General features: G+C 38.0%; 2 protein-coding genes across 2 annotated transcripts in view; both read left to right on the top strand.

The window, feature by feature from the left end:
• The first annotated feature begins 34,513 nt into the window (after window positions 1-34,513).
• LOC124788725 (MFS-type transporter clz9-like) lies at window positions 34,514-36,095 on the top strand. The gene is made up of 2 exons (XM_047256005.1): window positions 34,514-34,595; window positions 34,991-36,095. The coding sequence occupies exon 2, from the start codon at window positions 34,995-34,997 to the stop codon at window positions 36,093-36,095; it is 1,101 nt and encodes a 366-aa protein (XP_047111961.1). The 5' UTR covers window positions 34,514-34,595; window positions 34,991-34,994.
• Window positions 36,096-52,534: 16,439 nt separating this feature from the next.
• The window catches only part of LOC124788724 (testis-expressed protein 47-like), a 188,136-nt gene continuing 168,581 nt past the window's right edge, over window positions 52,535-72,089 (top strand). Inside the window, exon 1 of the mRNA XM_047256004.1 lies at window positions 52,535-52,687. Coding sequence (XP_047111960.1) covers window positions 52,535-52,687 — 153 coding nt within the window. The remainder of the gene's footprint in view (window positions 52,688-72,089) is intronic.

The raw sequence follows: 72,089 nt of genomic DNA, 5'->3' as shown, positions 1-72,089 counted from the left end.
CTTACCTCAAATTTTCGTTTATAATCATTAGACACACTTTGTCAGGTATAAATGATATTTGTCTATATCTTTAGGTTTTATTTTTATTGTCAAATATTTTGTTTATTATATTCACCAACCAGTGTTAAAATAGATCAGTTCATTTGTAATTCCCTTGAAGAGCACATTTTTTCCACATTTTCTTCAATGTTCTATTAAATGTTTCAACAACAGATGCTTTTCATTCTGGAAATTGTAAGCATTAGTTAAGGTTGCAGTTTTTAATATGTTCTTGAAAATGTTTGTTGTAAAATTCTTTTCCACTATCTCTTTGAAGCTATCTGAGAATTTTTAAAACCGCAGTTTTTTCCATAACTTACGAATCATCTTTACCAGTTTTGTCTTCATCTGAAATAGTCCAAGGAAATTTTGGCCAAACACCAACTGCAGTCAATAAATATTTACATGGTTTGATCGTTTGTGAAATTCCTTTTAATTGTCTGCAGTCCATTTCCATTAAATCTGTGTACTATAAATCATCTAAATCAAGTGAAGCAAAATCCTGACATTCAAAAAATTTCTCACTGTCTTATATAATTAATTATAACCTCTTAATGAATAGTAATAACTTTTCCATGATATTTTCATTTTACAGACTGTACAATACATTTCACTGTCGTCCATTTTTCACTACTTTTCTCTGAGGATGACGACTTTTAGTAAGAATTCTGCACTTAACACACAAAATTTTACCATCCTTAAAGACTGTGAATGAAATTCGATTGCCCATTTCTATAGGTTAAATTTCACTAAAATGAACTTATTTTGGCTTTACTGGGTCACTTTTAATCATATATTTTATCTTACAGTTAGAAAACTGGATTTATGCATTAATATTAATTTATTATTACTATTATTTACTTTATGCTGTTTGAATACACATAATGTAATACCAAATTCATTAAATGTTAAATCTCTGCAATAATTTTTTTGGGTAACAAATGTTACTCCAAATTATACTTTTTGTTCATTTCTGTGATAAATGTAAATTCAATTATCTGTTTATGATATATTTTTTTAGCTCATCAACAAACTCTGTCTTTAGATTATTAACTTTTACATTATGATTTCTTTTAGTGGTATAGTCATTAAATTGTGTTATAATAATTGTATATTCAGCTTTTGTAATTAGGTTACTTAATCCATTTTCTAGATATATTTTGATAACCACATCCCTCACATCTCTTTTATTAGTTGGATCATTTACATCTACTAATCTTCTGCAGTTGAAAGCAATATAATTTTTAGTTAATTGGAAAATGTCAATGAGTTCAGTATGAATTTGTTTCAATAAAATTTTTATTTTTGAATAAAAGCAGTTTTCAATTTCGTTTTTTACTTTTTCTAATTCTATTCATTTTATTTTTCCCCAGTTTTACCCATTTATCGTATTTCCAAAATATGTTCACTTATTAGATTCACAGTATAATAAAACTTATGACCATCTGATAATAGGTTTATCACAAATATACATAAATGACCACATATTAATTTATGACAATCTTGTATTCTATCATGTTTGTATAATAGCTCATTTTCTCCCAAATAATTAATTGTTCTTCTGGTATGTTGCTATCTCATGGACTAACAGTAGCGTTCTTGTTTTCCAAGCATGGGGTCCTGGGTTCGATTCCCGGCAGGGTCAGGCATTTTCACCTGCCTCGAGATGACTGGGTGTTTTTGTGTCGTCTTCATCTTCATCATTTATCCCCATTACAGTCTGAGGAAGGCAACGGCAAACCATCTCCACTAGGAACTTGCCTAGTACAGCAGTGTGGGTCTCCTGCATCATCCCCTATGCTCTGTTAAGGAGTATGGAACTTCATCATCATAGCTCATTTTCTCCCAAATAATTAATTATTCTTCTGGTATGTTGCTGCCAAATGAATCAAATACATATCCATTATAATTTTTTTATTAACAGATACAGCTTGTACCAGCATGATTTGAAGTATCTAAATTAACTAGTGCAAATTCAGTTTTTGGTTTATTAGCTAATCTGTCAATCATAAAAACAGTACCATACTGTAAAATTTCCAATTGTTTCATTAGATTTCCTGTATCAAAATTACATAGTGATCTCTCATATTTCTTATCCATTTTTTCAGTTTTTCAACCCTTTACCTTTCTTTACTGTTGCTTAATTATGTCTTTTTGTTCTTTTAATTCAGCATCATTTTTTGCTTTATCATGACCTGATTGAGTGGTAGCTACTGGTCTGCAAGCTCATGAACCTATAACTCGTAATGTTGCTAATAAACTTGATAAAGAAACCACACTTGTGTTTTGTTAAGCACGCTCCTACTTTCATTATCCTTAAATATCCAATAATTTTTTCATGTCAGGATTACCTAATGTTATGAGCAAATTTCCAACAATTTTTTGTTTATCTCTTTTTCTTATCTGAGCAGCAGTTCATAAATTTTCAATACTACATAATTGTTCATTATTGTATTTAACTTTTTGATTTAGCTTTAGTTTTGCTGCTTGGCAGCACAGATTATGACTGCTGAAGTGGTTGGATGTAAGGTCCGCCAATTATGCAAAACATCGTTTTTCTCAGTACCCAAACACGTTTCGGCACCACTGTGCCATCATCAGTGGGTTTTCATTTTTATTTATTCTGCAATGTGAACATTTTTGTTAAATGATTATAAAACTGTGTGCATTTTTAGTTGAAACAACAGATCGTTTTTTTTTGTAAATACCTTTACATTTGGTGTACATCAATTTTCTGCATCACTTGTGTGTTAATTAGTACAGATAGCTTGTCATTTGCAACCAAATGATGAGAAAGTTTTTGCTGGGAATTAACCTATCTTCTATAACGTAATTTAGTTGTCGCGATGTTTTCGCGCCCATATTCGTTTTTCCAACGTTTTCGTGTGGCAAGCACTTCTATTCTCCGCATCATGCTGAGGTGCTGTGATGCACACGTAACTATAACAAGTCGTTTCACAAATAACATAGTAAAACACTTTTCACTTCACCACAACACAGTGTGATTGTGGTTTGTTATGTGTCCCAGCCCAAGTCAGTGTTCATTTGTTGACCAGAGAGCTCGGCACCAAATTTGAATTTTGTTTGCATTTTATTTTGTGTGTGTGTGTGTGTGTTTTCTGTGGGCTTCTTAGCTGTGTGTGTTGTCTTTCATATGGTATACCTTTTGTGTGTAAAAGGTGCGTCTTTGCAGATTTTAGTGTATATATTTTTCGTGTGCTTCTTTGCTGTGTGTGTGTTGTCTTTTATATGGTATTCCTTTTGTGTGTAAATGGTGTGTCTTTGCAGATTTTAGTGTATCTATTTTGTGTGTGTGTATGTGTGTGTGTGTGTGTGTGTGTGTGTGTGTGTGTGTGTGTGTGTGTGAGAGAGTGTATACATTATCTGTTTGTGCTGTTTTTATTTGTAAAGTTCCTTTAATGTGTTAAATAGTGTGCCCTTGCAAAGTGTAGTGTATTCGTTTAAGACCTGTTTCCCTTCTGCTTTTACCTTCTGTACATGGAAGTTTTCCTCAATGGTCAGTTTGCTGTATAGGCTGTGGCTGGGTTTTAGTATTCTTAAGTCTGTTTCTATTGTGGTTGGGTACTGATTCTTGGCTACAAGGTGGTCAGCAAATGTTCTATGGGAGCTGTTGCTTTTTAAGGCTCTGAGATGTTCTTAATATCTTGTTTTGAAGTTTCTGAATGTTTGTCCTATGTACACTGACTGACAAGTGTTGCATGGGAGTTCATATATACCTGATCGGTTAAATTTATCCATAGGCGTTTCTTGTGTACTGATCTTTTTCTGTGTTGTGATATCTGTCCTGTATCCTATTTGGAGTTCCTGTTTCTTTAATATGTTGCCTATTCTGTGAACAATCTTGTTATTGTAGGTGAGTATGTGCCATTTCGTTTTGTGTATGTGTTGTTGCTCTGTTGTGTCTTGTGTGTGGTCATTGTTTGTGTTTTGTGTTGTTCTGTGCTGGATGTTTGCGTATTTTTTGATTTAATTGTCTACCATATGGGTAGTATAACCATTTTCTACTGCTATTTGTTTTATTGTGTTTAGTTCTTGTGTGTAGTTCTGTTTGTTCATGGGTGTTCTGTTTAATCTGTGGAGTATGAATCTGAAGTTTGCATGCTTATGTGTCTATGGGAGGTTTGACAGTTTGTGAATGGTGGTGCTTGTGATTGTCGGTTTCCTGAATATTGTGAAGTTATGTGTGATGATTGTTTTTTGGGTGGTGTGACCTATAAAGAGTAGTGTGTTGCTAGTTTCTGTTTCTAATGTGAAGTAAATTTTGGGGTGTAAGTTGTTTACTTCATTGTGTAGCCGTTCTATGTGTGTATGTGGTTCATCAATCAGGCATACTATGCCATCGACATGATGGTACCAGTATATAACATTGTAGTTCTTTGGTTTTATCATGTGTGTGAAGATCATGTTCTCCAGGTTGGTTATGAATATGTTATCTAGGAGACCACTGATTGGTGATCTCATTGGCAGTCCTTCGTGTTGAGAAAAAAATTCTTTGTTGAATACAAACTGATTTTGTAATGTTATGGGCTTGAGTATGGTTGTTATTTCATTGATGCGTGTATCTGGTATGTTTCCTTGTTGTTTTAATCTTTGTGTGATTGTTTCATTTATTGGAAAGCAAGTGTACATTGATGTGATGTGGAATGATATGAGGGTTGCTGTGTCCGGTATGTGCATGTACTTGATTGTGTCTATTAACTCCTCTGAGTTTTCCAGATTCCTGTTGTTATCAAACATGTACAATTTTTTCAGGAGTGTGTGTGTTTGTTGGGCTAGGTGGTAGGATGGAGCATTTTGGAAGTTAATGAAGGGTCTTAATGGCATATTATCCTTGTGAACCTTTGGCAGTGAATTTAGGCTGGGTGCTTTTAGATTTTTCTGTGTCATCCTCTTTACCTGGCCTTTTGAGACTGTATTATCGACGTTTTTCAGTGTTTGTTGAATGTTTTTCTGGTATCTTGCTGTTGGGTCACTGAACAGTTGCCTGATGTTGTTGACTTTTAATAAATCTAGTGTTTTCTCTATGCATTCTATTTCGTCCATAATTACAGTAATATCCCCTTTGTCTGCTCTTGTTACTATGGCATTGTTCTGTTTTAATTTTTGTTTAACTTTGCTGGCTGTAATTTCCTCTAGAATTTTATAATTAGAAATAATTGTGGATTTTTGTGTTCTGATTAACTGTGTTATTTCTGCAGCTACTAATTCTCTTGTTAAGTTTGCATTAAAATTTGGTGTGCTCAGTCTTTCTTGTTCCTGCATAATGTGTTCTGATTCAGTTATGAGGTTTTCTATTGTTTTGTGTGATGTGTTTGTGTTAATGTTGTGTTTTGGCCCTTTTTCTAGTACGTTCTTCTCTTGTTTGATAAGATTTATGCCAGTTAGGTTAACAATTCTGTCATGGAACTTATATTGTTGGTCGAGATTGTTTTTGGTGGGTGTGTTTGTGCTGTTGATTATTGTGTTGTGTTTCCTGTTTTGTTTCTCTCGTTTTTCTTGCATTAATTTCTGAATATTCTTTTCCTGTTATTTCCTCAAAGTAAGCTGGTATTGTAAATTTGTTGGCCAAATCCAAATGTGTCTGGTAAAGTTCAGTGTTGAGCAACTGCTTTTTAGCATATAATTCCCTAATTTCTTGCTTTAGCCACAAAATCTTCACTTTCTTTTTCACTTTCTTTGGTGCAGATGACATGCTATTCACAGAGTTTTTGATATAATCTGGAATTACATTATTAGCTAGGCAATTTTTATTAAACTGTATATTGAGAATTGGCTTCTGCGGCGTCATTAAAGGAGTTCCTGTATTTGTTGTAGAGCTTGCTGGGGAATGCCTGGCTGAGCAACGAAATATCCATCATTTCGATTTGCAGCTCCTTGTATTGGCCGTATTTGCAGTTAATATTGTTGGATGTCAGGTCCGCCAGTTGTGCAAGACACCATTTTTCTCAGTACCCAAACAAAATTCAAATTTGACGCCGAACTCTCTGGTGAACAAATGAACACTGACTGGGCTGGGACACATAACAAACCACAATCACACTGTATTCTGGTGAAGTGAAAAGTGTTTTACTACGTTATTTGTGAAAATACTTGTTATTGTTATGTGTGCATCATAGCACCTCAGCATGATGCGGAGAATGGAAGTGCTTGCCACACGAAAACATAAGTAAAAACGAATATAGGCGCGAAAACATCGCGACAAACTAAATTACATTATAGAAGATAGGTTAACTCCCAGTAAAAACTTTCTCTTCAAAATCGTTTGGTTGCAGATAACAAGCCACCTGTAGTAATTACAGTAACACACAAGTGATCCAGAAATTCATGCACACCAAATGTAAAGGTATTTACAAAAAGGTACAATCTGTTGTTTGAACTAAAATGCACTTAATGTTATAATCAGTTAACAAAAATATTCACATTGCAGAATAAATGAAAATGAAAATCCACTGATGATGGCACAGTGGTGCCGAAACATGTTTGGGTACTGAGAAAAACGGTGTTTTGCATAACTGGTGGACCTCAAATCCAACTATTTTAACTGCAAACGTGGCCAATACAAGGAGCTGCAAATCAAAATGATGGATAATGCTGAAATGATTCATTTACATAAATAAAAATTTTGTAAACTTTTTATTAAACTGCAATGAAACTCTCTCATTGAATATTTATTTAAAAAATAATAAAAAAAATTTAATCCCCAGCTGCTACCCTTAATTTTAAAGCCTAGTTGTAATTTCTTTTCATGCATTATTCCTCTAACTGCCATTGCAGCTAATTTTTCTTCTCATGATGAATCTTTATACTCTGTATACCAAATTTCATGTTTTTTACAAGCTCCATATAACCTACCCATGGCTTGATCTCTGCTAGTGAACCATGCTTGTAATTTTGTTCCTGGACCACAATGATTACAGCCAGGAAAATGAATTTCAAATGGTAATTTAGCAATTAATATGTTTATCTGTTACCATATTTTTATTTTTCCAAAATATATGCAGTCAACTATTGAAAAATCTATTTAAATAAGGTATACCATTTGGACAGTTGCTAATAAAATTATTAAACTTGTTAACCAACATTTCTGATACACGAACTTTTTATTGTCATATGTCATATTCCCAGCTAATTCTTCATCATGAATTATTATTAATCAGTGGATTAGATCTCTAACATCATTCACCTATACATATTTAACTGGTTTTTCTTTATATTTTTTCTATTAATCCTCAGCTCTTTTCTCATCATCACCACAATCTGCTCTTAATTTGGGAAACAAACTTCCACCACTCCTTTTATCAAATTTCTGTATTCAGTACCTAGACTTAGTTTTATTTCATTTTGATTATTTTCAGACTATAATGCTCCAGTAACAAATAATAAATTTGCATTATTTATTAATTCGATAGCATCAAATATTGAAATTTTGTATTTACAAGATCTACAGTAATACGTTTTTAGTTAAAAGATTCATCATCCATCAATACCTTCATATTCCCTTTTGCCAAAAATTAGAATAATTTATTTTCATTAAATTTTACTGATAAATTACCAAGATATTTAAACATTACAATAGGTTTTTTCACAAAAACTTTATCTTCGCTACTGTTAATGTCTTTCAAAATTTACTTTTTTAACATTTGACAGAGTCAAGACTGTGTTAGTAGTTGCTCGTTCTTCATCATTTAGTTTTTCCCATTCTTCAAATACCTTTAATGCATCTGGTACTTCCAATATGGTTAATACATTAGCTAGTTGTTTGTGTTTAATTTTTTCTTAATCATGATGGTAAAAAGATTTGTTTTTCAACTTCTTCAGTTTCTTCAATAACTTTTAACTCATTATCACCAATGCCTTTCCTTAACTTTTTCAGTAACAGTTTAGACATGTTTTTTAAACTTCTGATATTTTGTTATCAGTTGATTCATCCATTTCGAAATATTTCTTTTAATTCTTCAATATTTTTCTACTTCGTTTAGCTTCTTTAACTACTTCTGGATTGAGAGAAGTATATTTAAGACCATATTTTGCCAACATTCCATTAGGGTCAAAAATATTATTAATTTTTTCTAAATATTTGCTCATAAACATAAATAATATTTAAATCTCCACCCAAAATACTCATTGTGAACATGATTTACATTTGAGTCACCTTGCCTAGATATACTTACAAAAATTACATTGTGGCTGCCTTATTGTTTAGGCATTTTTGAATATGTTTGAGCTAAATAAAAACCATCTGTTCCTATATGTCAATTCTAGTAAAATATTTACTAACTACAACTAGATTTTTAAGAATGATTTTCAATGAAAGTAACATTTTTTCTTATTTTTATCTTCACCTTTTTTTACACTTTTCATAAATGCTTAATATTTTCTACCCAAACGTTTAGAAAAAACGTGCAAATGATTTATTTTATTCCAGTTTAATCATCCTGCACCTAAAGCATAATTATTGATCACTAATTCTGGCTTTCCACATCTACTTGGATCCAATTACAGCACATACAATTGAATTAGGTATGTGTGTAACATTTTTAATTTTTGATTTTTTCTCTCAAAATATAGTTTTGATCCCACTCTGTTCATTTAATATTAGTAAAAATTTATTAGTGATAAACTAGTCGATTATTTAAATTAAGTGATGATGCTTAAAAATGGCAAAATAAAGAGAAAAAATGAAGTATCATATCTACTTGAAATTTTTGGATGCTTCTTTAAGATTATGAGGAAGTAACATTGGAAGGAGATGTAACTGTAATTTTTACTTAGAGTTCGAGTTCAAATGATGTTATTTTTTATGGGCCCATTATGATGGTAGTCGAAAAAATACATTATCAAATGGAAGTAAAATTATAGTTGCCTACACAGATATTCGAGTGTCAGTTGACAACAATCAACCGAATTATGAGCCTGAAGAACGAGAAACTATATTTAACACTCCTAAAATATCGATTTGTTTTTATGAGTTACAGACAAGTGACATGCTGGTTTAACCAATTTTGAGGTAGGTATAACAAATGATTATAATTCGATGTAGTTTAATAGGTATTATTTTTTGTTCTGTTTCACACTAATCGTAAAAATAATCTGTTGACAGTTTCATCATTATATGACCATGTAAAACCATGTATATTGTAGTTGAAAAATAGAATAAACGTAATATTTCTACAAGAAATGTGAAATTGAGAGCCACCAGACGGTTTTTTTTAAATCATATGACTCATTTTGTGATATTAAATGAGGTATACAATTAAAAGGAGATACTTCTATAAATCCATATAATTTAATTAGAAAGTTTCCTATTTATGTCATGAACTAGAATGGTGAAAATTATTGTGTCAACACAAAAAATGGCACTGAAATTTGTGCTAGTTGTAATGCTAATATACCAGCAGATATATAGTGTACATAATTATCCGTGGAACACAGAATTTAACATACAATGCTCAATATACAATATTATCTGAGAATGTTTATTTTTTAACTTCTTATATTTTATAAATTATCATCATTTCTTAATAGTTCATTATTCTCCAATCTTATCATCAAAAACTAGGATTTTTCTTTTTATTTTCAACTTCAAAGACCTGAAAATATTACATATCATATTTGCTATTCTCCACCTGTATAAATTTTTAGTTTTGATTTTTCTTTGTTGAGACAGCCAAAGCATCTTCAAATAGCATTTTGTTGTCTGAGAACATTGAGAGAAAATAAAATTTTAATTAGAAAAATATTTTTAATTCAATGATGAGCAAAGTTTAATTTTTCTATAATTATAAATTTAAAGTTTTGTGGTCAACAATTTTGTCTATATAAATGGGGTATGTACTTAAAAAGCTCATGAGTGTGTGCCATGCAACATTCTTTAATAAAATTAAGAAACTTAATTCCTCCCTAACAGGCCATGAAGGCCGAACAGTATTGACTGGCCGCCATGTCGTCCTGAGCCCACAGGCATCACTGGATGCAAATATGGAAGGGCATATGCCCAACACACTGCTCTCCTGGCCATATGTCAGTTTCCAATACCGGAGACATTACTTCTCAATCAAGTAGCTCCTGAGTTTGCCCCACAAGGGCTGAGTGCACCCTGCTTGCCAATAGTGCTCGGTAGACTGGATGGTCACCAATCCAAGTGCTAGCCCCACCTGACAACACTTAACTTCAGCGATCTGATGGGAACCAGTGTTACCACTGCAGTAAGGCCGTCATCAAAGGAAAATGTAAACGTTTATTTAAAGAATCATCGCAGCCATATTTACTAATGTTCAAATTCAAAATTTTACATTTGTAAATCAAAAGAGCTGTGTTTTAAAATAAAAATGTAATAAAATATGCAGTGTTAATTGTTTGCCAGAAATCTGAATTTTTAATTTTTTATTGTCTTTTATATAAAAAGCCATAACTCAAATTCTATTTATACAATTAATCTGAAAATTTTCTTGTAGTAGTCCTGAGAATATTATAAGACCACTGAATTACAGTTATTAATTTATGGTACAAATTATAGGATTAACAGAGTTTTTAGTTTTGCACATCCAAAATTAACTTTTTTCTACATACAGTCATCTAAAAATCAGAATGTAATTGCAGGATCTCGTATTTTTAGTTCCAGGGAGACAGCAACATCTTGCAAACAATTCATGAAAATTTTATAGCATTAGCATATATACTTTTTGAGAAATACTTCTATTAATAAAAAATGTAAAACAGAGAAAATGTGGTTCAAATATTTTCTTCTCATACTTCTACATGTAATAGGCTTGCCTCAATATTAAAATCCTCCTTACTGATACTCTTCATCCTCCAGGTTTCCCCTCGCTCCTTTTTGAATCTGCCTGACCTGTATTTGCAGATAAGACACTGATCTGTCAACTTTCTTGACCCTGCTCTCTACGATGGTGTAAAATGCTTTTGTTGTAAACATGCCAGGATCTATACCAAACTCTTTTCAGCACTTCAATTTTGCCATTATTTTCATTATTGTAACATAAAACTGCCTCATAGACACCTTTTTTGAGTGCTTCAAGTCCACCAAATGTCCTTTTTGAGCATCTAATCCAAATTAAATTACTGAGACTTTCATTTTTTTTATCTTTCCCTAAAGACACTTCCTCAAGTAACCAAGGTTACAAGAAACCTGAAAATGGGCTTAATTGCATTCATAACAGGTTCTGGTAATGAGTGTTTATGTGAATACGTCTCATTTCTGTTGTTGAACTTACACCAATTGTGCGTTGTGCATTGTGCATTGGTGTTTGGTCAGTGAATAGTTTATGGAAAAAAGTTTGCAAGATACCCTCTCTTCTAAACAGATACTGTTACTACTCAGCTTAACCGCAAGTCCGTAGAGGGTGGTATATGTGACATACAGTATAACCGGTCAGCATTTCAACCCATAATTTGCGAGTATAAGTCGGACCTTCCTTGATCCTCCTTGGTGGGTCGTGTCGTCGGATTTCCTCCTACCTGTGCGCGGTGCAGCTCTCGTAAATGTCGTCCTGTGCAGATTCTTCATTGGCGCATTGGATGTCTCTGTCGACGGAAGCTAATTATCTGAAATTGCGGTATTGCAAAATTATAGGAGTAGCCTTTACATTTTGGTCATTTGCTTTCTAGTGAGATCTTTAACTTTTCCTTTAACTCAGTATTTCTTTTTTCTTTTAATTGGATGTAAACAAAATCCTTTTATAAAATTTTCATTACAAAATTACCAATCGTTCTGTATCATTGCTCTTCTATGTCACCATACTATTAGAATATTAATTCTCATGCTCTAGCTATGAACACCTATACTTTCAGATAAAGCACGATATATAAATGAATAATTGAAATAGTGAAAGAGTATAAACATTTCCCAAATAACACCAATACAAAATGAATAACCAAGATATAAGACAATTTGTTATACAATTCAGTTTACAAAACATTTGATATACATTTTGTGTAGAGACTTTTTCAATAATTCGTGACGCCTTTCGAAGAATACGTCACCTCAACACTAAAGAAGATGCTCGACTTTTGTATCGGCTCTGTCGCCGTTTTTCAAAAAGTTACCAAGAGCGTTGTTTGTTTCATTCAAACAGACTACTATATACATTGATGATAAACTATATCTTCAGTTCACTTAGAGACACAGCAAATTTATGTGCCCTATTTTACAGCACCAGGCCATCCACTACACTACTGAACACTGATGGCTCAAGACGATTTTATTTATTTCTTTTTTGTACGCCACTGACAACACTTTCTTTCGAACCAGTACTCACTGCAATCCCTAAGTTACGGTTCTTCGGTTCGCTTGTTCCGCTAGGATCCACACGCAACAGCCATTATCAGTTCTTCCCTTTTAATTGATATTGCTTTGGATAGGTTTCCCATATTCCTTGGTCAGCTTACAAGGACATCCACATTACATCTCACCATTCATCAGTTACATTTCAATGGTACATGAAACAGAAAAAGTCTACTTTAGACAGAAGAATACAATAATATTTTACAACAGTTCCTGGGGAATCAAATAACAAAGCTGTATAGCAATAATAATACTAAGATTTATGTGCCACATTTCATTACAGTTCATCCTGCTAAACAACATTGTGTCAGTATGTAAACCTTCGTTTGTAAACAAAGTCGTAGACACACCCTCATGACGTCACTCTCAGACGCTAGGGCACTGACCTGTCAGCTGGGACGGTCAGAGAAAAGCTCATTAAGACCAACCGGTGCCTCGTGTGATGTAACACCCCCCTCTCATCCATCCACACTGGGTCATTCACCTACTGACCTACTCTTAAAGTAAATATTATGATTCCTCATTCCACTTATGTTTATTACAGATTCTTCCATATTATCTTGTCTTTCTATATTTAATGCACAAATAAGTTAGTTGCTACGTCGGATTAGAGTGTTTTTCTTTTTTTTACGCTAAATAGATATCTGTCTGGCAGCTACAATTCATGCTCGGCAACTTAAGACGCTTCCCCATAACTACCACGATATCGTTTTACATCCACTACATTTTAAATTCCTCTGACTACTTTCGACTCAGGGTGAGCCACTTCCATGACATTAGGGTGTGGTACCCTACTTACCACATAAGGACCTTCAAAAATCTCATAAAATTTCTTTATTTCAGTGTCAATTTTGGACGATTTCCTATGAGCTCTTGCTTTCATCCTGCTTAACGCCAATTCCCGTTTTTCTTCTACAGTCATGTCTGATCTCTTTGGGAATTTCACTACATTCTCAATCATATTTCTAGGCTTTTTGCCCATTAGCAACTCATATGGAGATACCACAGTTGTCGAATGTGGCAGTTCGTTCAGTACCTCCTCAAACCCTTTAATATACATTCCCCAAGCTGTGTGATGGTCGTGGCAGTAAGGCCTACAAAGCCGTCCCAGCTCTTTCATCACTCTCTCTACCAGGTTTGAAGATAGGTGAAACCTTGTTATATATCTGGCTTTGATGTCTAGCTTCTCCAATATCTTCTTCCATACTCTGAATACGAATTGAGACCCATTATCACTGAGCATTTTTTTTGGTTTACTCACAGTGCGAACGTAATCCTTTTCTAACTTATTTGCCATTACTTTCCCTGAACATCTCCTTAAGGGATACAGCCTCAAAAATTTCTAAAATACATCCATTATCACCAAAACGTATTTAAACCCCCCTCTTGAGGTCGGTAGTGGCCCGAATACATCCGCTGATGCCATCTCCCCTATTTCTTCCGGTATAATACAATACATCTGACCCTTGCTACTAGTTGTAGGTGTCTTCGTTTTCTGACACTTCTCGCAGATTTCCAGTACCTTTCTAGCCCTCTCCACCGTATTACTGAAGATACATGTTTCTGCTGATTTTTTGGAACACTTTTTAGGTCTGAAATGTCCATAGCTTATATGAATGTACCAGAGAAATTTATTTATGGTATGTTCAGGCAAACACAACTTCCAGTTTTTCCATATCAGGTTAGTCCTGCGATATAGTATTCCCTTTTCTACTAGGTAATATGGCCTCACTTGTGGTTCTTGATTTTCTTCCCATTTCTCCTTTGTCTTACGCAACCTTTCGTCCTTCTCTTGTTTCTGTGATATATTCCTCAGATACCCTTTAATCTTATCCTCATATTCCACCCCTTTCATATATAACAAATGAATTTCTCAAGAATCCGACACATCTTGATTCTCCTGGTTCATCCCCAATGGCAATCTGGACAGCGCGTCCGCTACTACGTTGTCTTTACCAGGTCTATAATGTATATCATATTGGTATTCCTGAAGAGTTATAGTCCATGTGTTAATCTGCAGCTTTGCATAAAAGATAAAGCCTTGTGGTCTGTGTATACTTTTACTTTTCTACCCATTAAATAGTATCTGCACTTTTTGAAGGCCCACACTAAGGCCAAAGCCTCCTTTTCAGTAACGGTATAGTTACGCTCGCATTTTGTCAACAACCTACTCTCGAATCCAATAGTTCGATGTTCTACCCCCTCTTCCGTCTCTATCATTTGGAATAGGTGGGCACCAATTCCAAAGTCCGAACTATCTGCTGACAGACAAAATTCTGTGTCCAGTTTAGGGTGGTAGAGTATTCCCCCTTTACATAGAGCTTCTTTGATGTCATCGAACTCTTTCTTACACTGCTCTGTCCACATCAAAGGTACATTCTTTCCAGTTAGATTATGCAGTGACTTTGCATTTAATACCTGTTTATCCACGAATTTTCGGCAAAATTGACACAAACCGAGAAACGACTTTATTTGTTTCTTATTTCTTGGCTATGGGAATTCTTTGATAGACTCCAATTTCTTAGGATTCGGCTTAATACCCTCTGCTGATATAATATGCCCTAAAAATTGTGTTTTGCTCTTTCTGAATTCGGACTTAGTTAAACTCATGGTAACATTGCCCTCTTGAAACGCTTTTAACACATCTTCCAGAATCCTATTGTGCTCTTGCCAATCACTGGCAGCAATCAGGATGTCGTCAACATAAACGGTGATTCTAGACAATAGTTCTTCTCCCAGTATGTTATCCAACACCCTTATGAACGCTGCTACCGATATACTCAATCCGAATGGGAGAACTTTGAAATGATAACACCTGCCTCTATATACAAAATCTGTGTACTGTTTACATTTCTCAGCCAATTTTATTTGCTTCTTTAGCTTATTTGTCAGTATCTGGCAATCATATCAAGGCTAGATAATTTACTAGCCCCTTCGAACTTTTGCAAACAATTCTTCAAGAGATTCTGGCCTATCATTCTGAGGCTCTATTATCTTGCTCAATATCCTAGCATCCAAGGTTACTCTCACTGAACCATCTTTCTTTGTCACATATACTAACGGATTGCAATATTGTCTCGTCGATCTTTCGATAATTTCCAATTTTAGCATCCTTTGTAACTCTTTTTCTATTGCCTACCTTCTTGCGAAAGGTATCACGTGGGATCTCAGTTTGAATGGTTGGTGCGGTTTGACTTTAAACTCATAAGGTTCTCCTTTCATTAACCCAGGTCTATTTGAAAATACTTTCTGATACTTTACCTGCAACTCTCCTAGTTCTTTCTTTGCTCCTTGGTCCATATCATCGATATTATTTAATTTAGCTTTGATATCTTCTACTGGCCATTCTGCCACAACTGGCTCTTGTCTCTCTTTCCTACAGTTACTCCCCTTCGAATCTGCTTCCCATTGGAAACACTCATGCATTATTTTCAGGTATAATTTTCCCTGCGCCCTCTCTTTAGCTTGAATGGCCCTCCCAAACTTAAAATCGTTTCTAGTACCATTTACTGTCAGGATCACACTACCCCTTTCTAAATCTACAACAGCTGCATGGTCTACCAATAAATCCATCCCTAATATAAGCCCTATGTAAAGGTCAGGTACCACTATAACATTAACTTGCAATACAATTCCTTGAAATCTCACTTCCAGTAACACTTGGTTTTTTATTACCTTCCTTTTTCCTCCTACTGCACCCACAACTCTAACTCCTTGTAACGGTAACATAGGTACCTCTTCCTGGTCTCTTATTTGGTCATAAAGCCTCTCGGCTATGGCGCACAACTCACTACATGTAATAGTGACTTATACTGCTTCGATACCATTAATATCCACCTCTATTATCGGTTGATGCTCTTCCTTACTCACCATTTCATCTTCCTCTAAAAGAGTGTCTTTAATATCGCACCAATCCTCTTTTATTACCATTTTGATCTGTATTGGTCCACTGTTCATTTGAGTTCGCGCTTGGACCCCACACGAATTCCCCTCTAGTTCTCCTGCTTGGTAATTTCTCTTTCGGGACCTCTTTCGGTCCTAACACCATTATATCTCTCTCCCTGTTCTTCGTAACATCTATTACCATGTCCGTTCGAACCACCTCGGTTCTAGACTCCTCTACCACGTCTGTTATGCCCGTCATCACGCCTCTCGTTATCCCTCATGTTATTGTGATTCCTGTTATGCTCTCTCCAGTTCTCATTTTCCCTTGACCTCCAATTTACACCTCTCCAGCCGATACTGAATGTTCCCTCCCCGAATAAACCATCTAATTGATCAAGTGCTTGTAATATGTCTTCAGTTTTCTTTTTAGGTATGCCTATCAGCTTTTCTTGCACAGATATCGGCAGATTGATCAACACTACTGGAATAAGATCCTCCTCACTCAGTGGATTATCTAAATACAATTTTTTTTCACAGTATCTCCGGAAATAATCTTTGTAACTACCGTACCCACTCCCAAGAAAATTTCTCCCTTGAAATATACTATTATGTTCACTACCTTGTGTACTATTAGACCAATATTTGTCCAAAAATTTCTTAATAAATTCGTCACAAGTTTGGCATGCTTATCCTTCTCCCATTCCCCACAACAGAGGGTCCCCTTCCATTCTGCTAGTGACACAAAGTATTTTTCTTCTGTCGTCCCAATTTTCTGTCAAAATCCCTTTAAGTTGCTTTATAAATGCTTTTGGATGTAACTTCCCTCTTGCATCGAAATTATGGAAAGTACACACCCAGAGATAGAGGTCCTCATTATTAATTTTTCCACTATTATTACCTGTTTCCATTAGATTTTTAAATTTAGCGTCTAATTTCTTTTCTATCTTTTCAGCAAAGATATCAGTGCCTCTGTTTGTAAAATCACTGACTTCCTGCTGAATACTAGCTACCCTGTCAGATGTCTCTTTAGTATTATTCTTTACCAAGTCCGACAGTTCTGACTTTACTTTCACCACTCTCTCATTTACTTTGGATATTTCCCCTTTTTGATTTTTAATCTACTTACTAACATACTTACCGAAAGTTGTGATACTTTGTTTAAATTCACTGATATCTCTACTGTGATGCACTATTGCAGTCTCACTTGTGGTTATCCTCTTTGACAAATCACTTGCTACTGCTTTCTGCTCTTTTACTATGTTGATACCCTTCCCTCTATTTCCGTGAATTTATTGTCAGCTTTTTTGATATGCTCATCTAGCCTATTAGTATTTTTATTAATTTCCCCAGTGATTTCTTCGCTAGTTTTCTGGTTAACTTCCTCTATTTTCTTACTCAACGCTTTGTTACCATTCATTATAGGTATCAACATTTCCCTGATGCCCATTTCTTCACCTCTACTCTGTATAGCCTCCAGTACTGTGTTTGCACCCTCTCTAACAACGTTTCCAGTGGGAGACAAAGCTCCTGTTTCTGCCGTTTCTAAAGTTTCTACCATCTTTCCCTGCTCATCATTCCCTACTACTTCAACCATTTCACTTTCCGGTCGCTCTTTAGACCTAGCAAGCGTTAACAATTCATCACTACTCTCCACTAAATTTGCGTTGGCTTGGGCCATATTTTGCTCTATATTTTCTGTTAAGTCACTCATTTTAACGTTTTTCCCATTTCTCAACAACATAGCCTTCTGCACCCGAATCTCGAATCTATCACCCCTAGAATGTTTAAAGTTGGACTTACGTTATGTAAATCTCGTTGTTCTCCAGCCGTGGTATTAATTTGAGGCTGGCTCCACCGCTGCACCCGAGCTTCGAACTCCGAACTGTCGCGAGCGCGCCTCCGGCGCACCCCTGTTATGCCGCTCCTTCGATCTGCCTGCCCCTCGCTGCTGCCTCCTCTGTATCTGTGGCGGTCCTTGTCACGTCCGTTGCTGCCGCCTCCTTTTCCTCGATGTCTTCCCGACGATCGATCGTTCCACTCGCGACCGCGAAATGTTCGTAATCCTTAGACGCGACTTTTTCACATGACTTTATTGCGTTTCGCGACACCAAGAACTCTGCGACGCGTGCCGTTCACTTTTAATGTTGCTACCCTCTACCTGTTGTAAGTTCACTATTCACTTCCTGCTTCTGTTTCAGTCACTTCAAATCACTCTTATTTGGTGTTCATAACACTTTTTACAAGTCGGCACTCTCGAATGCAAATCTGGTATCTTCAATAATAATCTTCTTAATAGTATTCGTCCGCCCACGAAGTTTTATCCGACGTCATGGACGCCAAGTGCAAACTTGTCATCTGTCTTCTTAATGCTCTTCCTCTCACACAGCTGTATTCCACAGAAATGGATGCCAATTGCAAGATTTGGCAACTGTCTTCTAAATGCTCTTCCTCCCACGCAGTTTTATTCCGTCGCAAAGGGATGTCAAATGCAAGATTTGGCAACTGTCTTCTTAACGCTCTTCCTCCCATGCAGTTTTATTCCGTCGTAAGGGATTCCAAATGCAAGATCCCCTCGCTTCTAAACTGATACTGTTATTACTCAGCTTAGCCGCGAGTCTCTAGAGGGTGGTATATGTGACGTACAGTATAACTGGTCAGCATTTCCACCCGGAATTTGCGAGTGTAAGTCGGACCTTCCTTGATCCGCCTTGGTGGGTGGTGTCATCGGATTTCCTCCTACCTGTGCGCGGTACATCTCTCGTAAATGTCGTCCTGTGCAGATTCTTCATTGTCGCATTGGATATCTCTGTCGGTGGAAGCTAATTATCTGAAATTGTTGTCGATTAACTTTAGGGTATCTATTTACTCGAAATTAACACTCAGAATGCCGTAATATCACTTTCATTCCTATTAGGTCAATAATGATACACTCATGTCACAAACTACTCATAACCGAGAGCATGGCTACCATCGAACAAGACAGGAAGAGCTCTTAATGCCGACTGCCGACTTTGGCGCGCCGTCCGTATCCCTTACTAGTTTCGTCACAGTTCGTGGATTACCGATCAAGTTCGTACTTACTAAGGTATGCATTTGTTAATGAACGGGTGTGAATTTTAACGAAGCAAAATTATGATAAATAGTTTTATACAGGCTCCTCCTAGACTCCATGTTGTCATAAATAACTTTAATTATTAAATATAAATAAACAAAATAGGTGACTTTGGCGCCAGGATGGCGGTACTTCCCGTCATGTATAGTTCCCAGGCTGACGCTTGTTGCTACTATCCAGCGCCGAGCCCCACTACGCGTGACATATTGTCGCTTCGTCACCTAGCATGCCAGTGTGGAAAATGCTCTCCGACTCATGGCCGGCTATGGACTACAGCACTTCCTAACTATCGTGAATACATAAATAAGAGACAATAATTTATTAAAACTGGTAAAAATGTCTTCCTCGTGTAAGAGGCACCTTACAAGTTGCCCACACAGTGTGAATCATTGGGTCTAAATTACGTGTTTTCCTTATAGCTGTCCCACAAATAACTGAAGAGAATCAATTTCTTTCAGAGTAAGCCTGCCTTTTCCTCCTAGTGGTTTTCCATCCTCTAGTACTTGTCCTTTCTTCTCTTTCAACAAGTGACGAAGCCTACAACCAAGCCTCTTTTGGATGTGGCCAACACATTCCAACTTTTTTATTGTTGTATTGTAAGGATATTTATCTCTTATGACTTTGAACGAAAAGGAGTCCCCCATCACCAAGGTACATCGTATATCCAACACCGTACTGGTCCTCAGATCTGGAGAACATCCTCACAACTGCAGCAGCCTCCATACCCCCACTTGAGCCATTATAATTTCTAGAGATTGATACTGGATGCTTTCCTTACCACAGTTTCTCACTGTCTTCATTCTTGGACATTTTCCTTGTTGCAAACTGGGGCTGTATTTAGACATAATTTTTGCATCTAAAACTTTACCTGAGTCAATACCAATAACAGATGCAGCTCCATACATAGATGTGTGATCCCTTTTCATCCAGCTCTCATCTACAAACATACACAGGTCAGTAACATTTGTAGGAGATTCACTGTCATGAATATCTACCCCAGGACCTATTTCTTTTTGGTTTCTTTCCACCAGTTCCTCCACTGCTTTCTTCATAGAAACTTTGGCAGTATCGCACACAGCATCAGACATTTTTTTATTCTTTTTTTTTTTTTCAAACCTTGCTAGAGGCAGACGCGTGTTCAGAAAACCACACAATAAATTATCTCCTTCGCTGCCCTGTCCTAGGCACATAAGAGCATATGCTAAACTAAAATTGCTATCATAGGTACCAGTGTGACTTTTTTTTGGAGGAGGAAAATGAAAATTCATAGCCACACGAACTGGAAATTAATTTAAAATCACAAGCTATTCCCAGTCTTCTTTCATAAACAAGAATCATGCATTCCGTATTTTTTTCAGCTAACAAATGAACATGAAAACTTTATAGCCTGGCAGAGAAGCTCTAAATCAGTAAGTCTGAATCCAATGGAATCTATATCAACATCATTCACACCCCTGTACAGTTCTCCTGCCCCAGGTTTCGAGACTGAAGCTGAGAGCTTATGTTCTTCATTTCGAGCTGCTTCCTCTTTTTTGTTGGTAAAACAATTTCCATGAAACCTCCGTTTCCTAAACACAATTTTTACACTACCCATTATGCATAATTTTGACTTCCACACAAAGGTTTGCGAATTCAACTTCCATCTATTAATATGTTATTATCGTCAAAACGTAAATAAACCACATGCTAGAAAGTTTTCAGGAAGGATACAGATGTCAGCTAGAGATACAAATGGCAGCCAAAGATATCGAAATAAAACGTCCTTCACACTGACAAAATTCTGCTGAAGCAAGCAGATTCTCAAATGCCGGAAAAGCTGGGAGTGCCCGCCAGTGCAGAGTTAGTCAGTTTAACAATTTATAGGCACTTTTAAAGCTGTTATTACAATAAAACTTTCACGCAACATAAATTAAACTGTGTAGATCAAGAAAACAATATTTTTGGATAATCGATTGCTTGGACCTAAATCCATTACACCCACCCTTAATGAACTAGAAGTAGATTTTTTATATAACATTATTAGATGTGATTACTTGAACAATAAGTATGGAGAAAAAATGTTTGGATGTCAGTTAACTTAAAATTATTTTGCCAAACAATACTCAAAAGTAATAAGTGGATGGAATTTTCAATTTTTTGAAGACAGAAATAGGCATCTGAGATCCACAGGAAGAAAAACGAGATGATTATTATGAATTTCATGACAAAGAATTTTTGTTTGAAATTTGTTTTTCTTAAATGTTCTCTGGATGTTCTTGTTTTCAATTTCATGGTTTTTCTTTGGAATGTTTGGGAAATGATAAGGGACTGTTTGGTGATTAAAAGCAATTTCGAAAAAGGTGGTGAAAAACTTGAAAAATAGCTAAAATATTCGATAAAATGATGAAAACATTCGAAAGAGATGATGAAAGATGGTGAAAGTTAATGATAGAACATGTAATTGGATTCATGCAGGTGTGATAGCCATTTTTTGTTGTAATTTTCTAATATTTCGATAAAATCATGTTCTTTATGTCTTTTGTTCATTTTTACAATTTTTTGTGAAATTTTAGATTTTTCAGAATTGCGTCTAGAACAGACAGTATATATATATATATATATATATATATATATATATATATATATATATATATGTATATATAACAGGAAGAAGATGCTGTGATATGCAAATGATTAGCTTATGACAGCATTCACACAAGGTTGGTGCCGGTGGCGACACCTACAACGTGCTGATATAAGGAAAGTTTCCAACCAATTCCTCATACACAAACAGCAGCTGACCAGCGTTGTCTGGTGAAACGTTTTTGTGATGCCTCGTGTCAGGAGGAGAAATGCGTACCATCATGTTACCGACTTTGATAAAGGTCGGATTGTAGCCTATCGTGATTGCGATTTATCGTATCGCAACATTGCTGCACGTGTTGGTCGAGATCCAATTACTGTTAGCAGTATATAGAATCGGTGGGTTCAGGAGGGTAATAAGGAACGCTGTGCTGGATCCCAATGGCCTCATATCACTAGCAGTCGAGATGACAGGCATCTTATCCGCATGGCTGTAACGGATCGTGCAGCCACGTCTCGATCTCTGAGTCAACAGATGGGGACGTCTGCAAGACACCAACCATCTGCACGAACAGTTCGACGATGTTTGCAGCAACATGGACTATCAGCTTGGAGACCATGGCTGCGGTTACCCTTGACACTGCATCACTGACAGGAGCGCCTGCGATGATGTAACCAATGATGAACCTGGGTGCATGAATGGCAAAACGTCATTTTTTCGGGTGAATCCAGGTTCTGTTTACAGCATCATGATGGTCACATCGATGTTTGGCGACTTCGCAGTGACCACACATTGGAAGCGTGTATTCATCATCGTCATACTGGCGTATCACCCAGTGTGGTGGTATGGGGTGCCATTGGTTACACGTCTCGGTCATCTCTTGTTCGCATTGACGGCACTTTGAACAGTGGATGTTACATTTCAGATGTGTTACGACCCGTGGCTGTACCCTTAATTCGATCCCTGCGAAACCCTGCATGTTGCAGGTCGTGTACGGGCCTTTCTGGATACAGGAAATGCGAACTGCCAGCACATTTTCCAGATCTCTCACCAATTGGAAACGTCTTGTCAATGGTGGCCAAGCAAATGGCTCGTCACAATACATCAGTCACCCACTCTTAGTGAGCTGTGGTATCGTGTTGAAGTTGCATGTGCAGCTGTACCTGTACACGCCATCCAAGCTCTGTTTCTGGGTACTGATTTCTCAGGATCTATGAACACAAATTGCGTGAAAATGTAATCACATGTCAGCTCTAGTATAATATATTTGTCCAATGAATTTCCATTTATCATCTGCATTTCTTGTAGGTGCAGCAATTTTAATGGCCAGTAGTATATATATACATACTTGCGATCAATGTAAGACATACACAGACACATAAAGTTGTCCATACACACAACAAAGCTTTGAATTGTCTCGCCAATTTCATCCTGAAATCACCGAATATTACGAATATTGTGCAGACACCACCCAATTTTGCATTGCCAACAGGGAACATGGTACAGAAATCTATTAAATTTGTAACTTAAGATGTATGAAGTCCCTCTCCATGGGTAATCACACGCATGTAAGGCTAATATTGTTCCGACAACACTGAATTTTGCTTTAATAATAGCGAAAATGCCACTGTAATTGATGAATTAAGTGCCAACCATTAAGGAAAACATGCTATTTGATAGGATCTCTTCAATCCAGTTATAAAGTCGCCATAATACTCTGTAATTTGTGCAAGTTGTTACATCTTGGTACTGTATAGTACAGTAACCACAAGTCAAGAATACGAACTTTATTTTCCAGCACACATTTGACATAATCATCAAAGAACATTTGAAGTATGTCTGCTATAGATTTAATCTCTCCATACCGATCCACATAAAAGCGTAAAATCCACGTAGGTCCACAACATGTGCATGCTTTAAAGTTACTTGTCACAGAACACCTAATGTGAAAAGGTACATAATCGTTCCCCTGTTGTTCTGTTTGCGAATTCAATAGAAAAGGGAACAACTAGCAGTGACATAAGGTATACACTGCAATATGTTGTATGAAGGCTTCCAGAGTATACATAGTCACTTTCCTTGGATTTATACCTTGGCAGAAGGAGCAAAAGCTTGGAATAACATGATAATTTCACATGTTTAGTGGTATGTTAAATTTATATCACCGCAATCCTGCATTCAGGCGATTTTAAGCGATTCCTTGTGTATGATCTCAGGGGTTTTATCATCATGTAGACCTGTGAGCCATTGCATTCAATGTCATCGTGAGGAAGACGAACATAATTAATTTACAGATAGATGATGTTGTGAGAGTAGATCTGTGGTAGTGTTTTGCTTATGATAACCGAAGCATTGAGACGGAAATGCGATTTTTGTGTTTTCAGTCACTCGTTATTTCTAAGATCAAGGTTTGATGACAAGTGTCATACCTTTGCAACTGAAGATAGATGGTAGTGTAGTACATCCATTCAGAAGTGTCAGAGAAAATGTGCAGTGAGTTAATTTTCAGACATATACATTGCACATTTCCACAGGAATTGAAATCATTCCTGGTAAATGTAGGTGTGATTCCTGCAAAAACACATTTGTTTTTTAATTCTTTTGCTCGTCAAGATTGCAAAGTGTACCAGACATGATGGAGAAGATATTTTATAAGTTTGATACAGCGGGTATTGCAGTGCCTTCGTTGTCCAGAAGAATGACAAATATTTCTTTGGAGATGCATGCATGCATATGGAAGTTTGGGTTTGACTGTAGACCGTTCTCACATACCACTCGCGAAAAGCGGGATGTCCGAGTTCCAGTCCTGATCTGGCACAAATTTTCGTTGTCATCGTTCCATTATACAGCCAAAAGTTGTCCACATTCCTAACCGTGAATACATTTCATGTATCTGATACAGCATTTCACAGTAATGCATTTCCTGCAATTTTTCTACACCCCTTACAGCCAATAGCACACATTTAACATAGCAAAACTTCCATGACTGTATGTACTAGCCTATAACCACAGTGGATTACATACACCCACAAAACAAGGTAGCACAATTCAACTCTACTGCCACATACACTCCTCCTGCTGGATGACAGATCACAGTTCATTGTATTTGACTGTGAATGTCCCACATCATAATACACATAAAAGACAGACACAGATATCAAGTGATTTCAAGAGATTTCTAAACCATTTGTGATGTACACCATTGTTTGTTGCATTGGTATGCTGTAGCGCGATTGAGTCTTATAACACAGTCAATTATAAAGGTGTCCTTGCAGGAAAATTCTCCAGTGGGTTTCTTATGGCATTGTCTTCCAGGGTTTAACATCAGAGGGACCTGTGGGCCATTGGGCTCATGTCATTGTCGTAGAAAACTCTGAGAACACACTATTATCAACATGTATATGTGCAGTCATGAAACAAAAGTTATAAGAGACAGCTTTTCTGGTAAAGTTTCCCACATTTTCATCCAACAAATTACTATGTTCAAGTTCTTCTCCAGAGCATAGTTTCCGATTACATATTAAACATTAATACAGCATTTTAAATTGATTTTTAAGCGATTTCTCGCATGAATGGTAAGTATTTTTACGTTTTATGGAAGACTTCTAACGTTTCCAGTGGATTTCTAAATAGCGACATTTGAGGAAACAGAAGATGTGATTTATAAGTGTAACAAATTCATAGTCGACTGACATGGTAGTGGGACTTCTATTAGCAAGCTTACATCCTTCCATAAGATTTGTAAATCACTTTTTGAGGAATGTTGGTCCGATTCCTTCAACAATGGCTCCTGTGCAGGATGTCTTTTTGCTGGTCATGATTAGCAACTGACAGAAGTGATGTGAAACGATCACACATGGTTTAAACTTCGAGAAATCCCTCAACGCTTAGCAAGTGCACCAGAGGTGATAGGGAAACGGCATAGTTCACATGCCCATCCCTCTTCCTTCCATGCCAACTCATTTCTTCATTTGGCACACTAAGCTTAATGGCGAGTGGAACTTGATTTTCAGTTTTTTGTTACCACAAACACTTTGTGTGGTTTACCTGTTCATACTTGAATTCCAATCTGTTTGATACAAATAATTCAATTTACACATGAGTGTGGTTTGTCATGTATGCTTGTTCTGCTGTAAAGTCGCTAACATCCTTCAAATTCTTGGGCGAATGATGAGTCCAACTGACGAATGCTTCGAAATTTGTATGGTTCATTTAACAGATATCTATGTGGTAATTTCTTCTTCACCTCTTAAGAGACACCACTGAGGGTGCATACCGTTTCCTGTACATGAGGACGACTATATTCCAATACAAGGAATTCTGGCTAAAATCAGCAGAAAGCATCTAAAAGACCCATGGTCATGCCATATATACTAAACTCATCATTATCTTTGGTAACTGGGAACTTTAAAACAGCAGTTAATTCGCTATTAAAGTACACAGTATGGTATTAGGATTGTTCAAAATAAAAAATTAACTACAATGTAATAATTAAAATCAATTCACTAATGTTTATAATTAATTCTATCTTAATCACCACAGTATGTCTGATAATATGGTATTTACAAAGAATATAGAACAAACCAATTTCTTATTACATGACACTACTTTGAAGCAAAACAATCTTGAACTGATTTCTGTCTCTGTGAAGTAGCTTCTCTTTTATATATTGCATTACAAAATTTGCACATCACCAACATGTCAGTAAGGGGGAACTTCATCTTGCAGTTCTATCCAACCCAGTAACCTTTTGGTCTATTGAAGTGCTGATGCATGATTGATTACTGTTTCTGAAGTTAGAGTAACGTTGTTATCTTCTTTACTGCCATTCACCTCTTTGGATTTCCCTTGTACTCACTGAACAATAGCACCGTCACTGAACATCTCATGACCTGGTTCTGTGTAGTCGACATCAAACTATTCATAAATACGTTCTTTGTCAACAGTTTCACACCTCAGTGTACTTTTCAAAACAGCAGCTAATGCTACTAATGAGAATTCTTCTTCATCTTCACAATTACTTATTTCTTTAATTTTGCGATTAATGTTTATCACTGAATTGGTTATGGTTGACTGCTTTACCTTACCTCAGGCTTATGACACTTTATATACAGCGTCTAGCACCGTCAATTATTTCCAAAAAGTTAGAAATTGCTGCTCTTACTATTACATATATATTCAGTTGTTTATTACACATAAAAGAAAATCACCATAAATGTATACTAAGAAAATCTATTCACCTACATGACATAACACAAGAAGAAACCATAGACATTGCTGTAACTAGGCTTCAGAAGAAAATTAACAGCTATCAGTATTCAGGAGTTAAGTTTTTTAATTCATTGCCTCCCAAGGTATTTGACGTTCTGTAATCTGTCTTAAAAAGTGTTACAAAGAAGTAGTTAAAAGATAAAGTTTGTATAACTTGAAGAGTTTTGTATATGCTGTAAAGATGACCTTATTTACTGACTCTTTTATCTTGAGAATATTAAAGTCTTGTAGTTCTGACTTGCAAACATTTTAACCAACATACTGCAGTTAATATTCTTTGTATAAAATATTCATGTGTTTCTAAGTATTTGTATTTATGTACCACGATTGTATTTAATGTATTTCTCTATGATAAAATGAACTGCAGTGCAAAATGTTTAAAGACGGAATAAAATGATTTGATTTTATTTGCCATGAATTTGCGTACCATGAAGTGAGAGTAACTTTAATCCAACGCCAATAAATGATTCAATCCTGCCTAGCACCTATTCTATTAAACATTTCGGAAAAGTTTTGATTCTATCCAACAGTTAATAGTGTTCTGCCACTCGCTATTTTGGATATTTTTTGCCAACTAAATGTGTACTACCCACTGTATTTTTGAGGTAATTTTTATCAAGGCAAACTACTTAAACAGAAGGCAAACGACATTCATTTATGTACATGATTAGTTATTGTCTAAATTACACCCACAAACCTTTAATCAACTTGTCAAGTATTACTCTATGATCGAAAGCAGCCAAGAAGGCTATTTTCTTGGAATGTGGGGCATCTTTGCACCACTGACAAAGTGAATCAAAGTAGCTCCACAGTATTTTCATTGCTTCGTTTCAGATCTGTTTCAGCTTTGGATGAATTGTAATACACTGAAAATGAGTACTGCTAAGATATTAATGTTGTTATAGTATGGTGCAGGTGGAAATGGGAGCTAGGACCTTATGAATATACAATTTACAGCACTGAAAATCTGAAATAATATGTGGAATCCATGTGAAATGAAACACCTGATTGAAATGTTACAACGTGCTTCTAAACTAAGTTTACTAGATGTCCCCCATTAGCCACTATAAGCCCTTTTTTTTAGTCACTGTCCCTTATTTTTTAAGATAGAATGGGACACCAAAATTCTCTGTTTTGTGGCAATGACTTTTCTGCATGAAACGCTATTAGTTATAATTCTCAAAAAGTCAAAAGTCCTGTTTTGCAGTAATTTGATGACAAATTTCAACATACCAATAAGTGACAAAGCAAAGTATCGTTTATACAGATCTACAATACATATACACCTGAAACCATGTGGAGACTTCACTTGGAAAAGTACAGTTGTGGACGATATTTGAACTGCGTCGGTTTCCATTAACAAATAGTAATCACTCTTGTTTGATGTTAATGCAACCAACAGCAAAGAAAATTGTGAATGCATATGATTGAGTTTGAGTGTAAAGAAATCATTACAGTTCTGACTTGTTTAGAAGACAGTACTGAGTTCTGCATTCGTGAAATAATAAAATACAGTGAACTTTTGTAGACTCCAAATGCTAAAATGCTTGAAATTAATAATATCAGTGAAAGTATTAGAAACAAAGAAACTGGAAAAACATCAGCTAGCGACTGTTGGAAAGAAATAATTTTATATTTTAATATAGACAATGTGCCTTATACCAATTTTCTTAAAATATTAGAATTTCTTCTTTGTTTACCTAGAACTGACATTCCCACTAAATGAATATTTTCTTGTACAAGTGGTCTATAGACAAACAACAGGAACGCTCATTCAGTACCGACTTTGAAAGCTATATAAATTAATAAGATGAACTTTAATCACACTTCTTTAAATTTTTACACAATGTTGTGTGGGTTACTGAAGAAGACCCATTCACCAATGTAATATCATTGAGGAATGACTCCTACACTGATAATTCTTGAGGATTGTTTTGCTGGAGTAAATTCAGTGGTACTATATATATACATATAAAACATTATTTATTTATTCATTTTGCATTAGTTTCATACTCTTCATATATATGACAAAATAATTTTACCTATTCTTTTCTGTCACTTGAATCATTGAAAAAATTTTAATGTCCCATTTTCTTGTTTCAGAAATGTGTTTAACTTATTCTAATCCAGGGCCAGGTACTTGCAAACAACTTAAGAAAGGAAAAACCCAGTGTTTGATTATTCTAGTAATGAATAGCTATTAGAAGAGCAAATTCTTTACAAAAGTTCAGATGAAGTGTGGCAATCACACAGAAGAAATCAAATAGAAGTGTTAGCAGCATCTACTGAGAATGAAGAGAGCCTATCAGAAACATAGGAAATTGCACCACGTCAGTGAGCAAGTTCACCCTACTCACTGACAATACTTCTCTTCTAGTTGACAAAGCAACAGGGAGCAACCAGGAAACATCTGCAAACAATGCACTTGAAAACAATCTGAAGTGGTTTAACTGTAATGGACTCTCTCTAAATATAAAAAAAACTCATTATGTACAGTTTCATATGGCATATGAAGAACTGGGGATATAAATATAGAATGTATTGGACAACAAATAAAGCAAGTCGACTCGGCTACGTTCCTGAATGCTAAATTGGTCAAACCATATCCTAGATCTAGAAAAAAGACTACATTCTCCAACATTTGCCTTATGCTATAAGTAAAGATGTACTTTTTTACAAATAGAATGATATAGTTGAAACTATAAACCTCTCACGATGGTTAGGCTATACAGGCAGTTTTCTCAGTTGCACAGTTGGTTGATGGCGGTGAATTTGGACAAAATATTTTCCTGGTATAGTCACTGACACTTTAACACCAAACTAATGAAACATGGGTCTTTCTTTGATAACAACACAAACCTTTCTTTTGTTCACATTTGTTACTTTTTTATATATTAACTAAAACACAGTGTTCTACACTGTATTTGTGTTATTTTGTCCATTTAAAAACAAAGAGTGCACAAATGTTTGTTTACTATGGTCCTATAAAGTAACACAGTAAATTTTAGAGAGGATAACATTGCCCAAAGTTATTATCCTGTCTTAAAATAACTATTGTATTATGTGTGACCAAGTAACCTGCTCCAGGAGCTACTATGTTCCAATTTTTAAATCTTTATGAAATTTAAAAAATACAGATTTGATGCCTTTGTATGTTACTAGATGTTTTTTACATTGTTTTTTACTTATTTTCATTTATTCGTTCATCCATAGACAAATTGTTTTGTATGGATGTCATCAATACAATACAATACAATACAATCATTACAACAGACCAACATAATTTTCAAGACAGTTTACAAAACCGCTATGCATTACATGATTTTTTTTTTTTTTGAGAAAAGTAGACCCACTTTGTGGTATGTAAATTGATGTGATAAAATTGGAATAATATTACAAATATTTTAGTACTCACACTCATGTCAGAGTCACCATTTGGGGTTCTAGTAAAAATAGCTACTATTTAGCAACACAATACAAAACTACAACAAACGCATGCATATTTTTACAGGCAGCTACAATGGAAGCAGTAAAAAGAAACAAATGACTAATCACCCCAATGTGCATCAATATTTTAAACAAAGTTTATATTTCACTGCGCCACATTTACTTGTATGTAGATGTAGCTTGCTGTTTGGTTACTGCCATAAATAACGCCTCCGGTGAGTAAATACTACGAAATTCTTGCAGACTACATGTTTTAAAACGTTAAACAAATCGATCGTAATTTACTAGCGTAGCTATTTCCTTTTTTCATGATGTGACTTTGTCTTCTTGTAAACAATTTTTTACTGTTGCTCTGTGAACGCTAACTTACTGTTTACCGGTACTGTTAGTGTTTTCTTATATCGAAAGGCATTTTACATAAGAAGGTGAAACAATGCAGGCTATTTATGAACATTGTCAATGTTAGTTTACCCACTTAATACCTTCAAGGACAGCTTTGCTAATACAAGCTTGCATAAAATATCTTGTGGGAATGTGAGTGTAAATAAAAGTTTCACAACAGTAGCAGTCCCCATTTAGAGTCATTCCAGTGACTCCTACCACCATCGGTTCTTTGAAAAATCGAGCTCCTATTCTTTTAGAAAAGCTAGTGTTTTACGCGTCTCAGTGTTAATGACGTCATATGTCCTAAAATATGTGTCCTACAATGGTATAATAATTTTCAGGAATAGAGTTAGCAGTAAAATATTTAACAAATTGAAACGTTGTACCTGATGCTGAACTTTACTGCATGAATTTCGACAGATTAGTGCCGGTACCGTATCGTGAACCATAAACTATTTTTTCTTTCATAATTTTGTGCGGGTTGTCAATCAAAAAAGATTCAGAAAGGTTTGAAATTAAGTGTAAAGTTTGTTCGAAGTCGCCAAATGCTCTCAGTCTTACTGGATGAATATGTCCTGTGTAATTTGTGCGTTGTTGTTTACTCTGCAAGGCATACAGCCTACACAGTTGTTAAGTTTCGTACTAAATTGTGATAAACATGTAACACAAGACGAGTAGATTAAGACAGGATTTTAAATTCAATCAATTATTGTATAAGACATTGAGGATCAAGTGTTCGTTGCCCCGGGAAGCCGTTAAATAGGCAACCTGCAACGGTACTGTGCATTGTTTTAGCAGTAGATATTATGTGGCTCGTAGCTGTAGTAACAGCCCTGTACGAATAAACAACCCAACATTTTGTTGTCAATATGGAAGAGAGGAGATCACTGTACGATGTGATTAAAGAGAATTTAGCGGCAGCTGGAAGAGTAAGTACAGATATTTGAAGATAGTAAACTTTTAGAACCCGTGGAACGAAAGTGTCGGCCTATACTGCTATCTGAAGCGTATATATAATGATACCTACTATGAGCAAACATTTGCGAGACTGCTACGTTGCGAATCAACCAACGACTAAACTGAGCTATTCTTCATGTAAGTTTTCTTGCAGATGGCCATACACACGAGAAAATTTCAGCAATCTATTCAGTATTTTATGTTGTTTTAACATATTAAACATTATTTCCGATGTCATTAATGGAGAATATATTTATAATAAATACGGACGTATCATTCGAAAAATATGGTACCCATTTGATTTAGCTTGATCTGTATTTATAAAAATTAAATGCATATGATGAAAAGATAGTAATGTTTGAAGCCTATGTTTTTTTATTTTTGCTCGAATAAAGTACCTATAACATACTGGATATTTGAAGAACCCGTGGAACGAAAGTGTCGGCCTATACTGCTATCTGAAGCGTATATATAATGATACCTACTAAGAGCAAACATTTGCGAGACTGCTACGTTGCGCCCACGATATGTTGGCCTCACCAACTCTCTTTTTTTTCTACTGTTAATTGCAGGTCAGTGTCTTACAGTGCTATTGAATTTTAGCGCGTCTTACTACAGAATGGTGCTTTTTCTTTTTCCCCACTCTGTGGAATTCAGACTTCTAACCTCAGTTTGAACTTGTATTCTCATATTATGTATTTTTCGTAACAAGAAAATGACTAGGCCTAAAAATAATTAATACTAACACAAAAGCAATATTCCGTTATCAGAACATTAGTACTCTTCGGACATTATTGCATTACAAACGTAGGCGCCGCATCTCAAAATATTATAATGGTCGCTAGGGAAAATTTACTTTAATTTTTTAACAAATCTACTATTACAGAATAACAATTTTTTTTAAATTTACCAGAGCACACTTAAAAAATGTATTTTATAACGTGTGAAAGTTCATTAACCACCACATTGTTCCCTGTTAGCAATATTTTAATGTAAAATTACGTCTTATTTTTAGAACCGGTACTCGGAAAACGGGTGCGAAGTGCGTGGCGGATGGTACGCCCCACTGTACGAGTTACAAGGGTTTTTTCCCCCTGTTCGTTCACCCATAGAGCGCTGCGAGAATGATTGTTTAAACGCCAACGTGTGTGCTTTAAACTCTATCTTGACCACTCGATCTGTATGGGAGTGCCTTGTAGGGCGTTGTAGTATATTCCTAGAGCCATTATTTACAGCCGTTTCTTGAAACTTTGTAGGCAGGACTTCTAGTAATAATTTTACGTCAGCCGTCAAGAGCCCGTTAGTTCAGTATTTTTCTGTAGTTCTGTGACACGCCCCTAGGGATCAAACAAATCTGCCACGTGCTGCCCTTCACAGCATCCGTTCAATATCGCGTATTAGGCCTATTTGGTACGGGTTGCACACACTTTAGAATTAGTGTAGGATGGGTTGCACAAGTGATTTGTAAATAATCTCCATTGTAGACTGTTGCATTACCCCAGTATTCTACCAAGCTGCATGCCAGCTGCATACCAGGTATTTGTATGAGTTGAATGATTCCAACTGTGACTCAGTGGTATTATATTAATAGGAAACTACTTTTTTTTTCGTTTGATGAAGTGCACAATTTTACATTTCTGAACATCTAAAGTAAGATACCAATCTCTGCACCACTTTGAAATCTTATCAAGATCTGATCAAATAGGCCTATAACTGCAACTTCTTTCAGATTGTATTTCACAGTAGGTAACTGTGTCATCTGCAAAGGGTCTGAGGTTACCAGTATTATTAATATTGACTGCAAGATCATTAATATTCAACATGAACAGTAATGGTCCCGACACACTTCATTGGGGCACACCCAAAATTACTTCTACATATGTTGATGACTCTCCATCCGAGATAAATTGCTGCATCCTCTCTACCAAAATATCCTAAATCCAGTCACAAATTTCACTTGATGATCTATATGATCATACTTTTGAGAGTAACTGTAGGTGTGCTACTGAGCCATGCTTTTCGGAAATCAAGAAATACTGCATTTACGTGAATGTTTTGATCCAAAGCTTTCAGTATGTCATATGAGAAAAGTGCGAATTGCACATCACATGTTTTCAGAATATATACTGGTTGGAAGAAATAATTAATGATCTTAGTAGTAATCTGACATAATAATAATGTCTCAATTAGCTGTTAATGCTAATAGTGTTTCATTAAGATCTATGCACAAATGATTTTAGTATTGTTATTTTTTCATGTTTATAGATGCATATAAAATGCCAACCGAGACAACTGATATGAGAGCTAAGATGTTCACAAAAACCCTCCACTGTTTCGCCAAATTAAAACATAACTGTCTAGATTCTATATTGTATTGTAACTTATGCATTACTGTGACAAAACTACTGTAGGTGAGAGTGGTGAGACTTGATCAGTGGGGAGACTTGTTCCTCCCATTATTTTGCCATTTTTGGGAATTAAATTTTTTTTTGTTGGCATTAGTGTTTCTTGCCATCCACTTTCCATTGTTGTAATTTGCATCTGTGAGTTTTAACTGTTGTTGCTGCCCAGTAAGAGGGAAAGAAAGATTTTTCACCGAATTAACTTTTATTTTGGTAAGTGAATCCAGTTATTTTTACATATTAATTCTGTAAGAAATAATGCTGGTAACTGTTTCCTATAAAAGTTCATACTTTAAGGCATAAAGTATAACTGAAAATAAATGCTAATTGTAGGTTAGGGAGCATTCAGAAGCAATTTTGTTCACTTGTGTCTTATGGGGAGACTTGATCCTCAAGAACTTGGTGAGACTTGTCCCTGTTCAAATGTTTCCCAAAGATTTAATTGTTATCCTGGTACCACATTATTGTAAGACATAAAACACCCAACAAATGATAATATATAGACAATTTATTGTAATATAATGCATTGAATTATACAATATGGATGAAAATGAAACTTAGGTCTAATAAACTAAAACAAATTATAGTAATTTTGCTTTATATTGCAGAACTATGGGTCTTACATATAAAAGGAAAGAGGGAGTCAAAGCTAGGAAAAAAATTGACTCTAGAAGTATGGAACTTGCAGTAATGGCGTGCCTTGGGGGAAAAAGTTTCCGAGGAGCATCAAAGGAACTCTCTCTTCGTACACCAGAAGGAACCAGTATAAGCAGAGGAAGCAGCTTTAATAAACACAATGTTAGACAGTTTTTTGATAATCTTCGCCAGATTATCACTAGGGAAGTTCTTGGACCAGAATCTATTTGGAACATAGACGAAACAGGTCTTACTACAGCCCACAAACCAGGAAAAATAGTGGCTGTAAGAGGAGAGAAACAGGTAGGAAAACTGACTTCTGCCGAGAGAGGTGAACTTGTGACAGCATGTTGCGCAATAAATGCTATAGGAGGCCATATCACACCTTTCATGAACTTTCCATGTGTGAACTGGAAGGATAGGATGCTGCATGGAGCTCCTCCTGGAACCGGTGGTTCCACTCATTCCAGCGGTTGGATGACAGCTGATAATTTTGTTTTGTTTTTAAAACATTTTCATAAATATGTAAAATGCAGTGCTCAACACAAAGCTCTTATCATCATGGACAATCGTGATAGTCATATTAGTTTGGAATCCTTACATTTTGCAAAAGAAAATGGAATTACTCTTTTGACAATTCCTCCCCATACATCCCATAAAATGCAGCCCCTTGATAGGTCAGTGTATGGTCCACTGAAGGCATATTACAATTCTGCTGCAGGAGACTGGATGACAGCGCATCCAGGGAAAACTATCTCTATCTATGATATCTCCAAGATTTTTGGTATAGCTTTCTCTAAAGCTTTTACACCCAGCAATGTGATTAGTGGTTTTTGGGTTTCAGGCATATGGCCATTTAACTCTGATATATTTACAGATGATGAATTTTTTTCTACATATACAACAGGCCACTTACAATCCATGGAAGTCTGTGATTCTCCAAAAGCGTTTGTTTCAGTATCAACACCTTCATCTTCCGGAATTAGACCTAGCCCTATTGGATACAGATCCTTTGAAGATATCAGACCACACCCTAAGGCAGCAGCTCACACTACAACTAGACGAGGAAGGAAATGAGCATGTACCACAATCCTAACAAACACTCCGGTAAAAAATAAACTTGAGGAAGAACTCAGAGCAAGAAGTGCGCGAAGATTGAAACCTGTGGGAAGACGTAAGAGGCTGAACTTTGAAAACAAGAAACAAACGTATAAGCCAAAAGTAGAAACTTCTGAAAGTGAAGAACTGTCTCCATGTGAGTTTGATAATGACTTGGAGAGTTTGAGTAACAGTGATTCTGATGAAATTTTGAATGATGAACCTGGCACTGGAAAATGGATCATTGCTACCTTCCAAACAAAGAAATCTGAAAAACATTATGTGGGAGAGATTGTCAGTGTTCCTGACGAAGAGAATTTCACCATAAAATGTGTGAGGAAGATAGAGGGCCAACAGTTCAAGTGGCCAGAAACTGAAGACATGTGTGACATTGAAAGGAACCAAATTGTACGAGTCATTCCATCTCCAGCATTTCCTTCAAAGAATGACAGAGTTACCAGTTTCATTTTAACAGTGTCAAATTTGAGGGCTTTAATATTCAATAATTTGTATGTTTGTCTACAATTTCATCATGTTAAATACTTCAAATAGAGGCAGCCGTTATTGACTTTCTCAAGAAGTATACTTGTTTTTTCTTTGTATGAATCTGCTTTATCTCGTATATGATCTTGGATACATTAAACATGCTAATTCAGATTTTTTGACAGTAATTTCAGCTATTTAAAATATATATTTGAAAATTTAGTGACTTTTATATGATCTCATAACGTGTTTTGTAGGCTACAGATCGCACTTCAAGCAATGCCTCTAGAGATCATGAATGAATTTGTTTTCTAAAGTTATTATGTGAATCTCTTTTGTTAGTAAACCACAGTTCCTCTTATAAATCTTATAAACAAAATAAAATTTGGTTTGAATCATGAATAAATTGTTTCATTTACCACAACAAAGTGGCGGAGCAAGTCTCCCCGTAAAAGGGATCAAGTGTCCCACATATGGTGAGACTTGATCCATTCTGCATGGCTTTACTTTTTAATTTTTTATGATGATAGTAAATGGCAAAGGATTGAATTAAAAATAGGGACAGAAAGAGCTAAAAACTGACTATTTATTACACATTTTAGTTCTTTTCTGATGTTTATACCTACCGCTTTAAAAAATAAAATGTAAAAAAGGGATCAAGTCTCACCACTCTCCCCTACATGATTTCATTTTATGTCCATAAATAAAACTATTATGCAGCTGAAGAGATCTCACTTATATGGATAGTGTCTACAGGTATGAGTAAGGCAGTTAAAGTTTAATACCATACAAGAATGGGAGACAGTAAACTGTTGAATCATAGTTGAATAAAGATGCCTTGAGAAATGTCAAGGTATAACCTATTTGCTGTCATATAATAGCACCAAGTGGAAATGATCATACCAGGCTGTGGACCACGGAGACAACCATTTGAAATTGAGCTAAGGATACAAACTAGTCTGGTGTATTTTAGTAGTTACTTACCATAAAGCAATTTATTTTTTCTGGGATCGATATACACAGTATCATACCATACAGCATTTGTCTGACTAAATAAAATTTATTTTATTTTTATTTATTCATTTATCCATCTGTAGACAATAAATGTTGAATGGATGTTGTCCAGCTGTTCATATAAATTGTATATGAAATCTTTACAATAAAATGGAAAATACAAAAATATAAATAAAATAACACACAGAAAATAATACAGTTTATAGAAATACACCGTAACAAAACTTTATGTTCCTTGCCTTGCCCTGAACCATGGACCTCACCATAGGTTGGAAGGCTTGCATGCCTCAGCAATATAGATAGCCATACTGTTGGTGCAACCACAACAGAGGGGTCTCTGTTGGGACAGCAGATAAATGTATGGTTCCTGAAGAGAGCAACAGCTTACAACAGAACTGGATGATTGACTGTTTTGGTCTTTCAACACCAACTAAAATTACCTCGCCCTGCCGGTACTGCAAAAGACTGAAAGCCAGGGGAAACTACAACTGTAATTTTTCCCAAGGTCATGCAAGTCTACTGTAAGGTAAATGATGACGGCACTCTCTTGGGTAAAGTATTCCGAATATAAAATAGTCCCCCATTTGGATATCCCGGGGGGGGGGCTGCTCAGGAGGGTGTCGTTATCAGTTTAAATAAAATTGGCTTTCTAGAGATTGGAGCGTGGAGTGTTTGATCTCATAACTGGGCAATTTAAATAGGGAAATGGATAGGTTAAAGTTAGATATAGTGGGAGTAAGTGAAGTTTGGTGGCAGGGAAAAAAAGACTTCTGGTCATATGAATTCATGATTAAAAATACCAACTCAGATTGAGGTAATGCAGGACTAGGTTTAATAATGAATAAGAAAATAGCAGTACAGATAAAGCTACAATGAATAGCATACGGAATGCAGTATTGTAGCCAAGTTAGATATGAAGCCCACACCCACCACAGTAGTATAAGTTTGTATGCCAACTAGCTCCACAGATGATGAAGAGATTGAAGAAATGTATGACAAGATAAAAGACATTATTCAGGTAATTAAGGGAGATAAAAATTTAATAGTGATGTGGAACTGGAATTCAATGGTAGGAAAAGGAAGAGAAGAAAAAATAGTAACTGAATATGGACTGCGGGAAAAGAATGAAAGAGGAAGCCACCTGGTATAGTTTTGCATAGAGCGTAATTTAATCATCGCTAATACTTGGTATAAGAATTGTGAAAGAATGTTGTACACATGGAAGACAGCTGGAGACAGATGAAGGTTTCAGATTACGTAATGGAGAGATAAAGATTTCAGAACCGGATTTTAAATTTAAGACATTTCCAGGGACAGGTGTGGACTCGGCACACTTTGCTGGTTGTGAACTGTAGGTTACAACTGAATAAACTCCATAAAGCTAGGAAATTTAGGAGATGGGACCTGGAAGAGTTGAAAGAACCAGAGGTTGTTGAGAGTTTCAGGCAGAAAATAATGCAATGCTTGCCTAGAACAGGTGAAAGGAACACAGTAGAAGATGAGTGAGTAGCTGTAAGAGATAAAATAGTGAAGACAGGATGAAATAGGCAAAAAGACAAGGCCTAATAGAAATCTTTTGATAATGCTGGAGATATTTTATTTAATTGATGAAAGGAGAAAAAACAAAAATGCAGTAAATGATGCTGGCAAATGGGAATACAGACGTCTAAAAAATGAGATTGACAGGAAGTGCAAATGTAAAGACTTGGAAGAATATATCACAAGGGTAAATATAGATACCGCCTACAGGAATATTAGAGAGATCTTTGGAGAAAAGAGAAGCAGCTGTATGGATATCAAGAGCTCAGATGCTAAACCAATCCTAAGCAAAGAAGGGAAAGCTGAAAGGTGAATGGAGTATACAGAGGATCTACACAAGGAAGATGTACTTGAGGGCAGTGTCATAGAAATGGAAGAGGACATAGAGGAAAATGAAGGAAGGGAGATTTGGTTTAACATCCCATCAACATCGAGGTCATTATAGTCGGAGCTAAAGCTCGGATTGTGTCAAAGTTGGGGAGTGAAATTGGCTGTGCCCTTTTCAAAGGTACCATCCCGGCATTTGCATGGAGTGACTCAGGGAAATCACAGAAAATCTTAATGTAGATGGCCAGAGGAAGGTTTGAACTGTTGTCCTTCCAAATGCCAAGTCCAGTGTGCTAACGAGTGCGCCACCTCACAGAGGAAGATGATATGGAAGATACAATACTGAGAGAAGAATTTGATAGAGCATTGAAAGATCCAAATCAAAATGAGGCCCCAGTAGTAGAAGTAGTAGATGACATTCCATCAGAACTACTGACAGCCTTGGGAGAGCCAGCCATGACAGAGTTCTTCCATCTGGTGTGCAAGGTGTATGAGACAGCTGAAATACCATCAGAATTCAGGAAGGATATAATAATTCCAATTCCGGAGAAAACTGGTGCTGACAGGTGTGAATTTTACCGAACCATCAGTTTAATAAGTCGTAGCTGCAAAATACTAAAATGAATTTTTACAGAATAATGGAAAAACTGGTAAAGCCAACCTTGGGGAAGATCAGTTTGGATTCCAGAGAAATGTAGAAACATGCGAGGCAATACTGACCCTACAACTTCTTTTTGAAGATGGTTAAGGAAAGGTTTTGTAGACTTAGAGAAAGCTTTTGACAATGTTGGCTAGAACACTTTCTTTGAAATTCTGAAGGTAGCAGGGGTAAGATACAGGGAGCAAAAGGCTATTTACAACTTGTACAGAAACCAGACAACAGTTATAAGAGTTGAGGGACATGAAAGAGAAGCAGCAGTTTAGAAGGGAGTGAGGCAGCATTGTAGGCTATACTGCCAATGTTATTCAGTCTGTTCATTGAGCAGGCAGTAAAGGAAACCAAAGCAAAATTTGGAGTAGGAATTGTAGTCCAGGGAGAATAAATAAGAACTTTGAGGTTTGCCAATGACATTGCAATTCTTTCACAGACAGCAAAGGACATGGAAGAGCAGTTGAACAGAAGGGGCGGGGACTTGAAAGGAGGATATAGAAAGCAGAACAAGGATAATGGGATGGAGTTGAATGAAACTAGGTGATGCTGAAGGGATTAGATCAGGAAACAAAACACTTAAAGTTGTAGATGAGTTTTGCTATTTGGGCAGCAGAATAACTGATGATGGTTGAAGTAGAGAGGATATAAAATGTGGTCTGGCAATGGGCAGAGAAGTTTGTTAACATCAAAAATAGATTGAAGTGTCAGGAAGTCTTTTCTGAAATTATTTGTATGGAGTGGAGCCATGTATGGAAGTGAAACGAGGATGATAAACAGTTTAGACAAGTAGAGAATAGAAGCTTTTGGATTGTGGTGCTTCAGAAGAATGCTGAAGATTAGATGGGTAGGTCACATAACTAATGAGGAGGTACTGAATAGAATTGGGGGGAAGGCGGATGGGAGGGAAGAAATTTGTGGCACAACCTGACTAGAAGAAAGGACTGGTTGATCGACACATTCTGAGACATCAGTGGATCACCAATTTAATACTGGGGGGAAGTGTGGGGGGTAAAAATTGTAGAGGGAGACCAAGAGATGAATACAGAAAGCAGATTCAAAAGGATGTAGGTTGCAGTAGTTATTCAGTGGTGAGGAGGGTTGCATAGGATAGGTAGCATGAGGAGCTGCATTAAACCAGTCTTCGGACTGAAGACAACAACAACTACTTTATGTGCATATGAACCTATGATCTAGGAGTAGTGTCATTCACTAGTTATTAAAATGTCAATGATCCAGGGTTTGAACCCAACCACTGCTAAATTTTGATCAAAAATCATCAGCAATGGTGACGAAGGCTTCCAGTATAAGAAGTTACCCTCGCTCTGCCAGCAGCCCCTTAGGGTAAAAACTTCAGCTAAAAGAGAGTAGAGTTAACGATGTTTAATGGCATGAGGTGGCAGAAGGTGATGGAAACCGCTGCATTAAAGACAAGTAACTTTTATCAAAAGGACATTTGAGCTGCAATTGAAAAACTGTCATGATGATGTCTCCATTCTGGATTAGTCCCCTTTTCAGATCTCTGGGAGGGGACTGCCAAGGGGGAGGTGACTATGAGAAAAAGATGATTATTCCATCTTTTTCTCATGGTTACTTCCCTCTTGGTCCAAAGGAAAAAGGGATAACATTCTTCAAGTTGGAGCAAGGAATGTCAGAAGGTTGAACGTAGTGAGGAAGCTAGAAAATCTGAAAATGGAAATGCAGAGGATAAATCTAGATATATTGGAGGTTGGTGAAGTTCAAACAGAAAGAAGATAATGATTTCTGGTCTGACAGATACGAGGGTGGTTCCATATGTACATAACCCAACAAAGAAAACACAAAAATTTTGGAGAAAAATGTATTTATTTTTCAGCATGATATCATTTCAGTTCTATACACATTTCCCAGTGATATTCAATGAGTTTGGTACCCTTTTTGTAATGAGAACTGTCTAACTCTTCAAAATAGCCATTAACTGCCAACACCACATCTTCATTTGTTGAAAATCTTTGACCACCAAGCCATTTTTTCAAGTTTGGGAACAGAAAATAATCCAAGGGGGCTAAATCTGATGAATAAGGTGCATGAGGTAGCAATTCAAACTTCATGAATTCATTAATTTTAGTCATTGCAGTAACAGACTTGTGAGCTGGTGCATTGTCCTGAAGAAACAACACCTTCTTCTTGGCCAAATGTGGCCGTCTTCATTTGATTTCTTCCTCCAAACATTGCAATAAGTTCACATAATACTCACCGTAGATAGTTTTTCCTTTTTTGAGGTAGTCAATGAAAATTATCCCATGTGCATCCCAAAAAATCAACACAATGACCTTGCCTGCAGATGAAATGGTCTTCACCTTCTTTGAAGTGGGTTCTCTAAATTGTGTCCATTGGTTTGATTATTCTTTTGTCTCGGTAGTGAAGTGGTTGACCCATGTTTCATCCATTGTTATGAAATGGCACAAAAAATCAGCTTTGTTGCTGCAAAACTTCGCTAAACACTCAGTTTAAATGTCTTCATGACACTGTGTTTGCTCGAATGTGAGCAAAAGCAGCACAAACCTTGCGCACAGTTTTCTCATGTCCAAATTTTCAGATAATATGTGATGTCTGCTAGCTTGCACACTTTTAGTCGATAATCATCCGGTACCACTTTGCGGATCTTATTCACCATTTCTGGAGTTGTCACCTCATTTGGTTGACCACTCCAGTGCTCATCTTGGCAGCTCATACGGCCTTGTTTAAACTCAGCTACCCATTATTTTACTGTTGTCAGTGAAGGAGCAGACTCTCCAGCTCAACTTTACTATTAGTTGTGCTGATGCCTTTCAAAACATAATATTGTATTGTATAATGATGACCAATTTCCTCCATTTTCACAAGTTCACTCACAATGTTCACTATTGATGACTGCCAAACAAAAAGTAAACAATGTGGCGTCTTCAAACTTGAAGCATATGGTTCATAGATCATATACTTTCTAATCCAGAGATATTTTTCAACAGTGACTGCAATCCCTCGGTCAGGCCGGGTACTTATGATACCACACTCATATAGTGTATTGTCAACAGCAGCAGAAAATGACATAATGGGAGTAGTGTTTTTTTTTTTTTTTTTTTTTTTTTTTTTTTTTTTTTTTTTTTTTTTTTTTATAAATAGGAAAGTAGGGCAGAGAGTGAACCACTGTGAACAGTTCAGTGACAAGGAACAACCCTATCACTGAACTGTTCACAGGTTCAACTGCAAACCGTGTCAGCAACTGTAGTTCAGGTATAAATGCTGATGGCACAAGCAGAAGATGAAGAGATAGGGAAAATGAATGAGGTTATGGAACAGGTAATTTAGTATGTAAAGGGAGATGAAAATATAATAATTATGAAAGATTGGACCCTGGTTACAGAGGAAGCAATAGAAGAAACAGCTATGGGAGAATACAGGCTAGGCAGTAGGAACAAGAGAGGAGAAAGACTAATTGAGCTGTGCAGTGAATTTCAGATGCTAATAGCAAATACTCTGTTCAAGAATCACAAGAGGAGGAGGTATATGTGGAGAAGACTTGTAGACACAGGAAAATTCCAGCTGGATTACATCACGGCCAAACAGAGATGGCAAAATGTGGATACTGCAATAGCAAATATCACAGTAGGTGGTTCAGTTGAAGAGGAGTGAATATCTCTCAAAAGGGCAATCACAGATGTTGGACAGTCAGACATAGTTAAAAGAAATGTAACTCCAAAGAAACTTTGCTTAGTAGAAGAAATACTTCAGTTGATTGACAAAAGCAGAAGTACTGGGCAATTTCCACCAATGAAAACCAATTATTGAAGCTGATATTTCAATGTGTATTGTAGATCTATTTAGGAAAGCATACTATTGCTTGAGAGGGCTTACTGTATGAATTCCTTGCACCCATCAAACATTTTACTTTTATGCCATACCTGGCCAGTTTGATGGGTATAAGTGGGTCTGATTTCTCTCTCTTCTTTTGTGTTATTGAATCTACAAACTGCAAAGCCTGATGAACACTTTACACATCTTTTCTGACATAGTAGCCCAGAAAATTGGATGATCAGCTGCACCAGTAGAAGAAGGAGAAGAAAAGTCCTTGGACAATTTGAAAATTCTTGATAATATAAGGAGACCAAAAAGTGCAGACCTTTCTTCTTTTGAGGTGTTCTTACATGAAACACCGTCTAGGTGCTCTAATTTTTGCCATTTTGGAATTAGTCCACCCCACAATGCCATCTATTATACTGTCAGAGAAATAGATATGTGAAATATCTCTAAGGTCGAGATTTTGTAAATGTTGAGCATCTCACTTGTCCACAATAGATTACAGCATGTTCTATATCTTCACTGGATTGTTGATAACACATCTTCTCACCACCTGGTTGGTGATCATCACCTGACAAAGCTGCAGGACTTAGCTCTTCTAGTTCTGCTTCCAATACCCCAGATGAAGAATTGTGATTAGAGTCTTGCAAGTCATCTACATCTGGGACAAATGATGCTTCAGAATCCATTTCTATATCGGTATCAGATTAATCAGATATGGAGGGAACATGACCCATAATGTTTTTCATTCAAGAAGGCACTATCCCTGGCACCCTACTAATTGTTCACCTGAAATGCCAGCAAAGCAATTCATTACACTTTTTATGAGATGGAACATCATAAAATGTAATTACTGCACCTACAAATGGGATATTTATGACTATATACATCACTGGGAACAGACATCTATGAAACAACATTACACAAATAGGAATATCCACCTGGGAAGCAGGTGTATTTGCATACGTTTTGGTGTATATTCATCTGTGAGGCAGGCTAGGTTCCAATAAACCAGAATTCACTGTGCCACACAATTAGGGGCAGACACAGAAACACTCAGTTCACAACAACACATCAACAACTGAGACTCTCTTGGTCTTTGAGAGAAATACAGGAAATTGCAGTGCTCCGGTGTCCACAAACCGAAACTGCACCTGCCTGTGAAGCGCGTGGTCTGTGGTAATAATTAAATGTCAAGGGGACCAGGGGTCCCCACTCGACGATCTCCAAATCTTATTAAATTTTGTGTGAAGTTTCTATATGTCTTTGATGGTTATAACCAAATTTCAGTCCAGTATCTTCAGGCCATAATATTTCCCGAGGGCATGCAGATTTACTGTATGTATAAATGATGATGGAGTCCTCTTGGGTAAAATAGTCCCCCATTCAGATCTCCGGGCGGGGACTACTCAAGAGGACATCATTATCAGGAGAAAGAAAACTGGCGTTATACAGATCGGAGTGTGGAATGACAGATCCCTTAATCAGGCAGGTAGATTAGAAAATTTAAAAAGGGAAATGGATAGGTTAAAGTTAGATATAGTGGGAATTAGTGAAGTTCGGTGGCAGGAGCAACAAGACTTTTGGTCAGGTGAATAGAGGGTTGTAAATACAAAATCAAATAGGGGTAATGCAGGACTAGGTTTAATAATGAATAAAAAATAGGAGTTCGGGTAAGCTACTACAAACAACATAGTGAACCCATTATTGTGGCCAAGATAGGCACGAAGCCCACGCCTACGACAGTACTACAAGTCTATATGCCAACTAGCTCCGCAGATGATGAAGAAATTAAAGAAATGTATGATGAGATAAAAGAAATTTTTCGGATAGTGAAGGGAGACAAAAATTTAATAGTCATGGGTGACTGGGATTCGATAGTAGGAAAAGGAAGAGAAGGAAACGTAGTAGGTGAATATGGATTGAGGGTAGAATTTTGCACAGAGCACAACTTAATCATAGCTAACAATTGGTTCAAGAATCATAAAAGAAGGTTGTATACATGGAAGAAGCCTGGAGATACTGACAGGTTTCAGATAGATTATATGATGGTAAGACAGAGATTAGGAACCAGGTTTTAAATTCTAAGACATTTCCTGGGGCAGATGTGGACTCTGACCACAATCTATTGGTTTGAACTGTAGGTTAAAACTGAAGAAACTGCAAAAAGGTGGGAATTTAAGGAGATGGGACCTGGATAAACTGACTAAACCAGAGGTTCTACAGAGTTTCAGGGAGAGCATAAGGAAACAATTGACAATAATGGGGAAAAGAAATACAGTAGAAGAAGAATGGGTAGCTTTGAGGGATGAAGTAGTGAAGGCAGCAGAGGATCAAGTAGGTAAAAAGACAAGAGCTAGTAGAAATCCTTGGGTGACAGAAGAAATACTGAATTTAATTGATGAAAGGAGAAAATATAAAAATGGAGTAAATGAAGCAGGCAAAAAGGAATACAAACGTCTCAAAAATGAGATCGACAGAAAGTGCAAAATGGCTAAGCAGGCATGGCTAGAGGACAAACGTAAGGATGTAGAGGCTTATCTCACATGGGGTAAGATAGATACTGCCTACAGGAAAATTAAAGAGACCTTTGGAGAAAAGAGAACCACTTGTATGAATATCAAGAACTCAGATGGAAACCCAGTTCTAAGCAAAGAAGGGAAAGCAGAAAGGTGGAAGGAGTATATAGAGGGACTATACAAGGGTGATGTACTTGAGGGCAACGTTACAGAAAGTGAAGAGGATGTAGATGAAGATGAAATGGGAGATAAGATACTGCGTGAAGAGTTTGATAGAGCACTGAAAGACCTCAAAACAAGGCCGCGGTAGTAGACAACATTCCATTAGAACTACTGACAGCCTTGGGAGAGCCAGTCCTGACAAAACTCTACCATCTGGTGAGCAAAATGTGTGAGACAGGCGAAATACCCTGAGACTTCAAGAAGAATATAATAATTCCAATCCCAAAGAAAGCGGGCGTTGACAGAGGTGAAAATTACCGAACTATCAGTCTAATAAGTCACGGCTGCAAAATACTAACCAAAATTCTTTGCAGACGAATGGAAAAACTGGTAGAAGCCGACCTTGGGGAAGAACAGTTTGGATTCTGTAGAAATATGGGAACACATGAGGCAATACTGACCCTACCACTTATCTTAGAAGCTAGATTAAGAAAAGGCAAACCTACGTTTCTATCATTTGTAGACTTAGAGAAAGCTTTTGAAAATGTTGACTAGAATACTCTCTTTCAAATCCTGAAGCTGCCAGGGGTAAAATACAGGGAGAAAAAGGCTAATTACAATTTGTACAGAAACCAGATGGCAGTTATAAGAGCCGAGGGACATGAAAGGGAAGCAGTGATTGGGAAGGGAGTGAGATATTGAGCAAGCAGTAAAGGAAACAAAAGAAAAATTTGGAGTAGGTATTAAAATCCATGGAGAAGAAATAAAAACTTTAAGGTTCGCCAATGACATTGTAATTCTGTTAGAGACAGCAAAGGACTTGGAAGAGCAGTTGAACGGAATGGACAGTGTCTTGAAAGGAGGATATAAGATGAACATCAACAAAAGCAAAATGAGGATAATGGAATGTAGTCGAATTAAGTCAGGTGATGCTGAGGGAATTAGATTAGGAAATGAGACACTTAAAGTAGTAAAGGAGTTTTGCTATTTGGGGAGCAAAATAACTGATGATGGTCGAAGTAGAGAGGATATAAAATGTAGTCTGGCAATGGCAAGGAAAGCGTTTCTGAAGACAAGAAATCTGCTAACATCGAGTATAGATTTAAGTGTCAGGAAGTCGTTTCTGAAAATATTTGTATGGAGTGTAGCCATGTATGGAAGTGAAACATGTACGATAACTAGTTTGGAAAAGAAGAGAATAGAAGCTTTCAAAATGTGGTGCTACAGAAGAATGCTAAAGATTAGATGGGTAGATCACATAATTAATGAGGAGGTATTGAATAGAATTGGGGAGAAGAGGAGTTTGTGGCACAACTTGACTAGAAGAAGGGATCGGTTGGTCGGACATGTTCTGAGGCATCAAGGGATCACCAATTTAGTACTGGTGGGCAGCGTGGAGGGTAAAAATCGTAGAGTGAGACCAAGAGATGAATACACTAAGCAGATTCAGAAGGATGTAGGTTGCGGTAGGTACTGGGAGATGAAGAAGTTTGCACAGGATAGAGTAGCATGGAGAGCTGCATTGAACCAGTCTCAGGACTGAAGACCACAAAAACAACATCTTCAGGGGTTGAATTTTTAGGGGCATTTAAGGGAGGCTACTCACCTTCGCATCATGTACGAAGGTGCAGTTGTGCCAAGTTTCTTAGGTTTTTTTAAAAGTTCTAGCACACATTTCGTCATTTGCTTAACATACATGGCAACTTTTTATTCTGAATCACACCATGGCAAAAATTTTGGTTTTAGCCACACCTGAATGTAGATACAAGCCTCCAAAGTTAAAAAATTCATATTGCTATTCTGAGAGCCAAGATTTGACTGACCACTGCTTCTTTTCATATGAACCAATCACACCAAAACTTCAGAGGGTTATTTCTACCTATGATCTCTATATATGGATCAAATTTAACTAACATTGGATGCCTAAAAGAAAAGATATGCATCTGCAAAGTTGGCCAAAATCTTCTATATGTAAATTTTAGGGTATTTTTGGTGGACAATATCTCAGTTGTGCCTTGTTCAATCCTCTTTTTCTTGCCACAGCTTGAAAGAGCATGCTTTAAGCTTTCTAAGCTATATTTTTTAATTTATGGATCTAGCATATTGATGGGTAAGAATACATTTCAAAAGTTATTATTTTAGCACTTCAAAAAGATTGAAAAGTGAAATATTTTGCTCATTAAGTCCCTCAGTTAATTTTTTTGGAGTATATACATCAGTTTCAAACATTAATTTAACATATGCCACAAACGAATTATAATACACAACACAGCAAATTTGCAAAAAAAAAAAAAATAAATAAATAAATAAATAAATAACTTCGACCTATTAGACATTGGTCGCTGCTGTTAAAAAGCCCTCTTGGTTACGTATCTTTCTTTACCAAATGGGTTGCAGCAAGTCTTCTGGGGGGGGGGGGGGGGGGGAGGAGTGAAATTTTGACATCAACAAGGAATTATGGTATGGACAAATTTAGGCATCATCAGTAAAATCAAGCCAAGACCTATGTCATAGAAGCTCCTTGTCCATTGGTGACATTTCCTTAACTGATTGTTGTTGACTTTTGGCATAATAGGCTGGTGATAACTAATGACAATCAGCTCCTTCTGATCCACCAAAGCAGCTGGGTGAAGGAGTCTCTTGGTTCATTTCATACAATAGTTTATTAATCTATAACAAGCAATTTTGAAAGCTTATGAATATCCAGGTTTGAAGCATAGAAGATTCAGTCTTGTTTGCACATAAAATATACAAATTAGGCCCTCAAAACATATTGTTTTAGTGCTTACCTTCAGCTACTACAATGATCATTGATTATTCAAACACTCAGTACTCAACACTATCACTGTACAGTGTCAACACCAAAGATTATCCCTCACAGGAGACTGACACAGTGCATATTGCCAATAAAGAAAACAACAACTGAAAGTGGTATGTCAGCAAAGTATCACTGCTGTGAGGATAGGGCCTTAAAAAACTATTGCACTTTATAATGCTGATGGAAACTGAGGAACAATGCATAAATACACCACCATGCATTGTAGGGTTCAAACATTCTAAACAACATAACATTCCATTATGATCATCTAGATTTTCTGATCTTAAGAGCATTTACTGAAATTTTATTATATTTATATTCTATGCTATAAAATAATGTAAAAACACTTGTTAGCACAGTTACATACCCTAAACTGCAGGTAAATCTTGTACTATTAAAAGACACTACAATTACACAAGTTGTACTAAGTATTTACTGACAATCCATTTTCCCTACTTTTTGATAGGTATTCTTACTCATCAATATAGAAGGTCCAAAAATTAAACAATATAGCTTTGAAAGGGTAAAGCATGCTCTTTCCAACTTTTGTAAGGAAAAGAGGATTGAGCAAGACACAGTTGAGATATATCCCCTCAAAAATACCCTAAAATTTGCATCTAGAAGATTTTGGCAAACATTGCGGATGCTTATTGTTGTGACTCGCCGATCTTTCAAAGTGCCGCCGCACAGTTACGCGCGTCATCTACATGCGGCGCTGTCTGCCAGCCATGGAGCAGCAGTGCCACCTAAGTGGCCAGCCAGCCAGCGGCCGCCAGACTTGGACTCAGTGCTGATTTGACTGTTACAGTGTACACACGTCTTACTTTGTTTACTTGATCTGTGACTTACATGTATTGTGTCGTCCTTTAAATATATTTGTTCAACTTGACGTTATAACGCATAATGTTAGTTAAATTTGACTAATATGTAGACATTTAGGTATGAATAACCCTCTGAAGTTTTGGTGTAATTGGTTCATATGAAAAGTAGCAGCAGTTCTGGAGGCTTGTATCTATGTTTAGGTGTGGCTAAATCCCAAATTTTTGCCATGGTGTGATTCAGAATAAAAAGTTGTCATGTATGTTAAAGCAAATGACCAAATGTGTGCTAGAACTTTTAAAGAAGCCTAACAAACTTGGCACAACTGCACCTTCGTACATGATGCAAAGGTGAGTAGCCTCTCTTTAAAGCCCCTAAAAATTCAACCCCTGATGATACTGGACTGAAATTTGGTTATAACCATCCAAGACCATATAGAACCTTCACACCAAATTTCATTAGATTTGGAGATGGTCGAGTGGGGACACTTCTTAATATTGGTCCCTTTGAAGTGGAATGACCCGTAAACTACCTATGTGTATATTAGCTGCACTGCCCCACACGGATATACAATAGGAAATGTGCAGGATAAATTAGACCATAACACATTTTTAGTAAAGTGTCTTAATCAATAGTTTGTGACATTTTTCGCATGCGAAATATATTTGTGCTAATTTTTTGAGAAATTTTATTTATATGAGCCTCCCATGTTATGAAACTGTCCACCATCAATTCCAGGAACTTGCTGCAATTTACTTCTGAAATACATGAGTCCCTGAACTTGATATTGTTTGCTTTGACTGCCCTGTTTGCTTGTATTCTCATGAAAGTTGTTTTGCTTCCATTTATAGAAAAGTTGCATCTTCCAAAATATTTGTATGCCTCATCCATCCCTAAACATATCCATGTTTTAAGGTGACTGGTAGAGATATGTAATCATGAAACACAATCACTGTTTTATTTATGGCTTCTGGTGTGTCATTTACATAGAGAATAAATAGTGATGGTACCAATACTGACCCTTGTGGTACACGTGTTTTACCTCTATGAATGTTGAAAGCAAATTTTTGAATCTGTTGCCCTTTTTATGTTTTATCTCTACATATTGTTGTCCATTTTTAATAATATTGTTTGCTCTGCCTCTTATGCCATGTGTTGTTGTTGTGGTCTTCAGTTCTGAGACTGGTTTGATGCAGCTCTCCATGCTACTCTATCCTGTGCAAGCTTCTTCATCTCCCAATACGTACTGCAGCCTACATCCTTCTGAATCTGTTTAGTGTATTCATCTCTTGGTCTTCCTCTACGATTTTTACCCTCCACGCTGCCCTCCAATACTAAATTGGTGATCCCTTTTTGCCTCAGAACATGTCCTACCAACCGATCACTTCTTCTTGTCAAGTTGTGCCACAAACTCCTCTTCTCCCCAATCCTATTCAATACTTCCTCATTAGTTACGTGATCTACCCATCTAATCTTCAGCATTCTTCTGTAGCACCACATTTCAAAGGCTTCTATTCTCTTCTTGTCCAAACTAGTTATTGTCCATGTTTCACTTCCATACATGGCTACACAAGCAGACATATTTAAATATGTCTGCTTGTGTCTGTATATTTGTGGATGGATATGTGTGTGTGTACGAGTGTATACCCGTCCTTTTTTCCCCCTAAGGTAAGTCTTTCCGCTCCCGGGATTGGAATGACTCCTTACCCTCTCCCTTAAAACCCACATCCTTTCGTCTTTCCCTCTCCTTCCCTCTTTCCTGATGAGGCAACAGTTTGTTGCGAAAGCTTGAATTTTGTGTGTATGTTTGTGTGTCTGTCGACCTGCCAGCACTTTCATTTGGTACATATGGGTCTGATGTATATCTTGCAGTGTATTATTTAACATAAATAACAGTTCATTCATTATGCTGTTAAAGTATTGTTTAATTTTCTTATCAGTTCTTAATTATTCATGTAGCCTACTCCATAAATAAGGAGGACTTCTGTTTCATTTTATAAGGCATTACATCAGTTATTATAAATATATTGTCACAGTTTTTTCTCACTGTAAGTTATGTTGTTGTTCCTTGTCTTCATCGTATGTAAAATATTGTTTCACTGAATATAGCCAATACAAAAATCTCAATAAATTCAAAAACAATGGAGCATCAGATACAGCTATCATTTAGGATGCTAAAGTTTTGCTTTCTTTTTAAGGATTCATTAATTACACATTTCAGTATGTTTATCTGTAATAATATAAATAATTACAGAGAACCTTTCTGCATCGCATGATTTATATTGGGCGCCATAATTTTGAAGACCAGCAAGCCATTACACAATTCTTTGAGGCAACAATAAAAACAATTAATGGTGGATACTGTGATGAGCCTCTTACTGGATTGTTTTTGTGGTATAATGACTACTTCATCCATGTTCTTGAGGTGAGCCCAAAAAGTAAACATATGAAAGAATCTCAATGTACGATTGAAGAGTTGTGTACTGTGTTATTACTAGACAATATTACAATTTTGATGAAAGAGTAATGTGATCTAGTTCTTGGATTTATTTCAGTTGTGGTGTGCAGGGTACTTAGAGTAAGATTCCCAATTCATACATTTTTTATTGTACACTCATTTGTAGGAGTCTTACTTAACAAATTTGAAGATTGCAAGGGAGAAGAGTTCAGGGAGCAGTCCATTGCTTAAGATCATAAATCATTGTTGACATATGTATCTCATCTCCATTGTTAATGAAGTTAACTTGTACCTGTTAGATATGTGGTGCATAAAAGAAGCTGTCAGGGATGTGGCCTGTCTTTCTCGTGATATTGAAGTATTCATTGTCTTCTTGTTATGATGTACTATGAAAAGTGAGTATCTACATGATTAAAAAAAGTTCTTTCAACTTCTACATACTGTGTGTTTGTGTGTGGTCCCTGCCATTTTTCTAAAGAAGATTTTACAAGATATGGACTCAGGATCAACAGTCCTCAGTGACATGAAGTGAAGGTACCATCTAGATAACAAGACAGGTTGGAAGATCATTCAAAACAGTGAGACATTGTCAGTACTGAATTTTTCTTCCCTTTTGTGGATTGCAAAGAGGATTTGTAAATGATATTATGGAAGCAGTGTGAAAGTCATAGATGTGACTGAACTGACAAAAATAAGTGGGAAAGTTTTCTTACTGAATGATATATTTATGGTGAATAAGTAAATGGTCAAATATCATGGATGAGTAAGAAATCAGATTGTTGAATAAAGATAATTACCACAACTATTCTCAGAGAACTAAGGGAACTTCATGATTAAACAGTCTTGGTGTGCAATCGACCATGGAATGTGAAATACATTCACAGCGGACGAACGAAAAGCAAAACAAAAGGGTGTGGGAATTCTACTAACAACAGTAGATGATAATTCAATTGATGGTAAACAAGACTGCAAAATTGCAAAAGAAATATGGGTACATTGACAGCATCTTTTACACATTTTGATTTGTGGCATAGAATGTTTGTGCTAAAGGAAAAAAACAAATGATGTGGAAATGTTCAAAGGGGATGAAGCCATGGTAAAAGCCAGCATGATAACAGTCATGGCAATTATGAAAAAAACATATGAGCATGGTTCACAATGTTTTTGTTGTGAAGAGCATGGACATTTTGCAAACTATTACCTGTAGTTTGGTGATCACATTTTAAACAATAAGCAATCAAAATGTGAAAATGAGGCAGACAAAAATCTTCAAATTTAACTACTAACAAAAGTGTGTTACTGACACCAAGGCATAGTAGTTCAAAATTTCATCCTACAAATGAGTTAACTGTGACCATGTTGTACACTGATGCATATTCACCTGCGACAGACGTTATTTTCTGAGAAAACAAATGAAACGAAGCATGGATTTTGGACAGTGAACTAACAGACCACATGACTTACCAGCGTGAAAAATTCATCACTTTCACCAAATATTAAGAGTCAACAAAAGTAGCTGGTGGTGAATATTTGCAAAGTTCTGGTTTTGACATTGTACGCATATACCTATCAGAAGAATGAGGAGGATAAATAGTCAACTTGCACTGTACATTGTACATTCCAGACGTCATGTATCAGTCCCTCAGGCAACCAATAAAAAAGTGATTGTATCTGAAATAAAAGCTGGAGCTAGAATTGTGAGACAAAATGGGAAAATAACTGTGAAGGCTTCAGTCCCTAAGGCAACCAATAAAAGAGTGATTGTATCTTTAATAAAAGCTGGAGCCAGAATTGTGAGACAAAATGGGCAAATAACAGTCTGTACTAGATAAGTGATGATAACTCCAGTATTTCAATGTATGGATGTGGTCCTGCCACAAATCTTGCCAGTAGTCAGGAAATGGATTTATGGCACTGAACGCTAGGCCATTTTCATGTTGATAAAGCTAAGAAACAGTCAGATGTAATGCAATCTCTCAAAGCATAAAATGACTGGACAAATCAGTTCAACGGTGTGTATGCTGAAAACAAGATGAAAGCTAAACCTTTCCCCAAACAGACTAAAAACAGAACAAATGAACTGCTGTGTTTCGTACACAGTGATGTAATGTGTGTCTCTGCCTCCTAAACATTTGGTGGAACGAAATATGATGCCTCCATTGTATACTACACTACCAGTTCTTCAAAATCTTGTCTTGTCTTTGAACCTTTTCCCATGACAATGTTGAAGTCTCCACATATAACATTCTTATGTCAATTTTGAAGTCTTCGTATATAACAATGTTTTTCTTCATTTTCATTCTTAGTAAGTTAGTAATTTTGTTTTTCAGAAAGATTCTAATCTTGCCACCTGGTGATCTGTACACGCAAAGATTGTATGTCATGTGTAACTACATTAGTAATTTCGAAGTCTTTTTCTCTAGCTATGTGTTAACTAACATTTTTACTGTTTACAGGCTTTGGGAGATTTCCTGTTTTAATGTATACAGAAATTCCGCCACCTTTATGTTTAGATCTAAAGAGGTAACTACAAGGGGATTTCAATAAGTAATGCAACACATTTTTTCTTCTCAGCCAGTTTCAGTTGAAAAAATAAAGAAGATGTTGTGGGACACTGTGGAATATTCCCACTTCAGCCCCTGCAGTTTCATAAAGTACCAACACGTGGTGGTGCAATATGTAGCCTTCAAAAATGGCATCCATAACAGAGGTGTGTTCCAAAATAGTGAGCTGCCATTTTGAGTTTGTTAGGCAGAAAACAAGAGTATCACAGATACTCATAAGTGTTTGCAGAATGTCTACATGGATGTAGCAGTGAATAAAAGCAAAATGAGTCATTAGGCAAGGCATCTGTCATCATTGCAATGAGGTCACACAAACTGGTCCGATTTCCTGTGTGCCATCTAACTGCACATAGCTGTGACTTCTGCAACATTTGAACGCACGGACACTGTCAGTCGAGTTTTTCAATGGCTCAGGCCTCGTTGCACAACTGGATGTCTTTGTTTGTTGTGCTGATTTACTTGTCCACCAGTTGGGGTACTCGAAGGTGTTTGCTTACTGGGTTCCTCACTGTCTAACAGAAGATCATAAAGAGCAATGGACATCTGTGCAGAATTGCTTGTGTGTTATAAGGCTTATTATGACAATGTTTTGTCGAACATCATCATAGGTGATGAAACATGGGTTCATCACTTCGAACCTGAAACAAAATGGCAGTCCATGGAGTGGTAGGTACCACACCATCTCTCCTCCAATGAAAAAGTTCAAACCCAAACCCTCAGTGGGTAAAATCATGGTGACAGTCTTCTGGGACTCTGAAGGGGATATTCTGTTTGTCGTCCTCTCTCATGGTGCAACTCTGAAGAGTTTGTGCTACCCTCAAGAAATTGAAGAAATGGCTTCAGAGTGTTTGTTGCCACAAAAATGCAAATGAACATCTCCTTCTCCATGACAACGCAAGGTTTCACACAAGTCTGTGCAGCTGAGAGGAGCTTAAAAAACTTCATTTGACTGTTCTTCCTCATCCACCCTACAGCCCAGATCTCACACTTTCTGACTTCCATCTGTCTTCTCCAATGAAGGATGCTCTCTGTGGGAAGCATATGTGAATGAGGGGGTGATTCTTGATGTAGCAAGATGTGGCTCTGATGATTACCAGTAGAGTGATACCATGCAAGCATACAGGCCTTCCCAGTAAGATAGCTGAAGGCCATTACATTGAACAAATACTGTGTTTAAAAATAAGGTTTTGTAGCCAAAAGAGTGGGAAATAATATGGTGTATTGGAATCCTGAATAAAACCAGCGTGCTTTCATTAAAAAATGTTGCATTACTTATTGAACATACTTCATAGATAAGGTGTAATCTTTTATGGTCAGATTATCTATATGACTTTCAGTTAGCCCATGTTCGCTGATGGGTAATATGTCTGGCTGTACTTCACTTTGGAATCTTGCTGCTTCTAGTTGTGTATTATCAGTGTATGAGATATTCTGATGGAAGTATTCTCATGTAATTTTTCTTTTCCTGACCTACATGTTGTAATATCCTTATCCGAATGGCTAACTGGCAGCATTGAAATGCATTCTTTGAAGTAACAACTTTTTATTACAAGAACCAAACTAAATACAACTTCTGAGAATAAAGTCCACACAACATGAGAACAACAATGTATTGAGAAGCAGGGAAGACTAATAACAACACAGTCCTGTGAGTTGGGACTCATACGTAGCCCACGGATGAGTAGCAAGATGCTGTAACAATGTGGTCCCACAAAGCGATGAACCTAAAGGCAGTCACATATGAATACTGCAAAGTGGTGGCCTCAGGAGCAGCTGACAGAAATGTAGCAGCAGACATAATTCACAGTGAGGCAACACCTTTGTGGAAGTGGCAGTGGCAGCAGCAGGCGGGGTCTGCAGCTGAGACCTGTTGCAGAGACTTGGAGCAGCTATTGGTTGGTTGGAGCCTGGAACATAACTGTGTTTCAAAGCGTGGAGTGCTGACCTAAGTAGTTGTATGTGGAAGGATACATACGCAGTGTCATATGGACACATTACCATGTGCACGTAAGTGTGACCTGTGACCACAGTGCTGTGTGCAGCAACTTAAATTGCTATGTTGTAGCAAGGCAGGTGCTGCCGACCACTATGGAATCTGCAGGCGGTTTGACTGTGCACAGTACCATGACTATTTACAAAAGACCTCTGAGATGAAGCAGTGGCTGTTCCTAACCTACAAAGCATAGACTGAAGTGTTGTTGCCAAATATGCATGGGCCCAGCCCTGCAAATATCATACCTTTGCACCCATAACAAGGGATGGTGCAACTGTCTCCAAGAAGTGCAGCACTCAAGGGAGGAGGCACAACACAGCTGCCGGCATCAACTGTCCACCAACTGGAATGAAACAACACAAACAGTCACTGGGTAAGCACATGCCTGAGAACTGACCAACAAGTTACTGAATATTGTATTCTTGCATTCTACAAGCAAGGAGTAGAACCAAAAATCTATGTATGAAAGGAACACCAGAATTGTCATTAACATTTGAATAAAAATGCAAGATACAACTAAAAAGACTGCTGATCATTCAGTGCAGGACCATTGGCATTGGATACACAGTAACATCCAAATGCTCAGCACAAGGCACATGAATATACTAAACCAAACTACTAATCAACAACAAAAAATTAATCGCAACAAAACAAACTTGCAGTGTCTGTGTGTGGGAACAGTGACTGACCTCTGTTGCAGGTAGAAACTGGAAAGGGCCAGGTGATGGCAGACCTTGCAGCAAAACTGCCATGAAAGCACAACCCATGGCTCAGAAGAACATATGATGGGGTCAGCAGCACAAGTGGGAATGCTGAGACCAGCAGTAAGGAATGCTTTGACCAGCGGTAGAGCCGGCACCAGCAGTGGAAGCGGCTGTATTTGCGGCTGCAGTGACACCAATGGGGATGACTGCGCTGGCTGCAGGAATGACAGAGTTGGTGAGGGGACCAGCTGTACAGAGCCAGCAATGAACACACTGATAAGACAGTTGGCATTGGTACCAACAGGGCTGACTGGAACAGGGCAGGCAGTGAGAAGACTGCCAAACAGACTGACGTCATTGCAGACAGACTTAGCAATGACTGGAGGGCAAATTGGGACAGGGCCGACAATATCCAGACTGAGCACAGGGCTGGTGTCATTGCTGACAGGCTTGGTGACAACAGGAGGGCCAGCTGGGACAGAGCCGCCTTCCAATGGGATCACACGCAAGGGCTGGGCTGAGAGCAGTGGAACTGCTGTCATAGAACTCAGTGAAAAAGAAACTGAATGCTGCACGATACAACAATATTGGAAATAAACTGAGTGGCAAGGTCCCTGCTTGCCACACTCAAAATTAATTGATGCTGAGACTGTTCAGAAACATGCCCATGTAAATGCAGAAGGGAAGAATGTTGTTGAGGAACACACTCACTTGAATACTGTGGGGGAAACAATCCACCAGTAACCAAAAAGTCGGTACACATTCAGCATGAATGGAAACAACTGTCACCACCAAATTGCATATCTACCCATCTACCAATGAGTCATTGTTGTTGTCCTGCAGATGAGAATCTTGGGGGAAAAAAGCCTAACAACAGAAAGGAAAGATTTGTGCTCCCATTCTTGCAGTAAAGTGAGCTCTGCATTTAGGGTTGCCATAATCAAAGGACGAAAATCGAGGACAAAATTCGGTGATTATAAAGATGTGGTTGAAACACGGACCGATATGTTGTGCAGGTGACCATTGGTTTGCATTTCAGTTGAATCTTCACCATTACTTTACAGTGGTAATTATGAAGAGGTGGTTGAAAACTATCGCCAGAAAATAAAATTGCGGGAGACTTGGTTTTTAAACACGTACAGTTGAGTAATCTGATCAATTATAACACTCATTTGTATGCTCTCTACAAATGATAGGCATTGTACTTACTAGCCACTTTTTTCGCTGACATTTTCCTCTTCGTCCAGGACACCCGTCTTCGAGCATAAAATCGCGGACTGTCCGCGAAATGCGCTATGTATGGCAACCCTATCTGCATTGCATATATGACATATACTAGAAAGTGCAACTCCAGCTGTTGCTGGTGTGTGCCCCAGTCCCCTTTGTGGCTGTCAAACACCAGAAAATTGGATAACAAATGTGGGAGCAGCTTGCCAAGATGCAGCCATGCAGTCAAAACTTGAGCGAGCTGAGTTACGCTCTGCATCAAATATCTGAATTTGTTTACCTTGTAACTGAAGGACATGAATCAGAGACAGCTCTGATGTCTGGACAGACCTGATAAATCGAAAGGATGCTTGAACCTTACGTGAAAACAAACTCCCAGCATACTGAAACATGTACCTTTAATTACTGAATTGTCACTAGAGTACAAAAATACACCAGATAAGCACCAAAATCAATGCAAACCAACAGTGTCAGTGAAGAGAATTGTACTTATAGTACATATGAACTGACCACCTTAACTGTGCAGAAAAGACAACTACTACTAAGAAACTTGTTTCACAAATGTGTATAGGTTGAGAAACTTGTCCTATTGTAAGACTCACAGAATCTGATGAACATCACTGCACTCAGGCTATAACACACAAGGAACAATGAAGATGCTGCCCCACATAAAGACCTAGTACACAAGCAGAAATCCAGCTGATTGAAAACTACTGTAACAGACTTGAAAAACAAAATGTCTGCTCCAGCAAAATGAGCTAATAAACAGCAAGAAACTCGAAAACGAGCTTGAAGTATACTTAAAACTTTACCTTGTCACCAATGTATAATGGCACACAAGAAAACAGCCCTAGAAAACCCCACAAAACTTTTTACCTCACTGCCAGTGATATCCTTTGTCCAAGTGGTTGGCTGGCAGTATTGGAATGCACTCTTGAAAATAACAACTGTTTATTACAAGAACCAAACTAAATACAACTTCTGAGAATAATGTCTACACAACTTGAGAATGTCACTGTCTACACAGGCCTTTGAGGCCGGGGTCATAGGCAGTCCACGGATGAGCATCAAGATGGTGTAACAACATGGTCCCATAAGGCAATGAGCTTGTAAGCAGTCTCATCTGAATACTGTAAAGCGGTGCCCTTTGGAGCAGCTGACAGAAGTGCAGTGGCAGATTTAGATCACGGTGAGGGCAAGGCAACATCCTGGTGATCAGAGGCAGCAGTAGGCAGAGTCCATAGCTGAGACTCGTTGCAGTGACTTGGAGCAGCTGTTGGTTGGTTGAAACCAGAACTTTACTATCTTTAGAAGCATGAACCTGGGTAGAGACCGGCAGGATATATCCACCGTGTCATGTGGACACGTGACCACATGGACATAAGTAGGACCTGCACACGCAGTCATTGTGTAGTGTCCCAAGCAGGAAAGAACTAATGATCAAGTTTGAACACACTACATTATAACTAAAATGCCTTCTTGGTATGCATTAATTTCCAAACGCAAAAACAACAAGAAACGCAACAATTCTTGTGGTGGCAAAACCAGATGAAAGTACAAAGCAACGAAAATAATAACCAAAACACCACTCTACACAATTACATAGATACAACTTTCTACAGAAAGACTACGGCGAGTGTCTACTGGGCTAGAGCTGGCATAGGTATCGGCCGGAGCTATCCTAGCTGTAGGTACACACTGCTGGTCTGATGCTGCTGGTGTGCTTATAAAGCCGATTCAGTGGAGTGCTACACGTAGTCACATTAGTTCCAATTGGTGGATACTGTCACATGAATTTTAACGAAGTAGTTCCATGTTTATGCGGAAAGTCTGTTGTTGTTTACATCCACTGGCAATGTTTAGATTTGAGCTCTTGAAGAGAGGTCAGCAGCCCCCCTTGCTTGTCTGTTGTGTGGTCTCTCTAACTGATAAGGGGCCTCTATGAAATATCTCCCCCTTGGAAAAAAATGCACAGCACCACAGATGTCCATAGGAATAGAGGCATCCTGATCGACATGCGTAGGTTCTTGGCAAGCAGTGGAGGGAGGCGGCAATGCAGCAGGGGCAGCTGGCAGCAGAGGCAGCATCTGAAGCAGAGGTGAAGCAGAGGTTCCATCACAGGGTGGTCGGCGACAGGCACTGGCAGCTCACTCAGGGTGTCGTGGTCCACCAGATGGGGGCAGAGCTGGTAGAGGTGCCGGCAGGCAATGGAACTGTCAGTCCAGTGGAGAGGTGCCATCACCCAGCCGCAGAGTTTGGTGATGGTGGCAGGTGCTCAGTGCGCCCATGGATGAGAGAAGATCCATACCCAGATCTCCTGCCTGATGCAGAAGGAGTGTGCCAGAGTGCGAGTGGGAGGTTGAGAAGTCATGGGAATAAGGACAGATAAGGGAGAGCAGAACAGTCAGCTGTGAAGTATCTCCGCTGGACTTTTACTGGCACGGGGGGTGGCACATTATGTAGCCAAAAAAAGAAGCATGGCCCCATTCGGTGGGTGATGGCTCAGCAGCTTATCGAGCTGGGTCTTGAATGTCCACACAAAACATTCTGCCCGGCCATTTGACAAAGAGTGAAATGGGGCTGTATGGATGAGGGAAATTCCATTGGCAGTACAGAATTGCTTAAAACTGGTCGAAGCAGACTGTGGACCATTATCCATAATGATCGTTTTGGGGAGTCCCTCAACAGCAAAGAGGCACTGGAGAATTTTGATAGTCTCAGCAGAAGTGGTGCTCGTCATACGGGATACATAAGGGTATCCTGACCTGGAGGCAGTCAGGATGAACCACTAGGAACCATGAAATGGCTCTGTGAAATCAAAGTGGAGATGTTCCCATGGAGCAGCTGCATCGGACCATGAAAAATACTGGCATGGGGGTGCTGCTTGACATGTTTGACACATGGTGCAGGCCAAAATGAGGCAGACAATGTCTTTATCCAAACTGCACCAATAAAGGTGTCAGTGAACCAGCTGTTTGGTGAGGATGATTCCCCAATGGACAGTGTGGAGGCGGTCGAGGACACGGCTGCCCAATGCATGCGGTATGACCACCCGGGGAAATTCCGATTCACTATGCAGAAGGATGACGCCACTGCGGAAAAAGAGACTGTGCCAATGATCTCATAAATGCTGGACCTCCGCATCGCAGATGCTACAATGACTGGCTGGCCAACCTGCAGCAATTTGGTGGTGGAGAGCTTGCAGTGGCCCGCCGTATCGGCATCCAACAGAAGCACATCCAGAGCTGCGTCCAAGTCTGGTTCCACATGGAAACAAACCAATGGGGAGGCATCAAACTCACAGTCCACCCTGGCATGCAGCCAGGACAGAAAATCCACATTTGCATGACGTTCAGAAGTGCATTAGACAATATCAGAGTCGAACATTGCCAGAAAGAGCGCCAAACGCTGGAGGTGGCGCGCTGTCCTGGTGGGCACTGCGGCACCCAGATGATACAAAGAAACCCAAGGTTTGTGGTTGGTCTGCAGAGTAAAATGAAATCGTGGAATTTTATAAGGGCAAAAACCAGTGCCATAGCTTCCTTTTGAATTTGACTATATTTGGATTGAGCGTCAGCCAATTATTTGGTTGTGAAAGCCACTGGCCTCTCAATGCCGTTGGCCACTTGCAAGAGGACCGCACCCAGGCCATAGTCCGATGTGTCGGCGGTGACGATGGGGTGCAGGAAAGAATCGTAAGTGGCCAGACAAGGTGGGCGACTGAGAGCCGACTTGAGATGTGTGAAAGCCTGCTCACATGTCATGTCCCAAACCCGACACACACCCTTGCGCAATAACCCAGTCAGGGGTGCCAAACTCTCAGCAGTTAGGGGTATAAAGCACCAATAATAGTTGATTTGACCAAGGACGGACTGCAGTTGCTTCATGTTGGGGGAAGGAGGCAAGTTTTGAATCACCTCGACATACTCGGTAGAGGCATATAGGCCATTGGCATCAATTGTGAACCTGAGATAACCAGCCTCACAAGCAAAAAAAGTCACACTTTTCTCTACGGCAACACAGGTTAGCCTTGGAAAAAACCTGCAACAGCATATTCAGCTTGTCCACGAGGTCCACTGCTGATGAGCCGTCCAGATAATTTGTCATATCGGGCAACTGACTTGTGAGGTGTTCCAAGTAATGTTGGAAAATGGCAGGGGCGTTGGCAGTGCCAAATGGGAGGCGGTTGTATCTGAAAAGGCCACACGGGGTATTGATGACTAGGATCTGCTGCGATTCCTCGTCCAATGGCAGCTGCTAATGAGCACTGCACAAATCAGTTTTGGGAAAAATGGTTGAGCCTGCAAGACGGGTGAGTATGTCATCCACTGATGGGACAGGATATGCATCGATGATGGACTGAGAATTTACAGTTCTCTTAAAGTTGCCACATGCGTAAATCACCATCTGGCTTCTTGATTAACGGGATAGGCATTGCTCAGCAACTGTGCACAACGGAAAAAATGATGCCTTTGTCTTGTAAGCAGCAAAGTTCCACCTGGAGCCTGTCTAGGAGAGCAAAAGGGCCCGGGTAGGCCTTTAAAAAATGGACGGAAGAGGGAAGAAGCTGAACATATGTGCTGAAACCCTTCACTCCTGGTTTGGAGGATGAGAACAATGTTTCATATTTGCTGAGCAATGGGGTGAGGAGGGTATCCAAGGAGGGGATCAAAACTGCCTGTACCTCATTTTGCACTGACAAACCCAGACGACCAAAAATGTCCACACTCAGAAAGTTAGTAGTGCCGGGAGACCCAGTCACCAAAAATTGAGGGGTGAAGGAATGACTGTTGTAGAGGATTTGTGTTGAAAAAACGACGTCGGCTGATATAGGATGATTACTGAAACTAGGCAAGGCATGAGGGTATGGAGACAAAGCTGGTGAGCCCAAACGTTGGTTTGTGGCACCATCCACAATAGAAACAAATGATGCTGTGTCAATTTGGAAGACCACCAGGATATGCACGACCTCCAAGGGTAGGAGAAAATGGGCTCCTGATTGGGGAATGATGGAGAATACCTGTCCATTTGTGGAATGTGAGTCTTCTAGGCCCTGAGGTGATGATTTGTGATGAGCCTGTGTGTCCACAGGAAGCCTGGAATCTACGCGATGTTTCTGCGAAGCCTGACACACAACGGCGATATGGCTTGTTCAGCTGCAAACCGTGCACCTTGCTCACTGGTGGGGGCACTCTGTCCATTGGTGAATTCAGAAACAGTCCGGACATGATGGAAAATGGGCGAAAGACTTTCTGTCACGGGATTTACCAACACACTGCTGAGACTCCCGCTTGGCAGTAGGCAACTGGCGAGCTACAAAAACAGCTGGATAAAGACACAGCGGTTGTAGTCGGTGAGACTGTTCAAATGCACGAATGATTGGCAGACAGGTGTAAAGGGACAGGTCCTGTAACTTCAAAATATCAGCTCGAAGACCCTCGTCTGGTGCGTGAAACAGCACCATATCGTGAATCAATGAAGAGGCATAAGACTGCCTGCAGGCAATGTTGGCACACCGGAATTTGAAATTGCGGGAGAGACCCTGAAGCGTTGTAATCCATTTCAAATATGTCTGACCTGGGGACTTTCGACAAGAAAAGAAAGTCTGATGGGCAGAAGTGACATGTATTTGTGCGTCAAAGTACTCCAAAGGGCAGCACTTAATATGGGTAAATGAGAGATCTGGAAGGGATTGGTCAGGGTTCAATTGTTGAAGTAAATGATACACTTGTGGACCAGCTGTTCCTAAAAAAAAAGCCCAACTTCAATTTTCGTCATGGATCCCATGTGCCAATAAATGTTCCAACTGCTCAACATAAATTGACCATGATTCAACAGGCCTATCAAAAGCCTGAAGCATCAGTGGAGCCACGTGCACTAAGTGTTCAGTTTACCAGTGATGAAATCAGCTCTGTGAGCTACCTCTTGCAATGCTGTGGAGTGAGGGCAATGTTCTGACCTTGTGAACGCTGCCTGAATCTGCTGTAGAGTTTCCACTAAGGACTGAAGAAGGTCCTCTGAGGGGGCTATTCCATTAGAAAATCAAAGTTTTATCCTCGTCGCCAATAACTGTAGTGTCCTGCAGTCGGCAGGAAAGAACTAACGATCAAGTTTGAACACACTGTATTATAATTAAGACACCTTCTTGGTGTGCACTAATTTCCAAATGCAAGAACAACAAGAAGCACAACAATTCTTGTAGTGGCCAAACCAGATAAGTGCACAAGACAATGAAAAGAAAATAATAAACAAAATACTACTCTATACAATTACAAAGATACAACTTCCTACTGAAGGCTATGGCGAGTATCTACTATGCTAGAGCCGCTGCAGGTATTGGCCGGAGCTGTCCTAACTGTAGGTACACATTGCCGGTCTGACTCTGCTGGCATGCTTATAATGCCGATTCAGCAGAGTGCTACATGTAGTCACATTAGTTCCAATTGGTGGATCACTGTCACATGGCTTTTCACAAAGTAGTTCTGTATTTATGCAGAAAGTTTGTTGTTGTTTACATCCACTGGCGATGTTTAGATCTGAGCTCCTGAAGAAAGGTCGGCAGCCCACCTTGCTTGTCTGTTGTGCGGGCCTTCTGACTCATAAGGAGCCGCTATGACACATTGTGTGCTGTGACTAGTTCACCAAGTAATGGCGAGGCTGTCACCCCCAGACAATGTGGTGGCTGTAGGCAGCTTGACTGTACACGGTATCATGACTATTTACAAGCCATTTCCAAGATGAGACAGGGGCCATTCCTGGCTGGCAAAGCAGAGACTGAAATGTGGTGGCCGAATATTCAGGTGCCCACCGCTGTGTGTACCACATGTGTTGTGGACTGTATTCTGAAAGTATATTCTGTAGTGCTTCCGTTTTTGTGTAGTGCTTATATTTTGCTTTCTCACCTAGAGCATCCAGTTTTTCTGCCCCATCAGTCCATATTAGTTTCCTTTGCTTCTGATTATTTTGCCTACATCTGTAAACATTCTGCTGAATGTTACAGATCCAATCTATTTAAATGCATGCCATCCTTTCCTAGGCTGCTTCCACATAAAAATTTGTTTGGGTTTATGAAAACATCACCAAGATGATCTCATTGTTCTTCAGTGGCACAGTTTATTTTGGATAGATATTTGTCACTTACTGACCTTCCTTTTATAATTCCATTACGTATCAGCCAAAATCCCACATAGACACTTCTTGCCATTTCTTGTGTTGTCAGTAATTTCTTCTTTGCTGCTGCTTCTTAACGAATTTGTTCCAGAATGTATAAAGACAACTCTGTAGCTGTGTTTGGCTTCAGAATCTGCTTATGCAGTCACCAGTTTTACATTTCCTGTATTTTTAAAATATGTATTTAATTGTTGCATTCTAATTCCAGACTGTACACCAATTTTGCAGTTGGAGACAGCAATATTTTTAAGTAGTGAGTCGCTTACTATGAGAAACTCATTTTCATTCCCTTGCATAGCTGTGGTCATGCATTTTCTTTTACTGAATGTCATCCCCTTCCATTTATATTTATCGATTGATTTTTGGCTTGCTGAATTTATTGTCACACCTTTGGAAACACTGGACGTGTTGTTATTTTTAAAGTTCGTTTGTGCATGTGTATTTTTGTGATTTTGTTATTTTTCTGTGTGATGGATTTCACAGACACAAGACTGCTTTTCTCATATTAATCTATCATTTTCTGTCTTTGAAGTCAATATTTCAGTTTTTAATGTTGCAATGTCATTTTGTAGCAGCTTCATAATTTTGTTCTTTGAATACAACGCACTTATAACATCGGCCACTTTATCACATAAACAGCCATGTTTATTACAGAAACCAAACTAAATACAAGTTCTAAGGGTAATGTCTACACAGATTGGGAACAGAAATGTCTTGAGGAGCAATAAAATTGCAGAAAATCATCACTGATGCATTTTAGGTTTACTTTTGTGCACTTTTCCTGTAACCGGTAATTGCACTTGACACACAAAATACCTTACAGCACACATTTTCACATTCTCTGCATGAAAAACTGTCCATTTGCCTTTTTAATCAGACTGAAATGTCATTAGAAATTTCTATCGGTATCATGTTGAATTACGTCTGTCGATAAAAGTTATCACTCTGCATACCAACTATACCCTTTTTAGACCCAGGAGGCTACTATGCCAACTTTTCTCTGGTTCATATGAAATCTGCAAATGACCTCCTTACTATCTTATGTACAGGAAATTAATTTGATGGTTTCTGCAGTTGCTATAGTTACTTTGGACACGGTAACATATGAATAAACAACTATTTTAGTATGTGTCATTAACTATCCATGACTTCAACAGAGTTTGGGTTAAGAAGAAATAAAAATAATATGAAGATTGGTGTAGGCAAAGAAAGATTTCTTTATCAAAAGAACTCAGTTGGGATCAAATATTGACATGGAAATGAGAAAGAAGTTTCTGGAAGTGTACAATTTGGCACAGTACTGTATAAAACTGAAATGATTGTTGTGTAGAAGAATGTGAAAAATTAAATGAACTGATCAAGAAGGAGCAGAAGAAGCACAAGAAAAACTAAGATGAAGCCCTTAACCTGAGTAAAGAACAGGTCAGTAACTCTGTAAAGCCCTCTGTTATATATATGTGATGAACACATGAACTACAGAAAATGCAACAGGATATCCATAGCAATGAATCAAATGTGGTTTAGAAAGTGGCTTGCAAATCTAATGTGGGTGCAGTCACAAGGACCTTGCATAGGTGGCCAGGATATGGACTGCTGGTGCCTAATTGGTTGGTATAAGACACAGATCCAGCACTGATTGAGGTTCGTTGTTAACTAATAAATGTATCTCCTGCAAGTTTTATTACATGGGATATGTCCCTAAGAATGCTACAACCTCAAAAATTCTTGGAAGCTGGCAAAGGGGAAAGAGACTTGAGTTCAGGATGCCTTGCATAGAGACTATGAGCCCAGCTATTAGATTAAATTAAATGATCTCATTCTGTGGATCCATACTGACGAGATTCTTGTGCATGTGGAACTTGTACAATATTTTTTACATTATGTTAATAACAAATACAGCAGTAATAATACACACATACATATAATAGAGGGAAACACTCCACGCGGAAAAATATATCTAAAAACACAGATGATGTGACTTAACCGAATGAAAGTGCTGGCAGGTCGATAGACACACAAACAAACACAAACATACACACAAAATTCAAGCTTTCACAACAAACTGTTGCCTCATCCTGATGAGGCAACAGTTTGTTGCGAAAGCTTGAATTTTGTGTGTATGTTTGTGTTTGTTTGTGTGTCTATCGACCTGCCAGCACTTTCGTTTGGTAAGTCACATCATCTGTGTTTTTAGATATACATACATACATACATATACAAATACAGTATATCAAGAAATTTGTCAATGGAGTAGAAGGCGAGCAGAAGGAGTTGGCCACAAATAAATTTTTCAGGCTTCTCTTGAACTAAACTTTATTTCTCACTGAAATTACTGTGGTTGTTGGTGAGTTAATGCAAATGTGTGTTCATGAGTAGTGGACTCATTTTTGGACTACAGTAGTGCCTTTAAGTCTTTGTGTAGATTTCTCTGTTCTTATTAATTATTTTATGAGCTAAGCTGTTTCTTGGAAAAGGGAATACAGTGTTTACAACAAATGTCATTCAGGAATAAATACACTCAGAAACAGCAGGTAGTACAAGTTTCTTGAACCTGCTTTTACAGGGTGTTCATGAATTCACACTACAAATAATGTATATTTCATGCTTTTGGACTCTAAAACTTTCATTTGCCTTGAAGACTTTCTGAAAAATATGATGCTATTGTCAGTCTGGTTTTTTAGACACAAAGATTTTATTAAAGACCACTTATTTACAGTTAAATCACAGCAAATAATAATTACTTACTCTTCTGGAAAAACGAAAAAACGAAAAATGTTTAGAGTGTATGCTGTGATATAATATTCACTTTCATATTGTGATGTGTTACGTAACATCTGTCTGGCTGACAAATGATGACTGCATCAGTTGAAAGCATTTTTTATTATTTGAATATTTTAGAATCGCAAACTGTTTGGAGCTTTTTGTGATTGTTAGTGTGTATGAGTAGATATGGAGAGAGGCCATGTTTCTTCTAGATGGGACAGCATAATTACAGCTTACCAAGAGCTGAGGTATGTGCTGATGTTTGTTCCATACTTTGACATCGTGGCTTGGAGAAGTGGGGTACACCACTGAGTAAAGGGTATGCCATGACACTGCTGATGAGATCACATGGATGAAAGACATTTCCGGATATCTGGGGAAAAAAAATCTTTATTCTGTTATTGTATCTCGAGCTGTCAGTTAGACATTTTACACTGAGGTCAAGTGTTAAGTGATTAATGTTTCTCCTGATGAAATTTTGATATAAAGAGTTATTGCATGAGAGCAAGAATTATACATCATTGGAAAAGTGTCATATTTATTTACAAAACTGCATGTTATGCTAAATTCTATACTACCAGCAACTAGTGCAGACTGTAGTGAAATAGTCCAAACTTTTTCATGTTTATGGCCATGAAGAAATAAATCAGGTGAGTTAAATAACATCCAGTAATCATAGCTCAGAAGCAAATTAGTCATCTACCTGTATATACACTCATGCTCATAAATTAAGGACAATGCTGATACATGGTGAAACAACACACTGGTGGGTGGTTTACGGGTTTAAATCACCTCGGGGTATGACCATGCGGTGCATTTGACCTGCGGTCGTCACACGATAGTGCAGAGGTGTGTTGGTGCATGTCAGAGTACAGTGCAGCAAGTATGTGTGTAGATGTTTTTAGACATGCTAATGGTGACTGTGTGTTGAAAATGGCTCAAAGAACACATTTTGAGACGTTATGAGGGGTCGAATACTAGGTGAAAAACAGCAGGTTGTAGCTTGGGCCCTCCGTGTGCCACAAAGTGTGATCACAAGATTATGGCAATGATTTCAGCAGACAGAAAACGTGTTAAGGCGCTACAGTACGGGATGTGTACAGTGTACAACACCACAAGAAGACCGATATCTCACCGTCAGTGCCCGCAGATGGCCACGGAGTACTGCAGGTAGCCTTGCTTGGGACCTTATGGCAGCCACTAGAACAATTGTCTCCAGACACACAGTCTTCAGACAACTGAACAGACATGGTTTATTCGCCCGGAGACCTACAAGGTGCATTCCACTGACTCCTGGTCACAGGAGAGCCCATAAAGCCTGATGTCAAGAACACAGTACATGGTCATTGGAACAGTGGTCCCAGGCTATGTTCACGGACGAGTCCAGGTACAGTCTGAACAGTGATTCTCACCAGGTTTTCATCTGGCGTGAACCAGGAGCTCTTAATCTCCTTGATAGGGACCTGTGTGGAGGTCGTGGTTTGATGGTGTGGGGTGGGGCTATGATTGGTGCATGTACACCCTCGCATGTCTTTGTCAGAGGAATTGTAAAAGGTCGTCCGCCCCCGGTAGCTGAGTGATCAGCGCGACATACTGTCAATCCTAAGGGTCAGGGTTCGATTCCCGGCTAGGTCGGAGATTTTCTCCGCTCAGGGACTGGGTGTTCTGTTGTCCTAATCATCATCATTTCATCCCCATCAATGCACAAGTCACCAAAGTGGCGTCAAATCGAAAGACTTGCACCAGACGAGCGACCTGCCCAACGGGTGGCCCTCGTCACATGCCATTATTATTATCATGTAACAGGTCAGGTGTATTGGAATGTCATTTTGCACCAGTATGTCTGCCTTTTCTGGGGTGCAGTGGGTCCCACCTTCCTCTTGATAGATGATAACGCACCGCCCCACCGAGCTGCCATCATGGAGGAGTACCTTGAAACAGAAGATATCAGGCAAATGGAGTGGCCTGCCTGTTCTCCAGACCTAAACCCCATCAAGCATTTCTGGGATGCTCTCGCTCGACGTATCGCTGCACGTCTTCAAACATCTAGGACACTTCAGGAGCTCCGACAAGCACTGGTGCAAGAATGGGAGGATACACTTCAGCAGCTGCTCGACTACCTGATCCAGAGTATGCCAACCCATTGTGCGGCCTGTGTACATGTGCATGGTGATCATATCCCATATTAATGTTGGGGTACATGTGCAGGAAACAGTGGCGTTTTGTAGCACATGTGTTTCGGGATGGTTTTCTCAACTTGTCACCAATACCGTGGACTTACAGATCTGTGTGGTGTGTGTTCCCTATGTGCCTATGCTATTAGTGCCACGTTGTGTGTCACCACATTCTGCAATTATTGTTAATTTATGATCATGAGTGTAGTATGGAAACAACACAGTATCTTGTGTTCAATACAGAACTCTTAATGAGTGTTAAATAACTCACATGTCAGTCATGTCAGTTTCTAGGTTTGACTGCAACACACTCAGATATGAACCAAGCTCCCAGTGCATCCATATGCCTGCCATCAGTTGATTCACTGAAAATACGATGATCGGTTGAAAGGTGAGCGAGGACAATCCCACATTAGGCATTAGCAAACATCATTGGTTGGTAACATTACAGTCCAAATCATAGTCCAGGAGAAAACCACGTAAGGTGCTGAGTTGCCATTAATAGATACACCTGAGAACGTGCTGAAAACATTGGCAGGTTGACAAGTGAGACCAAAGCGGTGGTTTTGTCAAGTGACCTGTACCGAAATATGTACCCTTCCAAGCCATGCCCAGAAAACTTGCTTGATGTATGCATAATTATGCTGAATGATTCAGTCATATGTCTGGTGAAATTACAAGATCTCTCATCTCTTGAATCGGCCCATGGGTTGAGAACCATCCTGATTGGTGGTATTCTCACTTGGTGGTTATGGAGTCAGTTATTCAGCCAGG

Source organism: Schistocerca piceifrons, chromosome 3, assembly GCF_021461385.2.
Source record: "Schistocerca piceifrons isolate TAMUIC-IGC-003096 chromosome 3, iqSchPice1.1, whole genome shotgun sequence".
In the NCBI taxonomy this organism is placed as follows: domain Eukaryota; kingdom Metazoa; phylum Arthropoda; class Insecta; order Orthoptera; family Acrididae; genus Schistocerca; species Schistocerca piceifrons.
Note: the sequence above shows the minus strand (reverse complement) of the source record. Positions and strands in the feature narration are given on the sequence as shown.

What these genes read in the sequence shown, in the direction of transcription:
- LOC124788725 (XM_047256005.1), top strand. Translation starts at nt 34,995, where the DNA reads ATGGGTCTTACATATAAAAGGAAAGAGGGAGTCAAAGCTAGGAAAAAA.